Raw genomic sequence first — 72089 nt, 5'->3', positions numbered from 1 at the left:
TGTGACAACTATTATAGAACTATTAAATAATAATAAGGAAATAAGGAATACGGTACTTGTTCCTTCTTTCCATCCAAAATAAAAACATAAATTTCCCCGTTGGATATCAGATTTCTGCCTGCAGACTACAATAACAAAGAGGAATAGGTGTAATTAAAATAAAAATAACTATCAATAACATTTCTGGTGCTTTGTAGTCCAGCTGGAAACCACTCTGATTTGAAAACTGGACACTTGACAATAGCAAAATGCTCTAACTTGACAATTCACAGGCTCTATAGGTGAACCAGATATGCAGTTACAATACTCAATAAAAATAACAGTTGGACAGATATTGAGTCAATAAAATGATGGCAGCCAGGCATACAATACAATACTGTACAGATGTAGGTGTATTCCTCCAAACAGTTTGTACTCTGTTTCAACAATAAAAATATGTTGTTTCCAGTACCCACCACCAGCCAGATGAGAGAAGAGATTATCCAGATGTTTTCAATATAAAACACACCTTCCTAAAATCAATTGATATTTCATACTCTTTGTATTCTTCTTTCCTGCAGATGCAGGAAGTATTAATGGTGACATGATTGTATGTTACCATAGTTTAACAAAATGGTCAGGAAGATGAGCTATGTTAGCAACATTATTTGGACATTTAATAGCATTTATCCTTTTAACTTCATTATAGCAGAATGCCCCACGGCCCAAAGAGAGTTATTTGTAGCATGACTTCAGACAGAAAGAAGTAACTTTCCATACAGACACACTGTGGCCTCTTTACAGAGATATATTACTAAGACTCCAGGGTACAACAGTAAGGGGCTGCCACTTCTGTCTCCCCTCTGCCTTCACTTTTTTCCAGCAATCACTCCATGTGGTCAGTACTCTCCGGTTTCTCCCTAAGGTCAGAAATAAAAGTCCGTGACCCTGAGGCCTTCACAGCTGTTACCACTCTCCAAGTGTCAGCACCCGCCTGTCCTCTGTCCCTCCTTTCCTCTTCCAAAAAAACCTCAAATTGATTTAACCTTACATCTTTTCCATGTTCCCCTTCAGAAAGCTGTGTGAACTACTTCAATAAAACAAGCATGTGTTTGTATATGTACTTGCATATGAGTGTCCCTGAAAATGTGATGGTTTTTTTGTTTGTTTGTCTGTTTTTTGCCAGTGAGGATCCTCCTTCTTCTCCTAGGAAGGAACAAAAAGGCAGGAGAGACCTTGTCCTCTGTTGCTTACAGCAGGGGCATGGGATGCCATTGGATGCTGGTGATTCCATTCATGCCATCTGGCAGAGTGCCCTACATTACCCTCAGGTAACCAGCCCCACTCTCACCATTCCTCATTTGCTGTTCCACAACAAGTTACTGTTTAAGCATGTTTGAAGGCTTGATTACATAATGCTTTGATCTGCTTTTGTTTCTTTTCTTCTTTAATCATTTTATTTGCTATATTTTTTCCCTTCTAACTCTACACTTCATCATTTGAGTTTTCATCCTTTCAGCCCAGAATCCCTATTCTACTCTTTTCCTTTGCTCAACTACTCCATTGCCTCAGATGTAATTTTTCTTTTGTCTCCCCCTTCACTTCTTTTCCCTAAGATTTACAAGCCCATTTGTAGTCTTTGTTCAGTTATTCGGTGTTGAGCAAGACTGATGATGTTTCATTAATCACATCCCACTAGTCCTAGCAGTTACTCTTGCTATTGCATCCTCTCCTACCTCTTAATTCTTTTCCTCTTGAAACATGAATACTATTACTTGTACTTCACACTTTTTTACCTCTTGAATGAGACAAGGAAACGTGCTTCTCTGCTCCCAGAAAAGCCTCCCTTCTTTGTAGTAATATTCATTTTTACTAGACTCTCTTTAATTTTTATTTTTGTAGTGCAAAGCAGGAAAAGCAGAGCCTCAGTACTGTTACTCATGGGTACTTTTCTTGATTGTTCTTTCTTTCAAGGATCCATACTAAGATATCCACTGTACATGTAAAGAACTGACATGCCTATCTTACCCCCTTCTATCGTGGAATTATGGAATTATCAACTATTTCACAAATTATACTTTACTAAATTTGTAATTTTCATCGTTTCTCATAAGGCATCTTCATTGCTCCTGGTTTTTCCCATATTCTCACATGATTCTTCCATAGATTCTGCCAATCTCAAATCAACCTTAGAGTTTACAGCTTTGGTTAAGTTACCTTCATCTCCTTCCCATATCTCATCTTGTAAAATCTTGTTTTCTCCTTCTTGTAAAACATATATTTTTTCCCTCTTTTTGTAGTTGTTTGTTTTTTTTTTAAAAATATCTCACATCATTTTACAGTCTCATGTTAATACTCTTCTAGAAAAATGTAAAGAAAATAGCAAATGCCACATAGTCATTCTAATCCTGCAACACAACTGATTGGCTAGTGCACCAATCAAATTGCATTTTAAGAATGAAGCACTTCCTTATTCTTCAAATTCTGCTCAATTATTTGTAATAAAAATCAACCTTGACACTGCAAGGTAGTCATCTTATATGTTCATATTAAGTTTTCTTTTCAGCTATTGGAAGACACGCCTGCCAGCTGATCTTAATCCAATAATTTATCTTTTTTTATTATAATAGTGCCTCAGGATTATTACAAAAGTCACTGTGCCGAACTGATGAGTTAGTTAGGGAAGGAAGAGACAGCAGAAGTTCAGGACGTCGAACTCCTCTGTAAACTAGGTCTAATCTTTTTCACATTGCTCGACTGACTGCTGCACTAGCCATGTGGCTGAGTGACTGGAGAGCTCTTTCAAGTAGGCAAATACTGTTCTGTATTGTATGAGCTAGTCTGACAAAGACATAGAGTGTATCTACAAGGCTCTATCATTCTCTGTCTTAACTTTACCATGATCTCTACCTTCTTCCCAGCCCTTGCTAGAAGCTAAACATTTCAAAATCTTCCACATAGCCTGTTTGGCAGAGATTTCTCACGCATAGTTTTGGCTACATAAAAATATGCATTAATTACTAACAAGTATGTTATTACAACCATTACACAAGAAAACATTATAAAAATGGTAAAATAAAAATATTCAGATACTCAATTTAGTCTATTTCAAAAATAATAGAAATATTATTCAAAGCTAACCTACTACAAAACATTACTTCATATTAATATCAATCATTCTAAAATAAAAATATAATTATATAAGTGAAGAAGATCATTCTGTTGATCTACATGCAATAATAAAGAACAAAGATGATAAATATGGTGCCAAGATGACAGAATTCTACTTGTAAGTGCACAAAAAGTTAAAGTGCTGTTTTCTGCTCTCCTTCCATCTTCTGTTCTAACTGGGTGGTCCCATATCATGACCCTGACAGCCTACACTGCTCATTTGGGTAAGAGCAGGCATATCCAACCTACAATCTGCATGCAGACTGGCACAGGTCATCTGACTTCTGTCCTGTGAAACTTGTCCTCCACTGCTGCTGCAGCTCTGTCCCACTGCGTGGCCTGGCCCAGCCCCAGGAATACAACCATCACTCAGCAACAACAAAACACCAGTGAGCTATTAAAGCTGTTTGAGATGAATTCAGGGCATGGGGAGAGCATTGCTGACTCAAATTATAGCAAATAATTTTATGCCTTTTGATTTGCTGACTAAATACGGTCCTGTGAACAGCAAAAATGTACGCAGCCCTGCTTTCTGTTTTGATAAAGGAATTTGAGAACAGGTTTTAGGATTGAAAAAACAAAAAAAAACAAAAAAACACCATCTTTTTTAAAATATTTGGAACTCCATTTTCAGACAGCCTAAGTACATTACCTCAGAATTTGCAAATGGAGTGTATAAAGTTGCAGACATTCAACTCAAAAATCTGACCATGTCACTTTATTTTCATGAGCCGTATCCTACCAGAGAGAAAAACATCCCTCTCTTCACAGTAGCATTTTAATCATGTCATTGCTTTTTGTCAGTATGTATATTTGTGAACAACTATGTCCAAGGATGAAATACAGGAAGAATAATATTTTACAAAAAATCATTGAACACCTTGAGAACTCAGTGAGAATTGCAGTCACTACCATCAAACCAGATTGATGCATTAATTTAAAAATCAGGGTCAAATATCCCATTTGTTCACTCTTTTGTTTTAATAAAAATATTAAAGATTATAGTAAGTTTTGCTACTTATATACATGGAGTATATCATATATTCTATTAAAGATGCTTTGAAAGTAATGCTTTCTTTATGACGTTGGTGGTATAGCAGTAGAGGCTGAATCTTTCCACCAGTATCCCATTACATTTTGTTGCTGTGTGACAGATGGCAGCAAAAGGGAAGTCTGACGTAGTAGTGTCTGACATGGAAGTGTGTATGAAGAAGAGATGTAACACTGAATTCCTCCATGAGGAAAAAATGGCACCCATTAACATTGACAGACACTTGTGAATGTTTATGGAGACAAAACAACTGATATGAGCACAGTGAGCTGGTGGGTGGTGCATTTCAGCAGAGGTGACAGTGGGTCACCTCTACTGTTGCAGATATCTATAAGCACAGCATACAGGCTCTTGATTACTGCTGGTGAAAATGCACAGTTAATGGTGATGACAATGGGAAAAAACAGTGTGTTGTAGCTGAGATTTTTCTGTATCAAATGTTGTTATTGTGCTCTTTGTATCAATTATAGTTTCTATGAAAATTGACAGAAGGCATTACTTTTGGAGCAATCCTTGTGTATGTGGCCCAAGAAAATTCCTGTTCACTCAGTGCAGACCATGTAAGCCAAGAGGTTGGACACCCACAGATAAAAGCATTATAGCACATTATCCTTAGTTTTCCCTTCCATATTTGCTCACAGACAAGGCAAAATGTAGGAGCTCCCTGCACATCTCTGCACTTTCTTTCACAGCTGAATCAGACAAGTGAAAGCATTGCCCACACTGAGGAGCAGATCAGTGACAACAGCAAAGTGGGCTGGTGAAGGAATGGAAAGTTGAGGAGGATGGCTGCAGACCCTACTGCACCAAACCTCAGAGAAAAGAATGGCAAAGTGTATCAGAAACCACCACACTTCACTATAGTGCAGAATAACACCAAGGAAATGAGAAGATGAAATGTAAATTATGAGTGGGAAATAGCAGATGTTCTTCCTCCAGGGTATAAACACAGCTATAATTACAGAGAGTAATGACATCCTATCAAGCAGAAGAACATTAGCTATGCAGATGAGAGCACAACAAATAAATTGACAACAAGTATGATTATTCTCCTTTGTAGAAATTAAGTAAGGAAAAAAGGCATAGGGGCGTTCTCAGGCAAAATGAAATTGCAACTGTAGACCAAAAAAAAGGGCTAGGAACATAAAAGCAGAGAACAGTTTCATTTCAAGGAAGTATGACATTCAGTAACACACAATAGCAAAACTGTATATTGAGTACCTCACATGGAACAAAGCTTCATAAATACCTTACCAGATCCCAGTGAATGTAACAGTACACTCAAATCTTGTTTTATGTGATATGTCCCAGAATCAACAACCAGGTCACAGCTATGTCAGAGCAACACAATCTGTGTTTGATGGGAACATACCTGTATGAAAGTCTACTTAGATGCATTTTAAAGGGTTAATCTCTAAAACAACAGTAAAATGCAATGTTCATGTATTCAACCACCTACCACTTTCTCATCTAGCCAAGCACAAAAGCACTCGTGCAAAATTAACCTGACCAGTTAATTTTTCATTATTCCTTGAATATCTTTCCTCCCCCCCTCCCCCCCCCCCTCCCCCCCTCCCAAACACATTCAGAAGTCTCTCTTCTGTTAGGATTTGTTATGCTTAGAAAAGTTTGGAAATGGTTCATTTAATAAAACTCGGAGCAAAATCCTCAATTCCTTATCTCCATGTCAGCTCTGATGTGGACAAGTTAGAGGTGAGCTTGAACCTGCAGGTTCTCAAGGAAGTCCATGTTATTAACAGTTAGGAAGATGAACAGCATCTTTTTCAGAAGAAAATAGAATCTAACTTGAAGGAATCATCTTCAGAACTGCTCATAAGATTCATTCAGTAGCAACTATGAAGTCCCACCAAATGGAATGAATATCTGTGCCACAAACTATTAGCTGAAATAAGTAGTACATGTTTGGCCTGTCGAGCTCTCTTTCCTGCTGATAATGCTTGAAACCAAAAACTTTAAATTGAAAAATTTATATGAATTCATTGAATGTAGCACAAAAAATGCTTGAAAATGTCATTCTGACCAGAAAACTGATGATGTTTCTACACAAGGCATTAACTAGCTTAACAGATCTGCCCTTTCAGTGCATTTGGAGTCATATTTGCTAACTCCCGTAGGAAAAGCTTTTCTTGAATACCTTTTGCTCTTTGTTATATTGTAGGATCAGCACAACTGTGGAAGAGGGAACTCAGTTCATTTGTTTTTCATAGCATGAGACAGTACTGAGATAAAAGGGTGGACAAAGATAAATGGGGATGAGGACCCTGAGCATGACCGGTGCTGCCAGTTCAAGAAAGCAGTATTGGTCACTAGGGAATAAGCAATCGTAGTGGCTGTGGCTTGAGGAGCCCAAGGACACAGAACTCAGCTCATATCCCATCCAGTGAGTACCTGTGACAGCAGTGGCACATGCTGGGCTATATTTTGTTACTGGTCACCTTAACATGATTGGGATGCTTACTGTTCAGATGTAATACCTCCAGCAAGAATAGATATGAGAACACACTCTTAAGAATTTTCCATTGAATAGAAAGAGAAGGACCAAAGGGACAAGTAGACCCACTAGTAAAGTGATGGAGTCAATAACAGAAAAAGATTTACATACTTATAAGCAGATGTATGGATTCAAATACCAGAAGTAAGCAGGCACATTGGGCTGCTTTACTGTCACACTGCAAAATAGACTTTTTGATTCTATGATAAAAAACAAATACAGGTATTAAACAATGAGTTAGCTGAGTTGTATGGGAACACGGGCCAAATGTCCATAAGAACTGATACAGCCTACTTCTGTTCTTTGTTAACCTTCATGCGCAAAAACATCTCCAAACAGCCCAGAGAAAAAACAAACCTGGAATAGTTGTTTACATTTCATTTCTCTGTCTATCGGCCCTATTTTGATGCGGGATTGACAAGCACAACCCCCACTCCTCAAAATGAAAATCCATACAGACAAAAGAAAAAATCCTGATTCCACAAAGTATTAAATTGACAAAGATTATCAAAACAATATCCTAAAGGAGAGAAATTTTCATGGGCATTCTGTCAGCTGTCAATCACATACTTTCATTATCCTTGTCTGACTGCTGTGATTTGCCCTTTGTGAGGGTTATGAGAGGAATTCTGCTTTTTACTTCCATTTTTGGTTTGTTTATGAAAGAGAAATTTTGCTGTCAAAATCCATATGATGATCCCTATGCACCTGAAATGCAAGACAGCACACAATACAGTACAACAGAAAAACAAGCAAAGCATTCAAAAAACTGATATGGTTCTGAAATATGAGCACATTCACAAGATTCACATATGCCTCATCACTGAGTGATTAGTTAACACTCATTGAACATTCTCTTCTCCTTGGGTGCTAAGCCTGCTTGCTGTACCTTGTGGTTACTCATTATTATTCTTTCTTCAGAGGTCTCTACCAACTGATTTCTAAAATCACATTAAAAAATCTGTATTTCCCACCTCTCACATTAAGTATTCAGCAGAAGGCAGTCCATCTCATCCTGCAATCTGTTTTTGCAGTGGAAAGAAGGAAAAAGCCTTAAGAAGTACCCACATCCTCATGTGAGGAGATTTATTTTAGAGACATTCAAATGGTCATTAGAAAAAAAAATATTAAATATTTTAGAATTGTGGAGAAATATGTCACTGATTCAATTTGTTATGCTTTTCGTGTATGTGTGTGTGAATGGCAGTCTTGGGTAATACCAGCTTCATATTATCAAGACAGAAAGAGCTTTGAATTGGAACTATTTTCCTGAGCTATATTAAAAAAAAATATTGCTTCTCTGACTTTACAAACCTTAACATTACTGAATATTTTTTTCCACTCATGAAGGGAAAGCATGCAGCAAACCTAAGGAGCATACAGCAAATGCATGGAAGTGCACTGTAGAAATCTGGACATACTGTATTTTAGCCAAAAGCCTCTGCCAAATTTAATACTTTATTTAAAAATAACAACAACAAACCAATCACTTGCAAGTGCTTTAAAATGAAAACATATATGTAAATTGTAGATTGCATCTTGGCAAATTATGATTGTAAAAGCAGAATTGGAAAGTGAAGTTGCCTCTAGAGACTTTGCATCCTATGTTTGGTGGTTATTAAAACAAATTTAGTAGCTTAATCCTTCTCTCCTGTTGTCAGCATCACAAAGTTATTACACAGTCTCAAACTGCTGCAGTCTGTGGTTAAAAGGAGCATACCAGAGAAAGTACACAAGTGCTATTATAGGTCACAACTGACACGGTAGGTACCAGGGCAGATTTACACACACAAGAGATTCTATAACATCTGCTCACATTTTGTGTTGCTCAAGTCTGTGTTATTTGGTTTGTTCTTTAAAGAGTCCTGAAGTTGTTAAAAGGGCTAAAAATTGCCCTTAAAACACAGGACAGATTTGTGTTATTTCACAATGAATGGAAGCATCCCTATTTCCTACTTTATGATGACTGACCAAAAGGTCTTCTGATGACCATCATGATATTTCTGAGTTCTCTAATCTGCCAGTGTCCATAGACCTTCTGCTGTCCTTGGGCCTTCCCATCCTCATCATGCCTGCTGTGTTGGCTTGGGGAAGAGCCCTTACTTACTTGTTCCCCTCTGTCTTTTTCTTGTCCCTCTTCAAATTTCCCTCTGCATACTCTACCATACTAACCTGCTTTATTTCAGTGTCCTCATTCCTAGAACACTAAAATGTGATGGAAAGCACAGCAGCAACAATGGGGTAACAAAGTCCTAGGCTGCGGCAAGTGAAGATAAATCTAAATGAAGCAGCCATGGACACATTATCAAAGAAGGAAATAAACTGCTTACCCTTGGGAGGCCTCAAGGAAGCAGGGATCTCAGTGAAAAACCTCTACCTTCACTGCCAACCCTTAAATGAAATATGGGAATGACTGGATCCAGCTCCACCCCTCCCTCAGGTGCATTGCATGCACTGAGCTTCCCTGGGTTGGCCCTGCTTTCCCAGCAGGTGCTCAGTCACTGTTTCAAGCTGTGACTTAGCATTTCCGCTACACTTCCTTAAATCACAATACCTCTGGAGAAAATGTAGTTTTACTTCATTTTACATTTCCTAATCTTCCACTTCCATATTGCCTACAAATGCAATCACGTCCATGATTCATTACAACTTGTCGTTTTTTGTGCATGTCTGTTCAACAGTCCCGTTTGACCAACATGCTTGGAATCATTCAAAATTGACAACAGAAGTTATTAATAAGTCAGATAACAAACTTGATTGGGCAATCATAAAATAAATCTTTGGAACAGCATTTAAAAGCTTTTATGATGTTATATCTGAAAAATCAATAGCAGTCAGTCATGTCTTTGGTGATTAACACCTTACAGTGGCTACTTACCATTACATATAGTTTCAGTCAATAGAGGAGTCAATTGCAGGCTGCTTTCTATAAAGTATAGTTGTCAAATACATGTCAGTGTGAGCTAATGGACTGAAAAACATGAATAGATAAGTATGATATTTGCAAAATACTTCTCAGGTATAAAGGAGTACAGTGCTATTCAAAGGGTAAAGATCCACTGGAATTATTTTCATCTATAGTTGTAGTTGCAGTTATTTCCAAAACAGTGAGGAAAGTTAATAGTCTAGAGGTTTGTAACATCTTCTAAACCAGGGTCCAATGATCTGAGGAAGAAGAACGGAGATGAAGGGAAATGTGGTCATGTACAATCCGTCAACCAAACCTCAGGCAAAGATAAAGGGTTAAAATCTTGTACACATACAAACTGAAGAGGCTCTACCGTAAATGTGCTCTGAAGTGTGTATGATTGAAGTTTTGGTGCTATGGTTACAAGAGCACCTACATTTACACAGCTAGGTATTGAGGAAGGAATTGATCTTGGTTGTGTGAATAAATATAATTTTATTTTCTGTCATCAGTATCCATGTAATTTTTTTCATGCAGTAAGTAGATTAACTTTGGGATATTCCACTAATAACATTTTGTCCTTGAATGCAGTAATCCATTTCCAAGGTATGCAAAACTTATCTCTATGAAACTGCAGAGATAACTTAGATGTTGGTAGCACTGAGTTGAGTGTGGAATAGTCTTCTAGTCATCAAAGCCAGTGACAAAGCCTTGCGGTATGCATCCCAAAGTCCTGAAAGGAATTTATGACAGCCTCATATATCTTTTTAAATAAAAAGCAGTTCTGGAGGTTAGAAATAAGCTAACATAAACACAGCCTCACTATATCTTCTAATAACACAATGTGGTGAGAAACATGAAAGTTGCAAGAGCTTAAAGCATACTGGGATATCCTCTGCCAGATGTACATGTCCCTTACCTCATCTAGCCTCCTTTTTTTTTTTTTTTTGTTTGTTTGTTTGTTTGTTTACAAGCCATCCATATGGCAGCACCATTAAACATGCCATAAAAGACTACTCAAGTTGTTGTCTTGTTACACTAACGAAATAACATGTTTTCAAAACCTTGCCATTCCAACTGCCATCTGTTATGAGAACCAAGCCTATCAGAATGCCATTTCATGTAAAGTTTAAGTGCCTCACCAGTGAATATAATTAACCGTAATAGCATTTTATTAGCTTTAGTTACAACTGCAACTAAAATAACACTTTGCAAGCCATGCCAGTACACATAAAAGAGAAAGCAAGTATAATACATCAGCTAGGAAGGAGACAGCTATTCCCAGCAATTGCCCTTTTGTCTGGCCTAGCCAGCAGGAGTAGGAGATAATCCTCAAAAATCACTGCTACAGGGCATAAGCATTGCCATTAGGAGGAGAGCAAGGCAGGGGGTGACTGCTGAAGAATACTGAGGGAAGCCAGAAGTCGGGCTGAGCTACAGGAGGAATGTGCTGGAGAACCACACAGGGCAGAGGAAGTTATGGTTGCTGTATGCTAAAGTAAAGAAGGATCTCTTGGCCAATTTTGTCAATTTGGCTTCTTTTCACTGGAAGGAGTGCTGACATGGATCTCAGCTGGGATTAGGAGTATGGTGATATCTGGGAGGATGGCCATAACATGTAGCTGCAAATGGTATCCCCTCCATATAGTAGAGTTGTAGAGATCATTGCTATTAAAACTTCACAAGGTTTGACTGCTCTCTTCATAACTTTATCTTTGTCTTCATAAAGTAATTGGAGGATCCTGACACGTCTGTTCCCCGGCATCTAACCCCAACCCAGATCACAGCTGAAGGAAGATAAGCAGGAAAGAAAGAAAAAGTGTAATACTTAATGAAATAAAGAGGGCAGGGAAAATGTGCACAGTATACCAAATGGAGGGAAAGTGGAATACCTGCACAGAGGTAAACAGCTATACTGAAGGAGTGAAGCATTCAGTAAGAGAAAATCTCTCGAATTCTGTGTTCTGTTGCTGGCATCCATGGGTCTTTACTGAAGTTTCTGAAGACAGTTATGTATTTTGTGTATGTGGGAGACATTAGACTATACATGACTGGTTTCCTCTTGCCTAGGAAAGAGCTAAAATATTGTTGGATGGATCTTATTACTCTGTTCTGTACCTGGAAATACTCCAGAAATGAGTGCTTTGGCTGTATCTGCCCCCTTTCCCCTTTCTTGTGACAATTTTCTACTTCTATAGTGCCCATTGTAACACATTACAGTCAAGACAGGTCTGTTTCTGCTTAGCTAGTTACTACTAATGAAAAACAACAAAAATGACAATAAAACACTTGAAACAGATGAAATAGAAATAGATTTCATATGATAAAAGGAAGCTAGATTTGGCTGAAAATAACTCGTACCTCTTTCAAATTACAGTTCAAACAAAATAAATTTCCTAGTGAGTAATACAAAGAAATATAAACCCACTCAAGGGAAAACTTCGGTACTTCTTCTGTACTTCTATAACTGTTCTAAATAGGCAAGTTTATAATTTACATCATGAGCAGAGATGCTGTGCTCCTGAGTAATTTAAAACCTTTTTTGGGGGGAGTAGTGAAACTTGTAGTGGATGAACTTAGAGTTACCTTCAATCACATCAATTATCAGGACAGACAGTACAGTTTGAATATGTTCAAAACACACACACACACAGGAAAATAAACATTGATATTGAACTTTTTAAACTTAGTTTATGTACTGCAGCATTGCAATTGTAAAAAACCTTGCCATGTATTCCTTAAAGATCTGACAACTTAGTTAAGCAGCAACTGAGAGCCAAAAAGAACAGGTGTGGTACCACTAGTCACTTGAGTGGATGAGTCTCTGAGGGATTTACTTTGTTGTAATTTGATAACATAGTAGAACTGGGAACTGAAGCCAGCTGTCCTGATTTCCAATTTCATAGCAGAAAAGTTGGCTTTATTTTGCATGTTTATTCCCCCCTAATAAGCTTTCCTGTCATTAATGTTTATGGAGAAGAAATCAAATCTATGTAATGTTGCCTGATAGTTGAAAGTTTCTACAAAATAGCTGCTGCATTAGCCTTCAGAATAAAAGATAATTTTACTGGCTGTTGTGCTTTCTGTGGGTGTGACTACAAATCCCAGCGTGTACAGGGCACCACTGCTCACTGCATCGACACATGACATAAAGGGAGATCAGAGCTTCAGCCTGCTCAACCTTTTTAAACTTTTTCTGTTGCCTCTCTTCCTGTGGCTCAGTGTGGTACTTTACAATAAGTCACTCCATACTGAAACGCAACCCTGTATCTCCTGGCTGCTACCATTACTTCTTGGTGTTATGCAACAAATTTGATAAATTATTATTTTAAAGACTTCGTGTGTTCAACACCATTCAACTTCCTCACTCTGATAAATAAACCAAAACCTTCCCTGGCTCTCCTGACATCATCTAGAATGACATCTGGAAGTACATTTAAAAATTCTTTCTATCTTTATGCGTATTTTCTTCCATACTTAGCTAAATCAATGAAGTCCACATCTACTATAACACATACAAATTTCCAAATCTTCCTCTAATTCCTAGTCCGAAGACTTCCAGAAACCTTTCTGCCTGGAACACACGCTTTTGCTTCTATCTTGCAATGTGATTTCTTTAATGTGTATTCTTACACTGGTATTAAACACCTACATAATGCTGTATTTGAAATGTCACACTGTTGCTGATGTTATTTTGTAAATATTACTCACAGAAAGTCTGGGTCACATTTTATCTTTCATATAGAATAACTACAAATAACTATAAATAAAAGAGCAATAGAATGTTTTTGCATTATATGCAGAAGAATATTTTACAGTAATATTACTTTCAATATTGAGTTTATGCATAATATGCTATGTAATCTAATAATTTTTTTTTTGTTTAGCAGAGGATAATGTGAAACAGATAGAAATAATGTCTTCTGTCTATTGTCAAGTGTCTAAGTTGGATCTCTTCTCCTTATACCTTGGGGCTAATGCTTCTAAAACTCATCCAAAACACATCTTAAGTTTCATGTAATTAATGTTTTCTTTCTATAGCCTTCAATCTTTCCATCCCTCTCCATTCAATCCTTCAGTCTTTTTCTCCTCATCTTCAACTAATTTCCACCTATTCTTCCTCCTTGCAGCATTCTGTCTTGCCTGGACTCAATCCAAGAGAGCAATGATTCGAAAAATCTCTTCTGCAGTCCCTGTTTTCCAAGAATTTCCTTCTATAGAGTGACAAACACATTTGCTTAATAGGTCCCCTTGAACTGCACAAGAAATGTTATTCATATTATGTATTTTGGCAGAATCATGATGATTAGCTTCAAGCCTTCAAAAGAAGACTTTGAAGTGTAGGTTGAGGCTGCTGTGGGGATGAGTGGTGGTGAGGGTCTGCATGAATAAGACCAGGATGGGATTTCACTGCCTCTCTCCTACCATCTGTGTTAGGTTCCTGATGTGGCTGATTGCTAGAATACGACAAAACTGGCTACTGGGAGCATGGACTGGGAAGACTCCCACTGACCACCAGAATTGGTGCGCTGGAGCTGTGCATAGTTTAAAACACTTAAACTAAACCTTCCTTGCATTTCTTTCCTCTTTCGTTTGAAAACCCTGTTGAAGACATCTGTTACCTTATACTATGTAATGACTATATGCATTACAATTTAGACAATTACAAACCTACAAGCCCTATAAAATCCATTGAAAATCATATACAGAGCATCTGAGTATTTTTCATGCTTGCTACTATATATATACTTTTTTCCTATGAAACTGACATAATTATCCTAGCCACAGACAAGTTAAGTGGCTACAATTGCATTTATACCTGGGGACAAACTCAGTTCTCTTATTACATCCTAAGTGACAAGATTAAATGCTAAAAAATATTGGCCAGTCAAGGTTTTCTTAATAGTGGAAATACCACTGCAAATGTAGGTGGAAAAAAATGCTATTTATTTAAAAGTTAAATGGAAATTAATTGCCAACCCTTTAGAATTCCCCCAGCACATTAGAACAAAACAGTCCAAACCAGAAAATTTGCAATGCCTGGTACAAGTCGGAGTCAGGGTATAAATTCACATTTATTGTTTTCAAAGAAAACAAATGCCTGTTACTAAGTTCATGGTCAAAGATGTCTTTGCAAGTTCTGCAGTTGTTCTTTGCATAGTAATACCACAGCAAATCTGTTACCTGACCTGATATCATTAATGCCAGAGGGAAAGCTCCAACCACATCCAGAGGCAACAGGTTCAAAACTGCAATTCTCTTTATATTTGATTACATGCATCAGGGAAAATGACAATGTCTGAGTCTCAGCTGCCACTAGCATGTTCAGTATTTTTCACATAAGTATTAGTAGTGCTCCTGTAGTTCTCAAGATACACATATGAGATTATGTTAAAGGTAACTTTCTTGTACGGCTAATGAGCATATCAGATTGCACGTGTGTAATTTTGCAGCCAAATAAAATAGCATGTGATGGCAAATCAATAATAACTGTGATTTTCCAGGCATGATTGCAGAAGAAACACGAATGCTAAAGGATGACAAAATATGAATTTTGGGAAGAAAAAGTTTAAAAATAAGGAAAGCTATTTTTCTAGGGAAAGTATGTAGATCTTAAATAAAGATTTAAGCCCAGCCCTAAAAAAAAAAAATAATAATATATTAACAACATTTCCCCAAATATGTCCAAATCTGTGCTATGCAGTATGACATGCCATGTGATCAAGATATTCCAACTCTATCATCCATATATTTAGAGCAGTGGTGCTTACACTTGTTTGCTTGCTGTATGGAAAAATATGACTTCCAGCAAGCTTGTAGAACCAAATGACACTGGAGAAGTTGTGGGAATCATATATTTATTCTGTGAAAAGCTGTTGAACAGTTGCCACTTTTTATCCTAGAGGTGAATTAACTGCTAAAATGAAGAGAAGAATATAAAGAGGTTTAAGTCAAGGATGAAGTAATCCCAATTGCACTTCGGCTTCATCTGCAGAACACTCAGGGATCTTTCTGAATTAAAAAAATATCATAAATAGTTTACTAAAAATATATGTGGTGGCAAAACATGTGAAAGAGTATGCTCAGAATCTATGGCTGTTCTCCTTTTGCCTTTCACTGTAAGCACAGCCTGGTTCACTTCATTACTGAGAAATTTTCTTCAGTTATGAGGATATTTCCAAACAGAGATGTACTATTTTCCAAGGAAAGTAAGGGGTAGTGTAATCAATAACCAGGCTTATTTCTGAGAGAAAACTGGCTCATTTTTAGAATAAAAATATGTCTTGTGTTAGGAAAGTGTGATTTTCACAAAGCAAAAAGTCCGAACCCCCAAATCCTATTCGTGAAAAAGAAGAAATAGGGATTTTCACACTGGAGCAAGCCAAAGGCCTGAATATCTCAATGTCCTGTTTGTCACCACCACAGCAAGTAACTTCAGAGGAAAGCACAAGAGCTCCTTCAGGGAGATTATTTGATACAGACTATTGCCCCTAGGTAATTTATAAGTGTAATTATAGCTTCAAAAGATGGAAAATGAAATAAGTGCTTAAATTAAAAATTTTAGTATGAGTCTTAAATATCTTATGAGTCTGAAATATCTAATGTTTCTTCCAAGGCACTGAATGCAAGACATTGAATACATTTTTGTATACTTCTGATCATAAGGTTATAAGCTACCTTTGCTTAATTTGTTAGCAACGATGTGTGAACAGGAACGTATATTAAAATTTGTAAGGCACAGCTGCTAGAAACTTCTCAAATCATCTCAATATCTGCAACTCATTAAAGCATTTCTGTCATTTCTATTGATGACTCAAACATTCGGAGAGAACAAAAAGAGAGAGCGAGTGAGAAAAAAACAAGAAAGGGAGAAAAATGTTTCTAATCCAATGGGTAAGCAATTAAAGTAACACCCACATAGCAGGAGTGGCACTATGGGATCCAGGGGTGCACAGGGATGGTGCACAGCAGAGGGTGGGCAGATGCTATGTCAGTGATGCAGACTGAAGAACATCAGTGACTGTCAGTGAAGCATTAATCATGATGGTCTACCTGAGAGTGGCCTGATGTTAATGTGAAATGGCAGCTGAGAGCAGCTCTATACAACTTTCTCAGCCTCCCTAAGTAATTGGTAACCTCTGAACCCTGCTCACATGAGTAGCTGGGGAGAGCTGCTCCCAGTTAAGCAGAGAGGTCAAGCTGAAGCCTGATTGTCTGGACCTTCAAACATGTGACCTTCTTCCTCCAAATTTTCTTTCTCACACCTAAAGATCATGCCACTGGCCCCCAAACCTGCACTTTGATCAGTGCTCAGAGTGCTTTGTTTACCTTGTGTGCTAAGCCTGGCCAAATGTGCTTGAACTGTACAGTATCGGTTTTAACCTGGTCCTTTAACTCTGGGCAAAGAGAAACTCGTCTGTCTTAGAAAACTTCTACCTTATTTAGTGGTGATCCTGGGTTTTGCAAAACTGACAGTATTGCTAATCTAATCCTGATGTCTGCAATGAGTTTTAACACTCAGAACATCCAAATGGTGTTTAGCTGGAGCAATTTTCTGAACTTTTGGGTCCTGCATTTTTCTGGGGCATATTCTGCTTATAGATTGAATATGACAGTATGTCCTGATTAGCCCAGCATTGAGAAAAGGGAAACCAAAGCCTCATTGCAGGCTGGGAAGCACAAAATAATTACTTAACAGGTACTGCAGCATTTCTACTGACACAAAACATAGTGCATGAAAGATTTGTCAGGGCTTTTCAGCAAACAAAATCTTGGGCTATTTTCTTTGTTTTTTTTTTTTTTTAAATGTTCTTCTGGTTTCTGTTTTTATTTGTTTTCTTTATTGGTTCGTTTGTATTTTTGTTTTCATTTTTAAATAGAAAACCTGAAAAAATGAATGCCAACCTCTGCTTAGTTTCACTGGGCTTTAAATATTTTTATTTGGGCAAATTCATCCAAATACTCCAGTCAAAATACAAAATGTTCATTTCCTCTCTGTCTCCACTACCTAAGGTTTCTAGAAATACACTTCAATTCCAGATAAAGTCTTCGCTGCATGAGCAAAGAATTTGCAGAAACACAATTTTTGCCCAGCATCCTCAATTCTGGCTCATGCTAAACATCTAATTTCCTTTAATAATTAAGAAAATATTTTGGAGTTTGGAAACATTTTCCTTCCTACCTATTCATCTGCTCTAATACCAGTTTATTTCCCTGGATTTTGATTTTAGTTTTGGTAGAAATTAGTTTTAAAGCAGGCCATTAATAATGCAGCAGTGGTCCTGCTCACAGTAATATTAACAGTCTGGCACTCTGTGACATTGAATCTAACATAGCAAACATTGGCAAGTCCTAAAATTGCTGCAAGTTTTGCCAGTACAATAGGACATCAAAAAATTTGGTACTCACTTAACCTAGTCAAATTCTCTTACAGTTTAGAAAGCCAACTGCCTTGCAGTGACCGTCAATTTTATTGTACAAATCAATTTGTCTCCACTGACGGAAAATAATTGCAAAGCAAACAAATTATCCATGCTACATTGAACCCTATTCACTCCAGGGACGCTGAGCTTACAGCTTGAGAAGATTTCCCCCTGCCAGTCTCAAAAATAGAGCTTGCAATTTAAAAAAAAAAAATCTCACTGCTCTTACTTTTAATGCTTTGGGAGAACTTAGAATATAAATTTTGCATTGGTCTAGGCATTAAGATGCCATTAGGTGGAATTTTTCTGAGTGAATCCAAATCCATTTCTATGATATGTCTTCATATACTAAATTTTTAGAACAAAGAACACTGTTGTTGAAAGAGAGAGTTTTGGAAGCTGCTGAATGCTTGTGAAGTCACTCCAGATCTTATGTAAAAGCACAGTCCAGCAGCTTTGTATATAGGCCAATATCCACAGAGGGATTTAAACTCCTGAACTGACTGTAGGCTTGCAGTGAGTTTACTCAAATTTCACTCTGCCCTCTTGTCATCCGCCATTGGAAATATTTAAATTCTGTCAACATATGTAATGCCCCAGCAGTTCTGCTCCTGAAAATTCTCGAAAACACATCTGCTCAGGGTGTCAGTCTGGCTGCCCTGCTTGGAAGATGGAGAACCTGTCTGTAGAAAGTGTGGGTGCAGGTGTTGCTTCCCAGTAAACCTGATACTAGTAAGACCAATAACAAGAATTCCATTGCAGAGGTGAACAGAGCTGGACTGATTCCAGACCTGGTCTCCTTTATATGAATGCCCTGCCTTGAGCAATTCCCTATTTGCTTTTCCTCTCTCTGATATCACAACTCTAAAAATACTTTAATCAAAAGTAAGATGAACTGAACTCCTCCTAGGGAGGACAATCAGACAGTTTTTGTCCCTCCTCTATGCCCACATGGAACCTCCCAGAGGACAGATAGCCTCCAGGGTGGTAAATCCAGTCAGTTTCTGGTAGTTTCTGGGAGAACTGAGGTCAGCACCAAATACCAGTATGACTTTGAAAAATGTGACCTTATGGAAGCTCTGATTGTAAGGAGCTGGAGGCACTGGATAAAGTCATACAGCTGCTAGAAGAAACAACTTGTTCAGCACTCATTAAGGAGCTGAAAAAGCCCGTAATTAAAAGTTAGGTGCTGCCTCTGGAAGATGAAGTAATTTATCTACTGTAAGTAGAGATCGTGAATATCGGTTCACAGATATAAATGAAGATGTCTGGCTTCAGACCTTAAATTCAAAGAGTGATGAGCTCAGCGCTAAGCCTTGTAGAGCCCTTCAATACCCAGTGGAGAATATACATACAATATTTATATACACACAGTATACTTCCTTCTGCTTAGATTTGGTGCACTGAAGGAAAATCTTTTCTTCTTTTGAATTACTTTGTCACTTTCTAATTTCACTTACTTGAGGCTATTTATTTGTAATCACTGTTCAGGAATATGGCAGAAAGAAACCTGTATACCTTTAGCAGTTTATGAAATAAAAAAAAATAATTCAAAGAACAACAGAATCACATTACCTATTTTTAGATGAACATGAGGGCAATGTAAATGGCTACTGCTGGTGTTGCCATTCTATCCTGAAGATGCCCCATCTCTGGAGGTGTTCAAGGCCAAGTTTGACAGGGTTCTGGGCAACCTGATCAAGTGCTGGATCTAGTGTTTGGCAGCCCTGCCCATGGAAAGGGGGTTGGGACTGAATGATTTTTTAAGGTCCCTTCCAATGGAAACCATTCTGTGATTCAATCATTCTATGAGTCTATGATGACACGTAGTGTTTGATGAAATGTAACTCATGTGGCTTACTTATTTAAAGGTCCTGTGGTGACTCTCTAAGTGAGTAGTAATGCCTCCTACCAACTTCTCTCTACAATTTAGAGAAAAAAATTAGCAAAATTTATATAAATTTGTCAGAAGTAGATCGGAAGGGATGTCAAATTTTTTAAGATGTCAAATTTCCCAAGATGTCAATTTTTCTAAAATATAAAAACAGGCACCCATTATTAAAAAATAATTGGCAAAACTATTTCTGCTAAGGAAATAATTATGGTAAAATCTCTATTTCTTGTTTCGAATTGTAAAATCTCTCTGAAATGAAATCCATAGGAAAGCTCTAAAGGCACAAAATGGAGCATGGACTGGGATAGAGCTTCGTTCTTCTTAGGTGTCAAAGCCAGCAAACCCTTAGAAAAATAGCAGTAAGAATCCAGACTTCCTCAGTTCCAGTGTTCATCAACCACCTCATGTTACTCAACAGACTTGAAAGAAAAAGAGAGGCCAAGAAGTCAGTGGAGGAAGTTACAAAATACTTGGTAGAATACAGCCTGAATTCTTTAATGACATTTTTAGTAAATGTTCTTGCTGCCAAATGTGGTTTACTTCACCATTAGATCTGTCTGCTTTAATAATGTGCAATTCCACTTCAAAATTATTCCTGTAAAGCGCTTTCTTAATAGCAGACACCACCTTTTTGTGTTACTGCAGAAGTCAGTAGAAGATTTTTATGAATGTATGGAGTTCTTTATCTGAATGTTTGCAACTTGAAACATCTCTAAGATCTATAAGAATTACTAACAAAAATCAATCCCAAGAGGGAAGCTGATGCCAAATCACTGGAGACATATTTCTGTGATCCTGACCTGAGAAGAATATTGCCCAATCTACTCTATGATGGGCAAATATTTGAAACAGGGACAAATTTCTCATTGACCTCCTCTTCCCCCCATGGAGCTCACATTCTTCACCTCCACTTCATAATTTTTCACGGAGCCAGAAGAACGTCATGTATTTTCTCCATGTGTTTTGGCTCAATCTCTAGTTGTGTTTGCAGAGAGGTTAACTTTCCAGATAAAAGGAAAGAGTACAAGTTCTTTAGATGCCTGCAGGAATAGGAGGATTGAGAAAAAATGGAAAGACTTTTGAGAATAGGCTTTCCATGAAATTTTCATGAGATTCTTCAATTGCTCCCTAGATAAATTGAAATATTTTGCCTGTTTAGTCATGTGCCACTTTATAATTATTTCCTGCTGAATTTATATGAAGCTTTCTATCTCCTATCTGGGAGAAAGGGAATGTGTGAGGAAACAAATAGACAGAAGGATCGCTTTCACTTTGCTTTATTATCACAGTAAGCTGATACTAAACACTATGTAGGTTATATTACAGAATTATCATAGAATAAAATATAGCTCCCACTGAGCATGTCAAAAGCATTTCTATTTATACATCTGATATTTTTTCTCTCTCTTTCATATCTCATTTATCTGCTGAACACTAAAAACATTAATTATGTGGTTATCATAACATCATTATGTAAAAGAAGCCAAGATGAGCACTAAACTCAATCATGTATAAAGTAAACAAACCGCAAACAGGCAGATGGCGCATTTGGGACCTGACTTTGCCCTGCAAAGTCATTTACTGTTTTGAAACTGAAAGAGCAAATTCTGCATGGTCTTTGTCACTGGTTTAGCAAAAGCATTTTCAAACAACATTTTCACCCAAACTAGTAAAACTCTGCTTGCAATGGCCATGTTTCACAGGCGCCATTCATAAATTTATGGAGCATAGCTCTTAAATCCACACTGATTTAACATTCAGGTAACTCCTGTACCTTTAATGTCTTTCCTCCCAATTCCCACCTGCAACTTTGAGGGTTAAAGAAGCCCATTGCACTCATTTAATATTTCATTAATTGCATTTTAAGTCCACTGTAAAACCACGTACTGCTACCAATAAGACATAAGGAAACACTGTATTAAGATAATATTGATTAACTTAACCAGCATAAAATGAATAGAAGTTCATATTGAGGCAAAGCTGGTTCAAGACAATACATCCCTGGCTGTTAACAATTGTGACTCAGCTACCAGCAACTGCAGAAAGAACATAGGAAGAGACTCTCCAGTGCTCTCTAAAGTGTGCCATTAGTCTGTTGTTTGGAGTCACCAGACTGTCTTGAGTTGGTTTTTGCCCCCTAGGCAATCATCACAATTAATTGGGCATGCAATTTATCATAGACTAATTAAGTAGTTTCTACTGCATTTATCACTGCTTGTAAATGGAAGGGAGCTCGTTCTGGCTTTTTATTTTTAGCACTGGCAGAACAGTTTAAAGCATATAGATTCATCTCTTCTCAATAGATAGGAGGTTCTCAGCAGATGAGCACACTTGTACCCAGAAGGGAATGGCGGTTCACCCCAGGAGTATAGGATAGATACGTTTGCATTTGAAATACTATTAGGCTGGTTTCTACTGGAAAAGACCTTGATGCTCTTACAGGGTTTTTATGTGATTATATGTATTCCCACTTTTTTACCTTCTTTTTCCTTTTTTCTTCTTACTTTTTCTTGATCACTGGTCAATCGCAATCAAAATTTGAGAAAGATCTCAAAAGTAAGAAATCCTTCTAGGACTCCCACTAAGAAGGTGACTTTCCAGTGAGTTTAGCTCTTCTTAGGCCTGGAGGATGTTTATGGGAACATCAAGACACAAACCAAGAGGACATCAGGAACCCTGGGTTCCTGAGATGATGGAGTTATCAGTACTCTCTGCTGTTATAACTATGCGATGATACCAGAATAATTGCTTTGCTCATTTGTCTCTGGGAGTCAATCTGCAGTCACAAAAGAAGATAGTAATTTTTCCACAGTGTAACGAATTACATGAAGTCATTATGGATAGAAGAATTCAAATCCAAATGATAAAAGGAAAAAAATAAATGTTCAGCATTGTTTTTGTAATTGGAACCGGAAATCAATTCTCTTTCGAGCACAATGACACAGCCTAGCTACTTTAGTCAATTGTTAAGGCATCTTAGCAAATACTCCTGAGTCCTCATAATGATTACTAACATGTGCCCAAAGGGTTGTGTGGTCTCTTGTCTTACTTTATGCACAAAGGTTGACTGCAGTTCCTTCCAAAAAGAAAATAGACTGCAAAAAAAAAAAAAATTTCTCAACAAGCAGATATTTCTCATTTGGTTCTAACTGCTTATTGTATTTCCCATCCACTTAACCATAACATTTATTTTTATAAACTGAAGTGCCAGGGGCATGCTTGCAACACCCTTTTGTGTTTTTAACATGGATAAAATAGAAGGAAACTGGATGTATTTAATGGTGTGACTCTACTGCACATTACTATGTGTTGCAAGCAGTTGTGATTTACCCACTTTAAGCCAAGTGTATGTGGGCACTGAAGTTCTTTAACAATATCTGGACTGAGCCCTCCAAAGCTATTTTTTCTCCTCATTTTGCTCATTTTTTCATTTTCCCTTTGGCACCAGAATGGGTGGAGGATGGATATTAGCAGAAGTCAGAGGAAAGTAGTCCTTGACCAGTACCGCATGCAAAGATGTATTCCTTAAGTCACCTCTCCTTCTTAGAGAAATTTAGGCAGTAGCATTATATGTTTGAGCATGAATTTATCTTCTGGATTATATAGAAAGTTACATAGGTGCTCATGAAGATACCAACAACTTTAAGCCCTAAGATTCTCTAAAAAGCAGGCAATTTTAGGCCAGATGGCCTTTACCTACCTAATGGTCATTTTTATGTAAGGAAATGCTAAGCACAATATCTTACAAACTTTCAGGATTCTGTCTGAAAAAAAAAGAAAAAAGAAGCGCAACGAAGGCTACCCCTGCTAAATGAAAACTTGGTTGTACAGACAACCAGCCACGCAATGAAAAGATTGGATTTACAGCTCCTTCCCAGCTTCTGAATATTTCCACTAGTCAAGTCCTACCCAAAGTGCTTTTCCAATAAATCATTCAGGGGTTTCATTGGAAATCTGGAAAAATGCTTCTTGACTTGTGAAATGTTCTAGACTCAGACTGAGTACAAGTTTGCATGTTCATTAAATACAAGTAATAGTGCACTTTACAATTAAAAACAATACTGCACTTCATAGAATCATAGAGTCATAGAGTCATAGAGTCATAGAATCATAGAATGGCTTGAGTTGAAAAGGATCACAATGATCATCTAGTTTCAACCTCCCTGCTATGTGCAGGGTCACCAACCACCAGACCAGGCTGCCCAGAGCCACATCCAGCCTGGCCTTGAATGCCTCCAGGGATGGGGCATCCACAGCCTCCTTGGGCAACCTGTTCCAGTGTGTCACCACCCTCTGTGTGAAAAATTTCCTCCTAACTTAACAAAAACTAGGTTGAATTTTGCTCTCTTACCAGTGCACATATACTTTGTACTTGATTGTTTTGGTAGTTCTATATATAAAAATATATTTCTACATGATAAAGTGTTATGAAAACGACTTAAAATATTCCTCAATGAGTTTGACAATATCCATTAAAGTACGATATCTTCAAATGTCACCTGACTCCTAAGAGTCTGAAGACTACAGATTTCTTATTTTTGTCGGTAACATTCTCCAATAATCTATACATCTGCTTCTGCTCATGCCTGGAACTCAGCTAGTAGGACTGTTATAAAGATGTTTACATCTAAGTTAATCACTTCATAACGTATGTTGAGAAATGTGTGCAGTTTTAGGCCAATCATGCTGTTTCTGAGACATGAAGTTGATCTCTAGATTAGACAGACAACATCTTGAAAATGCCTAATTCCATGCATTAACTATATGAAGAACTTGCAGCTATTATTTTGGTTGTCCGCATTTACATCAAAGTCTGGTGAAATTAATTCCTCTAAGGGTACTCCAGCTCCTCACATGTCCAGTCTGATAAGTGTATTCAATGCACTTCATGAAGAGTGAACAATCTCTTGAAAACAGGGAGCCACAATACAGGATTATTCTGTCTTTTTGTCTTATTTTTCTGAAAATATAGAGAAAGCATAAGAAATATGCTAGAAACCTAGAATGGCTTAGTGATCAGAAAATAGTCAAGTTAGCAGGAAAATAAGGGCATGAAATACTTTTTATGGAGGGATGAGCTGAACATATAGCAGCTATATTATAAACACAGGGCTATTGAAGACAGGGCTCTGCCTTCTCTAGCTGAGATTTAAATGAGAACTGACATAGATGAGCAACCTGAGCGCTGAATGGACCAAGCCTTTCAAGGGAGGTAGTCAGAGGAAAATCCAATTTGTGAATCCCAGCAGAGACAGAAATAGGAGCCTTACCCCTGAGCATGCAAAGACTGACGCTTTTGAGCAATCCAACAAGCAGACATTTAAGTGAGCATTAACATCAGAAGCAAAGTAAACATGGACTTTTGGTACAAAGATTGGAGTAGCTGAGCAAAGGTTCTGAGATTTTAAAATCAGAACTTGTCTAATTCCTACACATGGAATGAAATGGCCTGATGGTCAGAAATACGTTTTCACATATCCTCTGTGCAAATACAACAAATGTATTCTTAGCAATTTTAACAACAGTGACTGATTTACTACAGGACTACTAGTCTGTGTTCTATTTTTTGAATGTTTCTCCTTTCTTCCTTCCCTTTTTAACATTAGTGATGAATAGATATTTTTGTCAAAGGAATCTTCCAATTTCCTAACTTCCTACTGGAAGACAGCAGTATTGCCTAGAGCATTAATTTAGCCACATGATAGTGTCATTTTATATTGTTATATCTCTGCATGGTTAGCTTTCTAGAAGCCCTAACCTCTAAGCCTTTCTGCTGTCTTAAACTACTCATGTTTCACCTTTGATTTCATAGCCAGTTTTCTTACTGAAGAACTGCACCTTGTAAACTGCTGAAGTTTTATATGGGTAAAAGCAACATAGCTAACTAAACTTCTTTGCAGTAGTTTTTTTGGCTAGAAATGCGCATATTCATATTCTGGTCACAGCTGTGCTCCATTCAGTTTAGAATCAATATAGCAACAAGGAAAAACACCTTATGTTTCATAATCCACCTGCTTTTGTAGCCTTTGTTATTTGGCTTGAAACAAGGTATATTAATCATGTCTTCAAAAATCACAGCCAACTTAAATGAAAGCAATATTATTTACTATTTATATTATGTTATATGTTATTTATATTATTTACTACTGTTTTCAGACATCACCTTCTCCCTGAATAATATTCTAGTATAAAATAGCAAGTTGCCTACATTTCTTTCTTTGCACATGTACATATTTGTTTCTCAGAGGTTTATTCCTTTTGTAGAGTATAAGTTTATACTCGGTGATTTGTTTTTTTTTAGTAGATTTATGGATGATTTTAAAATTATGTTTGTGACCAGCATTACAACTAACTGAGGCATCCAGGGTATGACTTAATGATGTTCATTTGAATACTGGGTTATGTAGTTCAAGCATATATTTGGCTGAAATATTATTAGAGACATAAAATTCTAGTTAATGTCAGTGTACGAGCTACGCAGTCTTATTTTTCCTTCAGTTAGCAGTGCATTGCTTTCTGGAATATACTGCTGCATACTTGTCTGTGATTTCTATCTGTGAAATTTTATTTTCTGATGACAAATGTTATCTTTATTCTTGTTAAAGAGGAATACAAGGAATAAGGCAGTGAATTCTGAAGTCATTTTTTATTAATCTAACTTGCATGGACTTCACCAGCCTGCTTGTCATTAATCATACATTATTGGTATCATCTATGTTGGCTGTTACATATGTAGCTCTAATAGAAATTCCCGTTTTAAAATTGCTGGCTGCTATTGGATCTAAACTAATTCTGTTTCGTGCTTGAGGAGGGCAGGCTGTGGTAAGCACTGTATGTACCTGAGTGAAAAAGATGGATAGGGCTCTTGTAGTTAGCTTACTGATTACCAGCTGAAGCAAAATTGAACAGAAAACATACTAAAGAATCACTGCTTGTTTCCATGTGGTCAACCCTTTATACAGAGAGATAAACTGGAAAGTTAGAGCCTTTTACAGCAGGCCCACCACAGAGAAAGCCAAAAAGTCCTAAGATTAAATCCTCACTCTGTCACTTCATGAACACCCTCTTAGATTTGTCACTAACCAGTTTTCCAAAAGAATTGCCAGCAGCCCAGCACAAGTCATCTCAGACTTGCTGAAGCAGATTTACTACCAAATTTCATCCTCATCACTGTAACATCTTATTTTCTAAGGCCCTTCTGCATAGGAAAATTCAAACTCCATGTTAAATATCTGCTTGTACTATATAAGGCACATTATTCCTGAAAAATTCATTGGGCCATAATGTCATTTGGACACTAAAATGAAGGAAAAGCAAGAGACAGAATTTCCGCTGGAGTGTTTAAAGTCTATGATGAATGTTCTTGGGAATGGAGTTACAGGCACTGCTTCAGTGCATTTGGAAGTATTTGGTTGCAAGTAATCATTAAAATTGAAATTAATTAGTATTATTATTAGGGAAAAACAGAATCACTGAAGAGAAGCAGAAGTAGGAATTTTGTCTGAACTACCCTGATCCAAAGTGAACAGTGGAAAGGACAGCTGTGAGTGTGGCACAGCCACTGCCCTGAACAGGCAATGCAGTGTGGAACCTCTGCACCGTGCAGCTGCTGCTTGTGCTCAGCGACAAGCAAAAGTAATTTGGGAAATTGACATGGTACAGTGTGAAACAATCACAGCATTTGTCTTACTGCAGTGCTGGACAAATGGAGCAGCAAAACTAAAATAGCTATGGCGTATCAACAGCTATGACAGAGCCTTTAAAGTTAAGCAGAGATTTAGCTTTCACTTACTGAACATCTGTGCCAAAAATTAGAATTATAGAATTATAGAATCTTTTTTTTTTTTTAAAGAACATTAAAATAATCTATCCCAATCCCAACACATTCCCACCATGTGTGCTAAACACATCACTCAGCATCACGTCTTTATGTGTCTTGAACAAATCCAGGAACTGTGACTCCATCACCTCCCTGGGCAGGCGCTCCCATTATGTTCCTGTGTTTCTTGTAAATTTACCCCTTCTCTTGTTTAAGGTTTAATTTCCAATTATTGTAACACTGCTGGCATTTTACACATGTAACTGCAGCACAGATGTTAGTACCCAGGCATATATTGCAGAGCATGTATTACACCAACGTGACTGAAGCTCCTCGGTGTTTTTTTAATGAGAAATTAACAGATTTTGCATTGTGTCAGGAAAACCCTTTCCCTGACAAAATAATAATAATAAAGCAAATACTGTATATTGATAGTTTTAGCAGATTATACATAATAACAATTATTAATGAGTTGGAAAAGAAAAACAAACTTGTTTTTTATGAAGTTCCCCAGGGGGAAGGAGAGTAATTAAAAAGATATTCTTCAGAATGTAAGTGGCTGCAAGATGCAAAATTATATTTGAACTCTTAATTGACATTTTAGAATTGTGTTTCTGTGTGAATTGTGAAAAATGGAATATCCTGACTTCATTGAAACAGAACTGCCACTATCATTGAAGTAGTGGTATTTTCAAGCAGAAAATGTCTTAAAATGTTTCATTAGATTCAGTAAACATAAACATCAGTACTAATTGCATGAAAATAAAGAGTATGTATCTTGTGAGAAAGAAAACTGAAAGAAATGAGTATACATTACGTTACTGAGTGCACCAACAGTACTTAAATTCCATTTTGAAAGAAGGAAACTAAAGAAGCCAGCAATAATATCACTATTCTTTTAGATTAGTGAAGTTTTCCCTGTTGTTAGAAAGCGATACAACTCCTTAAAGGAGTATTTAACTAAAAAAGACTCTTCTCACATCATTTAAAATAATCCTAACAAAGTTTAGCTACCAATGCTTGTTAGTGACTTTTTTCCCCCCTTTTGCTTCCTTTCGAAGTCAAGACCTATACATTGACACAATGGATCTGTTTCAAAGACATATATGTAAATTTCTAAAATATTTTTTTAAAGTTACACCTCTTTCCATAATTCAGTTCCGAAAGACACTTCAGCAACAAACACCTGTCAAAAATTTAAATATTCAGATAATTCTATATTTATAATTTTATTTATTTACTTCTTTGGGGATATGACTATACTTTTCTACCTTTAAGAACTATTCATACATCAGAATGATATGGGAAAATGATGTTATGATTCCAAACTTTGTAACAATTATGGGTCAGTCTCAGTACTCCAATGATATACTTACTGATAGTGTTCTCTCTTCCACTACACTGCCATGATGACACGAGCGCAATTGCTTCTCTACTGTTGCGTCACTGGTGATTCCTAAGAGCCCAGCTGTAGGAATCCCCCTTCATTCATCATGTATTCATTCAAATAGGCCTAGATCCAGAAAATGGACATGGCCACAAAAAAGTGCTACAGAGAAACCCTCCTGGTGTTCCCCCCCACACACAGGGCTGGATGGCTGTTAAAGACATCGCTGGCTTGTTTGAAGTGCAGTGAAATGCTAGAATGATGGACACAAAGAAATGGCACTGAGTTGGCAAGCCCAGCTTGACAGCTGGTTCACAGGACTTCCAAGAAGCCTGCAATATTGCTCTGGAGTGCTTTCATTTTGCTATTAAAATGAGATGTTGAAAGAGGAAGAATGGGATAGGCAGTACAAAAAACATATACAGGAATCTTCAGTGGATGGTGATTTTGACATAAGTTGTGTTTCTAGGAAATCAGCTTAAAACACTCTCCTCTTTTCTGTTGTGAAGAAGATGAAGACGCTCCTTATTACATGTGGGTGGCCCAAGAATGAAACATCACTTTGTTAAAACAGATGAAAATGTCAACTACTGCAAGTTTTCTCCTTTAGCTTCTCTCTTATGAATGGAACAGAGACCCGAGGCTTCTTCGGTGTAACCATATACGCAACTTGTGATTTAGCTCCTGGTATTTTCTGTAGGTGTTCTTGATTTTTTCTGCAATAAGAATGAAAAGTAATTTGTACATATGACATAAAGAGATCTTTGCTCTTTATGTCTGTAATTGTATTGCTTAGATTTACGTATTTTGACTTGGTGGGAAGATTCATTGCTGGCAGCCTGATGAGTTCTGGATAGTTGGCAGGTTAGAGCATTTATTAATGTTATTGCTTTCTGCAGAAACAGTTTGGCTGTTTCCCTCCCCTCAAACGTGGAGACTAGAAAATTAATTATTAAGGAGGATGTTACAAAAAACATATGTCAATACTGTTCAATATGTGGTTGGAAGGTAATTGAAAAAGTTATGTAGTCTCTGACTTAAAAGGAGAGGGAGTCTCATGAACACACACTGTAATTCTTGAAAGCAGTCCAACTGCTAAACATGTAGTCCTCTGGAAAAAGGCCAAGCTGAGTCTGCAAGGCCGGTTTTGACCAATGATCTCTTTCTTCCTTACTTTTTTTTTCTTTTTGTATCTTCAAAGCATTGATAAAGACACCCCAAATCTAATCTAAACTTAAACGAATGTTTGAGATCACCAAGAGAATGCTGGAAGTCTTTTCCATCTCCAAGGAGCTGAGAACTGAAGATTTTGTTTCTTGGAAAAATGAAGCAGTTTCAGAAGACTGAGGCATACCTTTTCCCAGAACTCTCATAATTGCTTCAATGCAGTTTTACAGATCCCATCTCTACAGGTTGCTGTGTGTGAATCAGAAGTCTGATCTCAAATTTTTATCTGCTGAACACCTCCTTTTACGGATGAGACAGAGAGATGTAAGGAAGTTACTCTTGTTATATTGTACCAATTTCACCTTAGAGCTATGGTAGTCCAGAAGAGCTGCTTTTTACACTCTCTCAAACTTAGCACTTCTTAACAATTTTCCCAGAAAATTGTCTTTCCACAGTCTTGATTGCCATCTGCTATTTCAAATGGGACTCATGGCAAGGAATGGATTTTCTGCACAGCCATTCTGTTTTATATTTCAGTTGGCTTGGCTGTACTGTGCTTACTTGAAAAAATTCCAAATAGTCTTATGAGAATATGGGATATACTAATAGAAAGCATCTTTCTAAGTGAGCAAGACATTACGTACATAAAGAGAACAGCTAATAGCTAGCAATTTGGCATATTTTTCTGATTTTGTTAGTCTTACCATTTTTTTCACAGTATAGTGTCTTTGTAAAAAATGACCATAGTAAACAGTGGTAATACCTATTGCAGGAAATACAGTCTGGAGGTATATCTCTTGCTTATTTCTCTGTGAAACATTTAGGATTCAGAGTTTCTTCAGTTCAGTAAGCCTGGGAAAGGATCGCTAATTTGTGTATGCAGTACATTTGGCCTCATATAACTAGTTTTGTTAATGCTATGAGTTGGTTTTCCTTCATTTTTACATAGACTCCAGACCTGCAAACATTTAAACACTGGACTAACAGATTCTGAACTTCTATCAGGTTACAGCAGGGAATAAGGCACTCAGCATGTACAGTGTCTGGCTGCAGACTTAAAGTCATTCATCTCCTGGGTCTTCTTAGGCAATTATAGTTTAAGATACATGCACATGGAGTACAGGACTCATGTAATATGGGATTTTTTTAATCTAAGTTGAGGAAAAGGTTTTTAGAAATCATAGGGCAATCCAGACAACTAATACAGCAGTTCGTGCAGGAAGTACATCAGTTCCAAACACCTTGATCACACAATGTGGCATTCAAATGAGAAATTACTGTAAGTGCATGAAGCTCATTATCCACTGCAAGCCAAAAGGAAGTATGAGTCTAAATGTTTCATCAAAATCATGGATATTCAGAAAGCATTTCTGAGGGAGGACAGCATCTTGCAAGACCACTATTTACGTATTTAACTGTTTTGGAAAGAACTTAATGATTTATTAGATTATTCCATTAATAATCCAGTGGACTAAAGACTGTGTGATATTAACATCCTTTAGCATAATGTGTCATATTCTTCAAATTACTTCATGCACTTTTCTACATAATAGGTTGTGTGTACTTCCATGAGTGAGCATATATGTCTGTGTTTTGCTTTACTTATTAAACTAGAAAACTTCAAATTATATTAACATTTATACATCATAATGATTGGATTTTCACACTTCTTGGAACAGAATCTACTTTCCAAGCATTTTTCTTGATTCTGTAGATCTATTGATGCAAAGGAGTTCAAAGAAATAAGACTGAGTAACGATTTTTTATTACATTTGTCTTCAAAGGGTAATTTCCGAAACAGTACTTGGGAAAACATTATTTAATGATTCCTCATTAATACTGACCTGTCTGTGAGGAGCCCATCCTATGGAATGTGCTACTTACTCAGGTACAGATTTACTTCCATATTCCTAATGATTTTTTTTGCAGTCCAAAATCAATGCTAATGTCACATGATGGACTTAAAAAATGACTGTGAGCTATATTAGAAGAGCTAATGAATGGAACTTAATATAGTAAAATAATGTAAAAAGAGAAGAGATTTCTGAAAATTGTTTTTAGTACGTGGTCATTAATATGTTAAGGCATGTACAAAAATGCATTAAAGGATCAGGAATATATTCCTGCAGGTACTTAGAACCTAATAAATAATGAATGTGATGATTAACTACATGGGCAGAAGTACAGCACATTACTAAGAAAAAGACTACATAAAACTTGTCTCTTGAATGGGTGAGCACCGTTGCTTTTAATATATAAAAACAATTGAACAGACTCACTTGTGTGCAAAGAGAAAACAAAAGAAGCAGGTGGCTTGAATTAACATTGTACTTTCAAATGACACAGATTTAAATATTGCTAAGAGCAATCAGGGTGCATGGAGCTGGGCGGAAGGGCAGCAGAACAAGGTGTGCAGAGCACGACGGCACCATTCAATGCTGTTTAAGCAGCCAGAGAGGTTTATGCAGGCCTAGAGAGCTGAAGTAGGACCACCACCAGGGCTTCTCCCTGACCTGCTGTGACCCTCCCCGAGCCTGTGCATGTTGAGCATGAGGGTCAAACAGTTCCAGTGGGTCATACTGGTCATTCATGCCTTCCATGGGCTGGCGGAGAAGTTTGTTAGGCCAAACCTCAACGGGTCTAAGGACAAAGTCGACTCGTCCAGCCCGTTTCATCTTGATGGGAAGGGTGACCCTTTTCATCACCCTGGTATAGCCCATGGCTTGGGCAGTGATTACATACGTCCCTGGAGGCAGGAGTCGCCAGTAGTCTCCATCAGCAGCTTTGGAAAGGCAAAGACACAAGAAGACAGAGTTTAGTTGGTGTTCCATCCTTTACAGATACATACTCATACTCGTGTATACTCGTGAATACATACATACACATATACACAAACATTTAGGGAGCAGGTTTTTAAAGGATTTTAGAAACAAGTTGACACAAATTTTGGAAAAAAGTTCAGACTGAAACATTTGAAGGACAAAAATATACTCTGCCTTTGAAAGTCTGGCATTTGGGAACTTAGGGAGTAAAATTCACATACAAAATTTCAGTAACTGGGAAGCTTTCCTTGCTGCTTGCCTATGGGCACAAGGAATAACTCCAAAGAAATAACATGAGTTAAAAACTACATGAAACTTAAGAAAGTGAAAGCAGAATCCAAGCTGCAATATACACATAAATATAGCATGTCAAAAGAGGTAAGAAATCCCTCTTTTTATTATATTACATTCTACTACTTTACAGATGTTATAGTGCATAAGACCATGCAGTCAGAGCTGCAGATGGTATAAATTGCCATTAGTATAAAATGAGTGTAAATTTCCTCCAGCTGAAGGTTAGGCCCCGCAGGCAAAAAGCAGGGAGTTTTAAAATGCAATATTTATTCTCCATTTTGTATTCCCTTTATTTTAAATGTTATGTTTCTTAACTCAGTTAATGCTGTATTAATGTTATTTTCCCATGGAATTTTCAGTCCTTTTTTTTGACACTGAAATTTAAAGATGTTTTAATCCTGTAACATTTTTAACCCCACCTAACACAAGTACAAATGCTCCATTTTACTTCAGTATAAACATATTTTTTATTCAACCCTTAATTCTTTAAATGTCCATTGCCAATGTAAAGCCATCACCTGGGAAGAGACCCTAATTCATGCCAGAATCTCCCATCAATTTAAAGAATATGCATAATCTCCACTATTGCATCCTTTCTGATGTTAAAGTGTGTGTTTTTTTTTTTAACTTGTGATTTTTTTATTTTTTTTTTCTTTTTTCCCAAAAGCTGGAAAGCATCCACTACATAATAAGTTATCATAGCTTTCCAAATTGATTCAACTATCGTCATAAAAAATGTTACCATTCATGTCTTCTGTTCTGCACTCCTATGGCCTATCCTGTCCCATTGAAATCAATAAAAAAATGAAAGTATTTATTCCAGTGCTCAGAACTTTAGGACTGTGAAAATTAGCAGTTGCACACACCTCGATATGTAGTTATCAGCTGGTGACGTTGAACATAATTCAAAATTCTATGTTCTTCTGCATTTGATATAAACATTGTTCACAGATTGCTTATATTTATACTGGTTTTCACATGGAAAAAGTTTGCTTGCCTTGCAAACACAGTAATTATTCCAGCTGCTAAAGACACTGCAGATCCTACTATACATTCTATATCTCATGCTGAGAATGTCTCATCTATTTTCCATGAATACAAGATGGACAGAGTAGTCTTGGCCTCCCAGCAGGGATATTGCTATATTCCTCCAGACATGAACTGTGTACTTCTAGGTGGATTTCTGAATTTCTCTAATATTCATTCTTTTTGATGGCTGGCTGACAGCTTCGTGTGGAAGTTTTAACTGCAAGGACTGTGTCATCCCAGAGATATGACAGACTCAACAGTCAGTTTGATGTTTGCTCTCTCTTACTTTTCTCAAAACAAACTCACAGCTGAGCCTTGACTTCTCAATAAGGTGACATTTCCATCAGATGTGACAAGAGTTCACAGGTTCACTTCTCAGCGCTTTCACTCTGCCCCAGGAAAAAATCTGAAATAAAAATATTACCTGTGGTGATATCATGCTGGATGCCTCTGACTGAAATTCTAGCATTTTTAATTGGGTTGCCAAATTTATCAGACACAATTCCTTTTATTCCCCGATGAACCTGGAAAAGCAAAGCAAGGATAGATAAGAGTCATTGATCATAGCACTACATCTGAATATTCTACCTGTGTTGAGAGGAAACAACTTTTGAGAGGTTTGATCCATTACAGAGGATCTTGGGTGCTAATAACTCTTTCTACACTGAGATCTCAAAAGCAGCAATATCTTCTTGGAGAGAGCTGATGAAAAGGGAGAACTGAACAAGCACTTTCCCAGGCTAGGCATGTTGCTGTGCATTGCAATGAGGATCCCTCCACTGCGCAGATAAGTAGCATCTCATGATACAACTTCAGCACTTAGAAACTGTTGCTGATTGCCTATCCTAGACCCAGGACTAGAAAGAAATGAAAAGTTAAAGCTGTAAAAAGCAATCTGATGCTCTACACACAGTGTAAAGGGATCATTGCTGCAATGAGCGGAATCAAATCAGCATAGAGCAGTGGCCCTTTACTCAAAGTGCAGCATTAAAAGATGTGAGAAGTAAATCAAAATCATGCATAATTCTTAGCTTTAAGACAATAACACACATAAACAATACACTGCCATGCTGGCAGCAGAATCAGTTAATGAAGTTTTACAAAGAAACCAGGTGTTTTTTGTTAGTTGAAATAGGTAGTTTTCATTTTCTTCCACTTCTTCCTAAGGGATCTCAAAGTGCTTAAAGAACCAAAACTGCACAACTGTCTTGTGGTAGACATAATTTTACTATTTTAGAGTAAAAACATACAAATAAAATAATAACATGAATTCTAAGTTAAGGAGAAATCAGAAGAAGAATAAATATTTGTAATGTTATATTTATCTCTGTATTAATATTATTAAATATGTAATCCTTTGTGCAATCCTGATATCCTATGCAATTCTTAATGCAATATTTTAAAATCATTTTCAACACGGGTTTATGAATATTAATCAATATATAACACTGAATACAGTTACAGAATTTTAATATTTTTATGTCATATGAGCGAATAAGAGTATTTCAGGAAAATTTTAAGCCACTTTGGACTCATCATCTCCGTGCTGCCTACACATCACTACATGTCAGACTGTCATGATAGCAGTGTGTACAATATCCTTCTTCTCTTCTCTACAAGCACAGCTGCTTGAGTTGATGAGAAATGTGTTTGGTGACAAAATAAAGAGCAATGTGAATTCTGTCAAACGAAGAGGTGCAAAAAAAGCTCACTTTATGTAAGGATCTTTCTTTTGGAGCTTTCAAAAATGGAAATTTTTCTGCTGGAAACTCTATATGAGCTTTGTAATTGAAAAGTGATTCTACTTCTGTTTTTCCTGTGAATTGTTATGATTAACTTGTGCTGTTCTTCTTTACTTATTTTTCTTCCTGACTTTAAAGAGCAAAGCATCAAAGCAGTGAAAAAAATAAAGTGGAAAATAGATATGTTTAAAAACAAGCAGTTGAACATCTGACTTTATGGTAACTTTTTCATACTAAGCTTTTAAAATAATTAGCATTGTCAAATGACAGCAGGCTTTTATTTAAGGTGATATTCTACTGTCATTTTAATGTAGCCTTTCCATACTGAGTGGAGCAATGCACTGATGGATTTAGGAATGACTCAGTCTAAGGACTTAAAAACTGTCCCTTAAAAAAGATTATGATGAAGAACTGCAATTTACTTTTCAGCATTGAACTTGAGGATTTATCATATGGATAGTGGGTAAATCTGGTCAGAAGAGTAATCTCTGAGCCAAATTGAATTTACACTGTAGACATACTCAAAGTAGTATGACCTCATCCAACTTCAGTAATAATTTTGCAATTACAACATGAGAGGATAAAAATGACAAATATGAAATTTGTTTAATGATGTTGATTTGGTTTGCTTTATTAAATACACTGTTTTTGGGTTTGCCTCAGGTCTGTGCCATGTAGTTTTCAGAGTGTTTTTTGGTGCAACTTCCAATGGGGAGAAGAGATGAGTGTTTATGAAAATGAGTACTACTTCAGTGTGTTAAGCCAAGGAGATTTGTACAACACCAACCAGCCTGGTATGTATCAGAATAAGAAAAGTTAGAATTGGTTATGGCAGACTTAATCCTTATCGGGAGTAATTCAGTCATCCTTATCTGCAAAGTTGTTTTGCTTACTGTCCTGCATTTACTCAAAAAGCTTTTCCGGCACAGACTTCTACAGTATCTCACACTATAAAAATCTTTACATCTTGAAGGCTTCAACTGCAATATATATGGATTTAACCCAGCTCCATTTGGATTCACTAAAACTCATTTTCATCAGACAGCTGTAAAATGAAATGAGTTTGGTGGTCTGTACTGTAGACTTTATTGAATGATGATACTTACCACAAGTAGCAAGAGGTTGCTTAGAAAGGCAATAAAGACACTCCTAACTATTTTAAATTACTGTGTACTCTATCAAAATAAGGCATGACAGAAATCTAATCTACTAATGGCTGAGAGAAAGAGGAGCAACTTCTGTTTCTGTGCTCACTTACTTATTGTCAATGAGGTATTTGTTTTTGCTGAGCTCAAGCTTATTATTAAAAATGACTTTCTAATGGCTTGCTTTAATGCTCACAGACATACAGTTGTCCCTTCAGAAAATGAGGCCTCAAACATTTTAAACTGTTTTATCTAGAAATTGAGCTTAGAAGTGTGGAAACAATGTTTCTAGCAAGTTACTAAGAACCTCCCCATTTCAACTGAGTCTGTATCTCCTGTTGCTGTGCAGCGGAGTTTGGCCGTGAGCACAGAATATTACAGTGAAAAAGCTCCAAGAAGCTTTCTGGAAAACAGATCTTGGTTTATTCTTCAGGAGAAAGGCTGATTTGTATTTTTCTACATGTATTTTTTTTTTCTTGGCATTAAAGTTAGAAAGTTGATTTATAACATTGAAAGTATTTAGATACAATTCCCTTTTTCATTGTTTTAAATTTCTCTATTTTCATCATTCCTGAAAGACAAGGCAAATATTATCTGAATGCTCTGTCAGACAAGTGGAGGCCCTGGGCTGCAGGTGGAATGTGATGACTGATTTAGTGCTGTCTCAATGATAACTAACCAGGAAAACAGTAATGGGAGAAATATTGACAAAGAAAATAAGAAGAAAACCATAAGCATTAAGGTCTGAAAATGTAGAGTCATACCATCTCCATGTAGTTCAGAAGGGCATCTCTGTTTTCATGCCAGATTGTAAACAGTTCTTCTTCCAATGGAAATTTTTCACATCCTACCTCCACAGTAACTTCAAAGCAATTTGTATGAAGATAATTAAAATCTGCCATACCTGCAGGTTCAGAAGGAAAAAGAAGAGATAAAGAAGAACCCATTTAACTCCAAACTGGAACTTTGCTGTTGCAGTTGGATGAATGCAATGGCCAATACTTATAAATTATCCAACAAATTCAGAATGCTAGAACTTGTTTCAGCTGCAAATTAACTAATGACTGTAACACTGCTTTCCAGTGAAAAAACATCATTTCAAGTATTGCACACCTGGCCAAGAAGCAGCAATAGAAAGATATGAAACGGAAACGGCTGGAAACTGCAGCACAGGAAGTTCCGCACAAATGTGCGCAGGAACTTCTTTACAGTGAGGTGACGGAGCACTGGAACAGGCTGCCCAGGGAGGTGGTGGAGTCTCCTTCTCTGGAGATGTTCAAGACCTGCCTGGATGCCTACCTGTGTGACCTGCTGTAGGGAACCTGCTTTGGCAGGGGGGTTGGACTCCATGATCTCTGGAGGTCCCTTCCAACCCCTACGATTCTGTGATTCTGTGAAGAATTGGCTAATCACATTAATTGGATAACCAGCCATATTAGATATAATTGCCAAAGCTCATCAGGATATACATGACCATTTGCTATTAGAATATTTGGAAATGTTTCTGCACAAATGGCACTGGATATAATTTTCAGAAGAATGGAAGTCTAAGATATTTAAACTTGATTCTCACTCATGCCTCACATCTTTCTGAATGCCCAGTTTCAACACAATAGTTTTAAGAACTGTCCAAGTTCAATTTTAAGACATAATTGAAGTGCCTCTGAAAATGTTATGAATACTAGTAACTCATCCATTAGATACTGAAAAAAAAATGAACAATACTATTGAGGAAATAAAATTACCAACTTAAGCACAAATTAATGGGAAGTTTGTTTCTGCTGTTGTTTTTCATTTAAAAAAAAAAAGTTTTTTTAAACAAATTGAAAAAGCAATACATTCAGAAAGAATACAAATACAAAAAATGAAATAAAACCTATGGTACTACGGTATGACAGCACAGCATTAAGCATTTATTTCTACTTTTCAGATTTTAAAAATAGAAGGATCTTATATACAATAACAAACATGACTTGTATAGCTTGTTAATTTTTCTGGGTTTTATCAGGCTTAATTATGTCCCTTGGCAGCTGGAAATAAGTGCTACCAACATACATATCACTATTTTAATCCCTTACAGATAAGTTTTTGCAAGGATCAGACTAAAATAAACTGAAATGAATAAAATTATTTCTGTCAAACCCTTGTATCTCATAAAGGTCGCATAGAGGTTTTACCTCACTTGAAATGATGGTAAAGTGGTTTTACCTCCAGTGAAGCTGTACCACTCAGCACCATTTATAATACCTCCACGTTTTACAAAATTTCCACCACAGCGATGTTCCGATCGGTCTGAGATGACTGGATGTGCATCAGCATAGGCTTTTGCCAGCATTTTAAACATCTGAAAAAAATGGTGTGAAATAAACAGTAAACATGTTAGCCTTCAGTCATGGCTATTGCTGCTAGAAACTCTTGTTGTTGTTGAGCCCAGACAGTGAGCAACTCTGAGTCCTTGAGGCTGATGGAGAGGAAGAACCTCTGTGCAAGGATGTTCTGTCAGAAAGCTTTCACTTGCTTTCTTCTCTAATGTGCTTCTCTGCAATCCAATTTATTTAGCCAATACTAAATACCAGTTGATTTTATAACACTTGGCTTTAACCTGTCTTCAGCAGACATAGAAGTTTGTTTGGTCGGTCTAAATCCCAGGTTTAATAGCTGAAATCATGTCTCTCCATTATGTTCTAACTGTTGCTATTTTTACTCCTTCAGAAACACCTACACCAGCCTCAGCCCAACCAGATCTTTGCATCAGCTGCTGGTGATTAAAATAGACAGTGTCAATTTGGTTTGCACTTATCCTTCTCACAGGACAACCTGCCAGTTTGATCTCAATGACAGTTGCTTCTCCATGGGGCAGAAAGCATTCCTAAAAATGGAAAGATAGGATGTAGAGATGGAGTATGTCACCACCGATCTCTTAAGTGTGTTAATAGTGATGAAGAACAGCTGAGTCACCATCCAGAAATGAAAAGTGATGAGTACATGAAGTGAAGACAGAAGAAGAAGTGATCTGGGGGAGCCATTTCTTTGAGTCAGTTTTCTGTCACTTTTTCTTCAATGTTTATTCCAAATTTTAACACGTATACTCCCATCATTTATTTGATTCAAATCTCATCTATAAAAATTACAATTCCAGATTTCAGCCCTGAAATGACAGCAATTGTAAGAAGCCACCAGATCAGATCAGCATTACAGGTTGCACTGCACAGTTCTTAAGACAACATGCAAGGAATTGGGTGTCTAAAATCTTAGGTCACTTCCAACCCAAACCATTCTAGGATTCTGTGATTCCATGTAAAAAAAAATTTGCCAAAATCTTTCTGATGGCCAGAATAGCTGTGACTGGCCACAGACCTCAAAATAATTCCATGTTTATACAGAAGAGTGCATTATATAAAAGAGCATAAAGTGAGATAATGAAGAGGAATTTTGGAAGCATGATGTTCAGTTGCTAGAACAGGGTACATGCTGTTACATGCCAATACTGATCCCACTGATTGACACAGGTTGGGTTTTTTGAGTGGGAGAAAGGGAGAGTTTCCATTCTGCAAAGGGAGTGAACTTGACTCCATTTTAGTGCATATGTTACTGGTCACAGGGATCAGTGCCACTTCTGTATCACAAAGCAACAACAGTCTGCTGGAAACAGCAGGCAAAAAAAAAAAAAGGAAGGTTCTGGATTAGGTTAGCCCAAATAGATGCAAGAAAGTGACATAAGGGCATGGGTCAGTTTTGAGACTCAGCAGCTAGAAGCCTAGCCAGTAATGCAGGTTAAAGAGGCTTGAAATCTGCCACTGCCAGGAGGATCTCCATACTGCCACACATATACTATGAGAGACATACAGAAATGGCAACATCCAGGAGCTTTTGGAGATCTAGTTTGAATGTGCTTTGCAGAATTTGACTTTTGAAATTCTGAACATTATCTGTACAGCAGCATTTCACCCAGGGCTGCAGCCAAGGGTGCAAATTTGCCTCTCTTCCCCTTGCATGGTGCATTTGGTAAATCACTGCTCAGAACAAGGGATACAGCTAACATATAGCAGCTAAAACATGCTGCAATACTTCAGGTTGCCAGTTGCCCAGAAGCAGCAGCAGCAGATGACATTAGTTAAATGCAGGTCACTTCACTAGTACACATTTTATAACTTCCTGAGCAAAAGCCAAGTGATGCTGGTAGCATTATTAAGGTTCCTGAGCTGACTATTGAAAAGTTGGTTTAAATGGAGGACATCCCTAACCCACCCCTATATGTTCTAAACTTCCAACCTTGTAATTAGTTTCCCAAGCTTTGCTGATACTGACTATGAAGCCACCTCAGCATGAGGTTCTGTGTCTTACAAACCAGGAATCTATGTCTCTCAAACCAAGGATACAATTAGGGCTTACTCCATCCCAAAGGATGGATCCTTTCGTGTTATGTTACATTATGAATCATTTCATTCAAAACATCCATGCTGTCTCTGAATGGAGATGATGGAGGGACAGTTGTCCTTCATTCCCACGTCTGAACTGCTGGATGAGGAGTGAGTGGCCACAATCTTGCAACATCTCTGTGCTAACTGGGACTCCTTTAGCTAAATCATTGTTATGCACACACAGCCAGTACACTTCATGCTGCTCAGAAGAAATGAATTGATATGGAAAGTGTTAAGTAGTGATAAATATTTAATAGTTGCTGATGAGAACTGTCACTTTAGAAGAGATTCATCCCAGAGATGTGCTCAAAGATAAGGGATACCTCTAGTCAAACACCAACTTCTGATGATTTTCAATTGCTGTAAGCTGGGTAAGGAACCACATTTACTTAAGAGGCCAGGGACACTTTTAGCATACACTAGAAGGATAAAGAGCTGACTCTTCTCCTAGTGGGCTTGTCAGCAATGAATACTAGATTGAGGAAATCAAAGGGAAATAGGAAAGACAGCAAAAAATTTTACAGAAGATTTACAGTGATTCCCAGCTGAGGAACCTGAGAGGGGAAAATCATTCCTATTCTTCTGGAATAAATGTTACGAGGCTGCCACCATATGGTAGGCAGCCTTTTTGTTACGACAGATTTCAACGAGAAATAACACTTCTGATGAGGATTGCTTCTATTATTCTAGGAAAACAGTGGTAAAAATAGCAGGGCTTTCACCCATTATATAGTGATATCCTTAATTTTCTTAACCTGGGTCTCCTGAAAGCTTGTTTGGCCTCACAAAACATGAGTAAATTTGTACACATCAATCTGATAGCTATCTTTTAGAGAACATTCAGTATTCAGTAATTGTATGAATTACTATGAATTACTTAATGCATAAACTTTTTTTTTTTTTTTTTTTTTTTTTGGGGGGGGGGAATACCTCCTATTTATTTCCATGGGAACTACAACAGATACAAAGAGCTAAATAGCACTACTTGATAGAGAAAATTCAAATTCTGAATATGGAAACCATATCAATATACCTACTGTACAAAAATAATCTTACCTTCTCATCAGGTGTAGGGGAGAACTCTTTTTCTTCCATAGGATGCCTTGAATAGTCATAAGGATAAGTCACAACCAGTTCACCCCCATGGAGGCTGGCAGAGAGAACAAACGGGATGGACCTCATCCACTTCATGACTGCTTTAGTCTCAGGTGCCACCTGAAAACCAGGAGGAAAAATAGCCATGACTGATTTTTCAGCTCTGGAGAGATTTGGTTTTTAGCAGGATAAAGTCCAGTGAAGAAGAGTGTGTCAAGAAGGAGAACGATGAGGCTCTTCAGCTCTTCCATTCCAATGATTAATGGGGGAAAAGTGTCAGTTTGCTCCAGGGAACAGATCATAGAAACATAGGATTTCTGAGCTGGAAAGAACCCTTAATGATCATCTAGCCCTACTCCCCTGAAATGAACAGAGGCACCTACAGCTAGATAATTGCACAGAGCCCTGTCCCGCCTGACCTTGAATATCTTCAAGGCAGAGCATCCATAACCTCTATGGGCAACCTGTTCCAGTGCCTCGCTGCCCTTACTATAAAAAATTGATTAGATTACACGTACTGTTTTTATATCCCTATAAATCAGAAGCAAACACTGTGGAAAAACTAATGAAAAAAACCCAAACCACCACCACCAACAACAAAAACCCAAACAACAACCAAAAACAAAAAAACAGGAACTTTGACAAAGAATACTTTTTCACTGCAGTGACATTTTCAGCAATTCAAAGTGATGATGGCATTATTTTTCGCGGTGCTTTACTATTATTTGCAAACTAGATGTCTTTTCTAATTACATTTCTGAAACAGCAGGACTGACTTTGGATGGAATACAAGGACCAATTTGTAACGCTCAGCATTTGTTGCAAATAACATCTCATATATTAACCTTAGCTCTGCAAATAAAAGGAAAAGAAAAGATATAATACACAGCAACAACTGCAGTTCACTTGCAGGGAACTATTGCAAATAGGTCACAAAATTCGTCTTTCTGGCAGTGTATGTGAGGTGATAGCTGCCGGGGAGTGGGGATCGGACATCGCAGACGCGGGGTTCCGTCCTGCTCCGTTCTGCGGAGCGGTTTCACGGACCCAGCTTCGGCATTGGCGAATTCTTCGGGCTAACAGTGTCACCTGGTGGCTGGTCCTTGCAAGCCCAGACACCAGTCGGTGCTCTTGGAGGTGAGGCTGTTTTGTTTGCAACTTGCGAGGATATCAGGGAAAAAGAACGTCGTCGATCCATACTCTGCTTTGCACAAGTGCAGATATGCAAGTTTAAGTATATTAAAAAAAAAAAAAAAAAAAAAAAAAGTGCAAGGTTTGTTATGCTAGATTTACTTCAGTGTTTCTGCAGGGCTGCCAACACTGCATGTCACCTTTTGCATTGATTCCATCCACTCTGGGGAAATCTTGCAATCAGGGTCCTGGAGGGGCTAATATCCAGTGCTTGTGAGGCTAAGTGCCTCCAATGGTTGTGCTATATAGCTCAAAACACAGTAGGTACAGAACTTAAATAAATAACACCCTAAAGACAGAAACATTTACTGCAACAGTAATTCCTGTTTTCTTCACATCAGTCCCTGCGCAGATGTAACTTTTGGATGAGGCACATCTAAATGGATATTCTGGTATATCGACCAGGCACACTAGGAAATCACACTTTTCTACCTCTACTCTCTTCATACATCCACTCACAGCCTTACATTTATCTGCATACGATTTGGATGCATTAGCTGCGCTGTTTGAAAAGTCTGTACCTTGTATTTGGGAAGCAGTAGGAACATGAGGGCCATGACACTGCTGCAAGGTAAATCACTGATGGGCAGATGGTTGGATTTGATTATCTTAGTGGTCTTTTCCAATCTTTATGATTCTATAATTCTATAATTTTATGATTAAGAAATGTGTGAGTTGCAGCTAACATACGGACACAAGCTAGGTTGCACCACCTGTCCACTACCAGCAGCACTCTGCACACTGGAAACCTAAATCAGGCTTTTTGTTTAATTGTGAAGATTAGTTCCCAGAAAGGGCATGGCCTGAAAAAACGTTCTGAAAGTCAGATAGAGAGCACTCCAGAAGGAAAGGGTACTCCCTGCCCCACGTGCAGCTGCCCAGCCAGCAAGGACATGCCCGATGCCAGAAGCAGCCATACTTTCAAACAGTGCTCTTAGGTCTTGATAAGATTTTAGCTGCTTCTGTCATTCCGTGGGCAAGGGTAAAATTAGAATTTTGACTCAGAGAGCTCTGATATTCTGCTCTCTTCTGCTTAGCTGACTTATTCACTAGATACCTGCATAAGCTGCAAGGCACTGCTGAGTCACATAGCCAGTGTCTTGTTGGACCAAACGTTGCGGAAAAAAACAGTAATTTCACTGTCATTGTTTTTATCCTAATAGCATTTCAGCAACTTTGTGATCCATGATTAAGGCTTTGAAATGTGTCCACCCTTTTTATCTTGGTTCAGATCCTTTGAATGATATCAGACTCTGTCTCACTCTGGCCTTTGACTGTTCATAGACTTTTACTATAATGTGGATTCTGTGTTTGTTTTTCATTTTTTTCACCAAGACTCTTGTTTCTCAGTCAGAGGAAATCAATCTTAAGGTATCCATCTCACAAGAACAATTCGGGATATAATTAGAAAACAGCTAAATTATTTGGGCATAACTACAGTGAATGGGCATTACCTTTTAAAACAGGAATCTCATTTTTATCAATTATACTGCAATTAGTTACTGTCTCCATAGCTTTCAAAGGCTTTTTTTCCCCCTCTTTTAGAAACAACAAGGTTCATTTTTCAAAATGCTGTGCCAGCCTTCACTGGCACAGACCTCCAAATTCTGTTAGAGTCAAGCCAATTTAACTGGATTCACTTCAAATGAAGCCCAAAGTCTCTCAGACCAAGCATTCAGACCCCTTAGTTCAATAATTTAAAATGCCAGGGAACAAAAACCACTGTACAGTAAGGTCTGGAGGGAAGTCAGAGCTCTCCTGAGATTATGAGATTGGCTGGGACCACTTACAATGTCCTGCAATACCCACATAATTACTTTAATAAGGCAGGTAATAAACACTATTAAGTAAATGAAAGCTGAGACACTGGTGTTGAAATGCATGATCTAACGCTTTTGCATAGACAAAGCTGACTTCTGTAGGAGCCATGGGTTTGTTTGCCTGACAGAATTGAAACTCCCTATGGGAAAGGTGCTTTGGCTGCCCTTTAACTGCCACCGGTGGAGGAGAGGAACCCAAGCTGGTGAGACTGCTTACACTTATGTTTCTGAACCATGCATAACTACAGTTATTAAGGAGATTTTGTGGTGCCATTCAGACCACAGACAAATTAGTTCTCTCCTTTGTTCTGCAAAGCACAAGGTTTTGGAGATGCTTTTGGTATTGTTTAGGTCAGAAAACATTTTGGGATCAAGGAAGCACCTAGAGGTCCCCTGAGTCCTTTGGTAGTATGAAGAATGAATCACTGAATCATCACCTTGTTTCTAATTCATTTTCCTAAGCAAGGACTAGCCTTTAGGAGAAGGGCCATGTTTATACCCCAGGGCTTGTTCCCACTAAGGTAGTCATTAGACAGAGGGTGGTTTGGTGCCAAGGTTTCCCAGTTCCTTGTTTGTAGCGCAGACACATGGGAGTGACCAGGGGCAGAACTGGCCACAGCAGTAGAGGAATCTGTGGGAGAAATGTTAGCCTGTCTCCAACTAGCCCTCTATAAACTGCTCTGATGATACACAACATGTAAGAAAGCTGAACAGGTGGTTGTAAAAATAACTGCAGGAGGCTGCCTACACTAACTATCCCAAAGAGTAGCAGAGTGATCAGGACAGACGTAGAACTCAGAGGTGGAATCAAGGAGGTCAGAGAACAAAGATCCGGACAGTTATGAGGACTCTAGGCTGCATATGGGATAAGCTGACGGTGGACTATCACAAAGAGGGATGAAGGTCATCTTTTACTTTCCTTAGGTGTGCTACAGCCTTCAGCCCTGCACCTCTGGATGCAGTGAGACAGAGTGGCTCGTAACTGGAGGCAGATCTCCATTCCTTCCCCAGAGTCTGCTTCCCACTCACTACATCCAGTCTGAAAGGACAAAACCAGCCTTCTTGGATACCTCAAAGGAAAAGTAAAAGCATTTTCAATTAATTTTTCAAATGTGTCAGATGATTCTGTATCCTGCCTGCTCAGGGGACTTGTATAGACCATGAAAGAGCTCCTAAGGCAGGGAACAAATCCTTGCAAGCATCTCCCTCCAGGGAAGCACACATATAGATATGGATCAAAAAGAAGTGCATTTGCATGGAGTAGCCAACTTAGACAAGATTGAGAACAAGGCAATGTTTGCTCTCAAACCAGGAACCCAGCAAGAAGTTCTCACCAAGAGTCAGCTTCGGCAAGTGGGCTTAAAGTAGCATAGCTACTTCCAATAAGCTAGACATATATATTTATAATGACTGTTGTGATATAACATTGTTATTACTCAGCATGTTCTGGGTAATTAGTACTTTGTGCTGTAAATGCAGGCAGGTTCCCAAGTAAATGATTAATCTTGGATTGCCATTTGGGAATAGGATAACAGATATATAGAAGTGAGCTGTGCTCAGAGATTTATTGCAAAACACAGGCATTCCTAGTCAAAATTCTAGCTTTAAAGGGAGGAAAAGAAATTCCTTAAAAGAGAACACGGATGGCTCTGAGCCTAATACCTATATGACAAAGTAAATCCTTCACGAGACAAGGTAAACCATGAAAAAACTACAAAGCACAAGTGGAATGACCTGAAACAATTCCCTCTCTAGACATCTATCCTAAAATACATTTTGTCAGCTGTTTTCATTTAACCTCTGGTTCTGCTTCACATGCTCTCAACTCTTCTTTCTCATCTGAGGCTCTGTAAATTACTTGCATTTACTGTTCAGTGTTATCGGTCATTGTTCAGGAAAAAGTTGGAAATTATTATGCCTATGACCTCTTATTCTTTCAGAAATCTAGTGACATGTGCTGGGATCTGTACAATAACATGCATAAAGTAGAATAAACTTCTTGATATGACTTACGTTGAAAATCAGTGATCTGATAGAAAGTGCACCATTAAGTTCCTCATAGCTTTGCATCATCACATCTATATTAGGCTGAGGAAGTGAGGTGCTTTCATCCACGTGTCAATACTGTGAAATGGGTTACCAAAACACTGGGGGAGCATTAGAGATTTCTTTGGGATATAGTACAGCCCTTTTATGAGAACATCTATAGAAAAGTAGAAATTCACAGAGTGCTGTCTCAGATCTTTTGCTAACACTGAAAAAGGCTGCTGAAACAATCCTGTTCCCCATGGGAACTCTGGGTATCACTTAGTGAAGATAAGTGCAAGTTCTTGCAGTGGAGTTTCCCGTTCTGCTCTCTGAGTCTAGAGGTGGCAGCAACTCTCCATTCCAACACCACTGCTGCCCGACTGGATTTTCCCATTGCTCCAGCTGCTTGTAGTCATTTATAACCACTGTTTTTGAGGAAAGCATATGCCACATGACTTCACACTAAGCCTTTTTGTGGTTTCCAAGTCAGAAACCACAGCTGCATCAAACCTGTGCAGAGCTTAATGCAATGAGATCCGAGTCTGACAATCACAGAATTGTTGGTTTTGGCAGGGACCTCTGGAGACCACCTAAAACTGGACAGAATACTCCAGATGGGGCCTCTCCAGGGCACAGTAGAGGAGGAGGATCACATTCCCCTACCTGCTGGCCACGTTTTTTTTAATGCAACCCACAATATAAAAATGCATAAAAAAGCTTTTCAACATAGAATCATAGAATCATAGGATGGCCTGGGTTGAAAAGGACCAAAATGATCATCCAGTTTCAACCCCCCGCTACGTGCAGGGTCACCAACCACCAGACCAGGCTGCACAGAGCCACATCCAGCCTGGCCTTGAATGCCTCTGGGGATGGGGCATCCACAACCTCCTTGGGCAACCTGTTCCAGTGTGTCACCACCCTCTGTGTGAAAAACTTCCTCCTGATATCTAACATAAACCTCTCCTGTCTCAGTTTAAAACCATTCCCCCTTGTGTTTCTTTGACCTTACTGCTCAAGTCAACCACAATTCAGTTTGATAATCTCTTTCTAATGAAATTAGAGTGCTTGAACAACATTAAGGGAGGCAATGATAAATGAAAAACAGAACAAAAACATGGTACCTCAGTTTAAAAAACTAACAGTGAATTGATACCTGTTATGATTCTTAGTTTATAATAGCATCATACAAATTATCAACAAATTTTCCCAGTGACACCTGCCTCTTTGGCCAGACCTACACCAGGATTTTTCATGGCAATTCTGAACATGTTTAGTCCGATATATAAAATCTTATTACTAGAGAATAACCTAAGGCCAAGCAATCTCAGGTTCTTAATTTCTGAGCTGCTCTGTAGTATATGAAATGTATAAAATCTGTAATTCATACCTTACCCCACCAGTAGGATTGTGGAATGGGGATATGGTCCAGGCGGGCCCCACGAATCCCAGCTCTTCTATAAGCTTCTGAAGTCAGATCAGGGAAATTTCTGTTCAGGTCCAAGTTCTGAGCTGTCTGCCGGCCAATCACCCATCCATTGTAACCAGCACCCTAAGATGTAACACGGAAGCCCAGTTCAGTATAACTTAGTGGGAAAAGGAGGTGTTTAAAATTTCATTTTATAATTAGCAATGTTATGTTTTAAAATACATCAGAGATAAGCTAAAAATGTATATGCAGTCAGAAAAAGCCATAGTTATTAATCATTCCTTATCCCCGAGATTGCCCTTACTAGCATATGAAAGCTATTTCACTCACCAGTGATGTGACTCATGAGAGGAGCACAGCAGTTTCTTACTCAGCACAGAACAACATGCAGAGTGGGTTAGAAGAGAAGAAAAGAAAAACAAAATTACAGCTCTTGCTCAAAGAAAAGTTCAGGCAGTATGCAATACCCCCAGTATCATTTTAATGGGTAAAGCTCACCACTTGAGCAACTCAAAAAAAGGAAATTCCTGTTTTCATGTTTCATGCCAATTATGCTATTGATAGAAGTGAGGTAAAAAGAAGAATGCTAGGTAACATCTGTCAGAAGTGTTGCTTTCATACATCTCCTTCAGACATCAGCTGATCTCTGAAAGCTGGCATCTTTATGAAAGCTTGAAAGTACAGACCATATTACCATTTTATTACATCTGTTAGTCTACAAGAGGAATAACGTCTATTCCACAGTATTAAATTATGTTTCCTTACTTACAAATTAGTTTAAAAGTCATTAAAGTGAGTCAGTGGGCATCCTGTTCTAGAACTGATAACAGAGACTGTGAAATGTGTGAAAAAGTAGCACAGTCATTCCCACATCAATGCATGCAGGGAGGAAAAATGGCAAACATGGCTCTGGTTCCTTTGAAGGTCTGTTCACATTGTCTTCAGAAAGCAACCTACCCCCATAGCAGCCTGGAAGCCCAGCTGCTGGTTATTAGCACTCTGTTCCATACTTGCTGCTTCACTTAAAGTTTGTATTTTCCTAGGGGGAATTTTAGAAGCAGGAAGCACTGAACATTTATTTATAAAAAGTCTCTTACTTCTTCCGCAGCCAGTTCATACCCATCTGGGTTGAGTGAAGGCAGGAGATGAATTCTGGTGTTATTGATCAAAGTTTGGATGCGAGGGTTCCCGAGAAGATACTCTGAACACAGATACTGAGCAAGGTATATCAGCAGTTCTTTTCCCACAACTTCATTTCCATGCATATTGCCAATGTACTTAAATTCTGGCTTGACTGTGGAACATGAAGCAATGAGATGCTTTAATTTGATTATACCTGGATGGCTTCCAAAAGAAGAGTAACACAGACAGCTTATAGACGAAAGTTTTATTTACAGTAATTTAATGCATACATTGCTGTAAACAGTACACCAACTCCAGATGAATTTCTCTCCCCTACAAGTCAGTTCAGCAATGATTTAAATCACTTTCCGGATGGGTGAAACAAAATCCATACTTTCGGGATCATGTACAATAAGGGGCAATCATTGCTCTAAGCTTTTTTTTTTTTTTTTTTTGACTCATTAGTTGTGATGCTGCAAATGTCAAGCTGTAGAAAAGGGACAAAACACACCCCTGGCACTCTCACTTAGCTTGGGCTGCTACGATGCTTTGTATTGTCACACATCTTAGAAATGACCTGCAGATGTGTAATATATTACCCATGTATTTGGAACATAAATTAGGTAATGCATAAAAAATGCCTTTTAGGCTAAACAGACTTGGAATAGAACTATTAGTAACACTAAACCTCACAGTTCTCTGCAGCTATTCTCTCAGTTTCCATCCTTCATTAGAGATTAATGGAAAGTAGAAAATAGATGCACCCTTTCCTGTCTAGCCCTTTATTTTCATCTTTGATCCCATCCATTGCCTAGCACTGGACCTGGAAGGAGGGCTGGCACAGAGCTATTGTGCCAGCTTACTAAGGCTACCAAAATCACATCCTGAGAATCATGGAGCAATAGATTTAGAAGGAAATGCTAGGTGATGTGTTAAACTACCATCTTTTATCATACTATATCACACTTTTTATTTTAAAGCCTGATTCATAGGCTTTGTTTTATCCTGGCAAACAGAGTATTGCCTAAAAAAAGACACCTATCTATCCTTTTTACACAAGAGAAGAAGGACAATTGGCCAACAGATAGGAGTTTAGAACTTTGCTGTATTAATGATTTCTTCTGGGATTTTGCTGAAGTTCAAAGGCATCTCAGAATATCCTCACACCATGCAAGGAAGTGTGGCTGAGAGCAAACAAAATGAACACTAGGCTCAGCTGCCCTCTCTGCCTCCCCAGGGGCATAGCATACAGAAAACACAGAAGCTTTACCTCAGGTAATAAACACATAAATGTATTTGGATGTAGCTCTGTGCTGAGCCTACACGGATGCTGGAGAACTCTCCAAAAACTTTGCAAACTGGGCATGAATAAATAATAGTCATACCACTGTGCTCGTATACATGGCCATATATCTAGGAACAAGGAATTTAGGAAAATGCAACTGGGCAATAATTACTGCAGCAAATCATCTGCCATCACAGTAATCCGAGAATACAATGTTTTTCAATAAACACTCCTTACATTTTAAGTAGTATCCTTTTAAAGAGGATGAATAGTATGTTGGATTTCCCTTAAGCAACCCATCAACTCTGATAAAACTCACGTAGTTCATGGTGACCAGGCTTGGTTGAAAACTCAATCACAAAAAGGTCTTTTCCTTCAAAACTGCGACCTATGCTGTAAGTTGTTGCAATATGGGAGCATCTAGAAGCAGTCTTCTTCAACGTGCTCACCATTTGGGAATATGAGTGATGTTTGAACTGAATAAAAGTAGCTGGCAAGTCTGAAGGCAAATCTTCTTCAACAACTACTTCTCCTGCAAAGAAAAATTGTAAGACAGTGTTTAAAAGTTGTCATTCTCAGAGGATTACATAAATACCTGTGCTTTTCCACAAAATATATTTTTCAATAATATAATTATAGAAAATGAATCTGCAGTCAAAACCTTAATTCTATGTACTACGTCCTACACTGTTTATTTTGGCATATATTTCTTGAAAAAAAAAGAAGAAGTAATGCGTATGTACACCGACACGTACACTGTGCAAAATCCAGTTGCAATTTAGTCTTTGGCATGCTTAACGCTCTTCAGTCATAAACATACAGATTTTTCCCTTTGAATCTGATGGATCAAATTTATTTTCGATGAAATTCAGCTATTCTGAACTATCTAGGTCTTCTTCATCCAAACAAAGATCTGCTACTATTACTAATGAGATAGCTTCACTGAGCTTGTCATGTCACCACGAATTTGTGTACCTCAAACCTTCAGTTTTTAAAAAATAAAATATTTTTAGGAAATGTTTCAAATACATAGACAGCTACCCAAAATGCTGAAACAGAGGACAAGATTTATCTAAATACATATCAGTAGTCCAAGTACATAGTACTGAGCTGCTTATCTTGATCTTTGTATACAAGGGAGAGGAATGGGTACTTCTTGAGCACAGTTTAATTAAGTGATTAAAACAGGTAGAACAAAATGAATCACACCTTGCAAATGTTTATAAGTATGACAAGCTCAGAAGCGTTGTGCTGTAGGCATGTCAAGCTGACTGAGATGAGAACTTTCCAATCAAGTTGAGTAAGATGTGTCAACAGAGCCTCTTTCCTTACCTCTCAGCTTTGCCAGTGGGTCAAAACATCCTTCTTCTTCCCCAGCAAAAAAACGATCACAGTCTAAGAAGTAGGGCCAGGCCATGTCTATTGCATCAAAAGCAGAGAGGCAATTTTTTTTCAGGTTTTCACAGACATGCCTGCAAGGCTTTATAACTTTGTCCTTTTCACACTGTGGGGCCAGCACTGAGCACCCCAGGAGCCTCAGATCTGGATTGCATTCTCCTTGCAGCAAGTTGTGCAGCACGCTTATGAGAATATACTCAGAGCTGTACTCAATCACTTCTCGAGACTTCTGATCCAGGAAATTAGGATACATTGTTTGAGTATAGGTAACATCTGTACAAGAACTTAAGGAGATGTCCACGCATTTTGCTATGAAAAAGAAAGGGGAACATATGAAAAATGGCTTCTATCATCTGTTCTCTGAAGAGTTCAAGGACAATATAACAACACATTTAATGAACATTTTTCTGTTCTTATTCACAGGTAGGCCTGAGGTAGTTTGCAATACTCTCATATAAATTAGTATCTAAAACAGGAAAAAAAATGATGAGAAGTATACTTAGTCCAGAGATTGACAGTGAACGGTCTGATGCAAGTAGATGTCATTCAGGATTCAAATGGCCTTTTGATTGAGAGATGCTCCAAAAGTAACCCCTCTAGTTTATTATGTTGGTCCACAGCACAACATCAGAAGCAGATGCTGGTAGTATGACAGTAGGGGTTGAACTTTCCCACCAGTTTTCCATTAAATTTTGTTGCTGTGTGACAGATGGCAGCAGAGTGACAGAGGAGCAGTCTGACAAAATGGTGCCTGATATGGCAGTGTGTATGAAGAAGAGGTGTGCCACTGAATTCCTCCATGCAGAAAAAATGACATCCACTGACATTCACCAGCACAGGAGTGCCTGGCCAATATAGGAATTCATTTAACAAATCATATTTGGAAAATACATTGGAACCAAATATAAAATTATCAAAATCTGGTTTCCAAAGGAAAGACTATCTCATGCTCTAATATGGTAAAAACACAGAATCCTGAAAAAGGTGTGCTTATGATATGCTCTCTTCCCTGTCCTTGCCTCACAGTATGGATTCACTAATAACGTGAGATTACATTGATATTTTTTTTATTCGAGGGGAAGGTATTGGAAAAAATATCTTCTTTTTTTGCCTGGTCACCAAAATTTGACAGAGTTTAATCTCTCTGAAACTTCAGCCTCTCTGTGAAGTTTGATTGCAATTGCAATTCAGAAGTTATTCTGTGACTTGGCTTACAGACATGCAATTTAATACACTTTAAGAAATCAGGATAAGAGATGTTAGAAAGTAAAAATGCTGCTAACACCTTCAGTCAACTCAGAGGTAAAAAGGAAGTAATAAAGAGATGTCTCATCATAAAATTTCTGGATATTATAGTAGTGGACCCAGGTATTAGCATTTTTATCTTGCTAATGTCTCTAAATTGTAAAAAATGTCAGAATGGCAAAATTCTCCTCTGTATGAGACCATCTCTCCAGAAACTAGACCTACTACAGCATCCATTGTAGAAAACTTTTCAGGAAATAATGAAGAAATACTTAAGATGCTGAGATTTTCCAAGGAGAGCAAGTAAAGCCGCATCCTACCTTTCTGTGCAGTTTGGCATTGACCTGCAAATAAAGAAGACAAAAATAGCATTAGGACAGCAGCACCTATCTCACCTCACAGTAGGAATTGTCCAACCTGGAAGTCCCAATGGGTCTGCTGCATCTCCATGTACACACACAAATACAAAGATACGTATGATTCCCCAGTAGCTAGGCTTGGTCTACCCAGTAGCTGACCCCTGAATCTGCTGGTACATCAGTGGCTCAGCCACTGACGCACACACTAGTCTAACTGGTAGCGGGTCCATATCTAGGGTCTCACTGGTACAAAGACCCAAGCTCCCTGATCTCCTCAGTAGTTGGCTTAGACCTTCTGGGCTCTCAGTAGCCAAATCTGAGACCTTTTGGTTTCTCCAGTGTCCATTCCAGTTCTCAAATGCTCAGTTCCCAGACCTCTTGTCCTTTTGTCCCACTAATGTAGCTTGATGTTTACTGTTAACAATACACACAAACACACACAATCCATTTCGGTTGCTGCTCCCCAGACACAGGAGTCCCTCTGCCATGTGTTTCCTACAACAGCTGCTGGAATGTGGAGCCCCATCCACCCACATCAATAAAGAAAAGAGAGAATATCAAACAAGAAAATAATTGGAAATAGAGTTTAATAAGAAGACGGAACAGATTCAAATGAGCAGGCGTAGGACATAAGCCACCAAGAATATTGCCTAGCCAGTCTCTGGCCCAATTAAAAGAGGGAGGATTTGACAATACATACAAGTGTAGTTGTGTAAGAAACGGGGCCTAAGTTTAAAAAAGACATTGAGCTGTGCAGTCTTGACAACCTGACAACATTTCTGGACATGCTTAAAACTCTAAGTTATGTGCCTAGGAAACTTTGGAAATTTGGGAACCTGGTTTAGTCTAACATACCACAGGAGTCTTCATGTAAATACTAACAGGCTTTATAGACCTTCATCTAACAAATCTCCTGGTCCTACATAATCCTGTACATATAAATTTCTCATGGAGAAAATAAGCTTTTGCTGGTTGTAAGAGGATATACTTCTTCCCATCTGACTTGATCCTATCTCTAGATACTGCATTTTATAATCCATTTAATAGCATCTTGAAACTAATTATTTGCCTTCCAGCTACTCTCACTGGAAAGCTTTCCCAAAAGCTCACTCCTCTAATAGCTAGAAATTGCCTTTTAATTTTCTGCCTAAAAGTAGTCATGGCCAGCTTATATCCATGTATTTTTGTGCCAACATTGTCCTTCCGCTTAAATAGCTCTCTGCATTCCCTGGTGCATGCCTTCTCTCTGTGTTTATGGAGAGCAGTCAGATCCTCTTAGCTTTCTATTTACTAGGTCAAATAAACAAGCTCTTTTAATTCTGAGTAACTCTATTTGATGACCCAGGGGAGTCTTCTTTTGTTCCTGTAGCCAACGATTCTATACTGTCCTTCTCTGTTTCTGGCAACTAAAGAAAAATACTGCTACTAAAGTTGTTTTCATCAGTGCCTCATAGAAGCTAAGCCATTATGTTTGAGCTTTTCTAACACTGAAGGGTCTAGTAATATCTTGGGGAACCTATGTTGTTATTTGTTCTGTCACTTTGAATATAGACACCTAGCTTTTTGCTCAGTGAATTGAGCTTTGTTTTCTATTTTCTTTCTAAGGGAATTTCAAACTTCTCCCAGCAAATTTGTTTAAATGTAATCATGTACATATGTTCTGCTAATCAGTTGATCAGTCCTTAGCCAAAATAAAATCATTATAACAAGAACAAAATTAAGCCTGGAATTTTATGTTGGAAGCAGACTTTTAATTGGATATGAGTCTAGTTCTATATTATGAACTGTCATCGATCCACATTTCCTCATAAAATAAATGAGGGCTCAGACCAAGCAGAAACAGCCCATCTCCAACAGCAACAAATTCTAGTATCCAGCGAGCTGGAAAAAATTTTACCCATAAAAACACTTTTCCTGGCTTGGTTCATTATGCTAGTGCAATACACAATACCTGGTTCATCAATACTGCTTTCTGTCATAGGATTTTAATGTTTCCCCTGCTTTGGCATGATCCCTTACTAAGGTGAGAGCACACGTGAAAAAGCCTCAGCTCAGCCAGGTCCCACATTTTGTCTTACACGTGGGGATAATCAGAGAAGAGTTTTTTGTACAGTGCTAGGTGGGAAGGAGAAAGGAATGAACACTCAGAATCAGAGTCATTAAGGTTGGAAAACACCTCTAAGATTATCAAGTCCAACCATCAACCCATCATCACTGAGCCCACCAACTCATGTCCCTCAGTGAGATTAATACCTTTCACTACACTGAAGGGTGGTTAAGAAATGACTGCACTGTAGCTGATCTTATTATAAACTGGAGATTGTGTGCACTAGGTATAGTTCTTCATGGGGAGTAGGAATAGTCTTTCTCCAACTCTTTACATTTCCTCAAAAGTAACGTCCTTTCCCTCTTGGAAGGCTCTGTGACCTGCTACAAATGTCATTTTTGTTTGTCTCTCTGATATATGATGATCAAATAATGATACTGAGTCATACACAGTTTTCCATACCAGTATTATTGTGCAGGAGTGCTATACCCATCAGTCAGTTTCATACGTGGCACAAACATATTTTCAATGGTATCCCAATATTGCGCTTATTCAGCTGGAGCAGAAAGGCATTCTGGCAACAAGATGGACTAAGTAGAGGAAACCAAAGGGAAATGGCAGCCAGGCATGGTCTGGGCATGGTGCTGCTGCTGCTTACCCCTGCTTTGGCTCTATGAACAGCCTTACTGCTTTTAGCAGATGCTGCTTTCTGCCCAGCTGGCCAGAGAGAAAGGTGCTGCAAAGGAGTGGATATCTGATGGAACAGATGTGTAAAACTCTGCTAAGTCGTATCCTGCAGCTGGGTTCATGAGAGGTCTGAATCCTTTTGTGAGCAGGAATAGACATTAATACAGGAAAGACAAAGATATCTCTGGTTTCATGTTGTCTACTACTTAGCTTCTACACTTGGTTGTTTTTATCATATTTATATAGAGGGGAAATCTATAAAGTAATAAGGCTATTATCCATTATTAAGAACATTGATTGAGGAAGATAGATTTAGTTTTCAGATGAAGAAACCAAATCCATGTAAACGTGTACCTTACTTGTGGCAACTGAAGCTGTAAATATCAGAATGTGATAAGCAGGGGCAATTCTTCAGTAAAAGATGAAGCTTCTTACAACTTATGCTTAAACTCTGTTTCCCACTATTTTTGGCCTGCAATGTTCCTCATGAGCTTGGAACTATCAAGTCTCACTCACTGACAAGCAGCAAAACTGACTCTTTCCTCCTAGATCCTAACCCTAGAGTTAAGCTTAAACTTAGATCTAGAAGATGAGGATGTTCAGGGGAGACCTTATCACAGAATCACAGAATAACGGAATTGCAGGTGTTGGAAGGAACCTCCAGAGATCATGGAGTCCAACCCCCCTGCCAAAGCAGGTTCCCTACAGCAGGTCGCACAGGTCGGCATCCAGGCAGGTCTTGAACATCTCCAGAGGAGACTCCACCACCTCCCTGGGCAGCCTGTTCCAGTGCTCCGTCACCTCACTGTAAAGAAGTTCTTGCGCATGTTTGTGCGGAACTTCCTATGCTGCAGTTTCCAGCCGTTTCCCCTTGTCCTGTCTCCACTCACCACTGAAAAGAGTCCAGCCTCACCATTCTGCCCCCCACACCTTAGATACTTACAGACCTGGATCAGGTCCCCTCTCAGTCTCCTTTTCTCAAGGCTGAACAGACCCAGTTCACTCAGCCTTTCCTCATAGTAGAGATGCTCCAGGCCCTTCACCATCTTTGTGGCCCTCCGCTGGACTCTTTCCAAGAGATCCCTGTCCTTTTTGTACTGGGGAGCCCAGAACTGGATGCAGTACTCCAGATACCAGGGCAGAGTAGAGGGGGAGGATCACCTCCCTCGACCTGCTGGACACGCTCTTTTTAATGCACCCCAGGATGCCATTGGCCTTCTTGGCCACAAGGGCACACTGCTGGCTCATGGCCAACCTGTCGTCCACCAGGACACCCAGGTCCCTTTCCGCAGAGCTCCCCTCCAGCAGGTCATCCCCCAACCTGTACTGGTGCATGGAATTATTCCTCCCCAGATGCAAGACTCTACGCTTGCTTTTGTTAAACCTCATCCAGTTTTTTTCTGCCCAGCTCTCCAGCCTGTCCAGGTCTCGCTTTACACTCTTTACAGCTCCCTGAAAGGTATCTGTATCAAGGTGAAGGTCAGGCTTTATCTCTTTTCTCAGGTAACTAGTAATAGGATGAGAAGTAATAACTTTAAGTTGCACCAGGGGATATTCAGACTGGATGTTAGAAAAACGTCTTCTCATAAGTGTGGTGAGGTATTGTAACAGGCTGCCCAGGGAGCTGATGGAGTCACCGTCCCTGGAGGTGTTTAGGAAACATGAAGATGTGGCACTGAGGGACATGGTTAGTGGGCATGGTGGGGGTGGGTTGATGACTGCACTAGATGATCTTAGTAGTCTTTTCCAACCTTAACAATCCTATGATTCTAAGTACCATGCATGTGCACTGTAACACACTGTTTTCTCCCTGTCTCCCTCTGCCAGAAACATCTACACAGCTTCTGTCATCTCAGAGGCCAGCTCTGCCCAGCCTGTGGCACTTCTGTCCACCACAGCCCCGTACAAGCTGCTGTGTGAACTATTCATCAGCCAAGGCTCCGTCATGTAAACCCAGACAAGTGAGCAGCCTGATCTTCCAGGTTATCAGGAGTTACTATGCATACAAACAAGAGAGAAAAGGTCTGCTATAAAGCAAGTTCTAAATGTGTATGAATGCTGGTGTGGTGTTTGGACATTTCCTACTTTTCCTAATGCCAATTCTTGCATTTGTTTGGGAGGGTGTGGCTCTGCGAGAGCCAAAGATAATTCTCCAGTGCCTGTACTTATACAAAGAAGTGTGGATGCACGTAGCTGGGTCTGAGCCTCCTGCCTGTCTCTCAGAGCCCAACCCTAGAACTGCACACTCCCTCCTGCACCCATGAACTCTGGGTCCCCACGCACAGAAATGATCGGCAAAGAAATCTCTGTCACAGCTTGCTTCAGCAATGTTTTCTCTTTTTCTTGTGAGTAACAGTGGACAATAATGTACAGACAGCTTCTCAGGCCTCCGGATTAATTTGGCAGACTTCAGTTGCTGATTCTTGTGTACTTGAGAAAGCCTAATGTTTTTCCATTCTTTGAGCAGAACCTTTCCTGGGCTCAGAGGAAGATGGTTCTTCCTCCTCACAGTCCCATTTGTGGACAGGTTGCTACAAAGAGACCTTTTTCTTCCTGATTCAGAACAGTCTTTTCAATTTTTTATGACCATTTTTCTACTTTAGCTTTTCCACCAGAGGTACAAAAACCCTCTCAGTAGCACAGTTGCTATTTAAGATTATGGATAAAGTCACTTACTGAAGAGCAGAAAAGCCATTTCAAGCTTTCTGAGCCCTCTCTATAACATACACTTCTGGTTTTAATTTGCAAAAGCAAGCTTGAAAATCTACAATACAGCACATACATATTTTACTGCCAAGATTACATTTTTTCCCCTTGATGATTCAGCACTGAAAGCAGCACGCTGCTGTGATTAACCCATAACACAGACAATAGATCTCAATAGCTACCTCCAATGCTGTGGCTTGGCTGGTTGCCTTTTCAAAAGCAAGGCCAATAGGAGACTTAGGCACTAGAGGAATAAGCCCAAAGGTGATCATAAATTCAAAACATCTAAATCATTCAGTGAGGCTTACACAATTGCATTGTAATGACTGACAGACTGAACAAGATCAGATGATTTATTCTGTAAAGAGCAGCACACCCCCTACCACTTTTCTGGGTTTCTTACTATTTTGAATAGGATGACATATGTATTCCTTTTAGCCTGTTTAAAGTCAAACCCTCCTTTTCCAAATAGAACATTTCAGTTTCAGATCATGTTAGAATTGCTTTCTCTGTGCTTCTACGTGGCTGACTGAGTCAGTCTTTTTAATGATCATCTACCTTTTAACACTAAAGATGCAAAACTTAATATCAGTGGTAATATGCAAACACTGCTGGGCTGTATCACTTTGCAATACCACCTGCAAACAGCAAAGCACTGACAACCTCCAGAGCTCAGTCCTGGATACAGCACTGGTTAAAACCAGGGAACACAGTAAGGTATAAATGGGTGGAGGATAATTTGGAGAACTAAATTAATGGCAGTGAAATGAGGCGGCTGAATAGCTTGGCGAGGGTATAAATGGTCAAGCAGAAAATAGAGAAGGAATGTAACTGTGTATCTAAGGCACACTCACAGGGGCAAAAGCGGAGAAGATCCCAAGCCACGGGATTTCCAGGAAAACTGAAGGAGTTAGAAGAAAAAAAAAAAAGCAGCCCACGTGGTTAATTGCTTTTTCTGGATACATCAGAGTCTTTGTGTGGCGAGGACTATGTTCCTAACATTTATCTTCCACTCCAGCAATTACTGTAATTTTCCCAGAGAGAGATGTATTTGCTCCTTTCAGTATCTAAAGGGGGGCTATAAGAAAGAACAGGACAGACTCCTTACCATGATTTGTTTTGACAAGACAAAGAGAAACGGTTTCAAACAAAAAGGAGGGGGATTTAGATTGGATATAAGGACAAAACGTTTTTTTACAATAAGGCTGGTGAGGCATTGGAACAGATTGTCCTGACACGTGGTAAGATATCCCCATCCTTGGAGACACTGAAGGTCAGGTTGGACAGGGCTCTGAGCAAGTTGACCAAACTGTAGATGTTTCTGTTCACCACAGGGAAGTCGGACCAGATGACCTTCAAAAGTCCCTTCCAACTCAAATGATTCTATGATGATGATTCTATGATATACCTGAGGCAGCTCTTAGGATTACCAGCAGCATTAGGATCTAAGACAGAGAGGGGTGAAATGCATTGACTAAGGAGAAAACCAGGCCTGTAACACTTGCACTGCATCATGTGAACTCCCTGAATCATAGTCAAATATAATCGATAATGTGTCACAAATGCCTAGGTAGACAGTTCAGGAGACTGAAATTGATTAGTTCCCTTTAAATAAGCAGGCAGGCAGATAAGATCTCTCTTTCTATACTCCACTTTCTTTGCCCATTCTGTATGTGCTCTCTTTGTAGTCGATCTATGCACCTGCATTTCTACAAAATGGCATATCTAAGCTAATGTCTGGATGCTGTCTGACAAAGAGTATACGTGGAAATATCAGCCCTTTTCCTTACTTGCCTCCTCAAATTGTCTAATTTGCATTCCAACACATAAAGTGCACTACCTCTACCTGCAAATGGCAGTTAACTAAAATTCAAAGCCAACTCCTCTGGCTCAGAGAGAGTCTCAGGGAGAAATGGGCAGACGTGCTTCCTAGGATCTCAGTGAATGTGGGTGATACAAGCCTATTTTCAACCCCCACATGAAGAAGCCTGAAAACATTTGAAAGAGATTAATGACTAATCTGCATTCACTTTGAGGGTAAGATCACAGCAGGAAGAGGCAAGGCAATGATTGTTATTAACCCACCTTCTCTCTAATCACCTGCTTCTCAGAGTCCACTTAAGCAACCATTTTATTGAGCTATTGGGGTGCGTCCCTACAGCAATGATGTTGCAACTAGCTCCTCCAGGCCTGCTTCTCCTGTATGCACAGGGCTAGGACATGTGACATGATGCTGAAGGTGAGATGGGAACTCCCATGGGAGATGGGTGCTCTTACAGTCTGCAGGCCACCACCCAAAATCTGTGAAGATGCACACAGAGACTTGACACTCAGCAACAACTCAAAATCAACCTCAAGAGTTGTCCAGATTAAACTCAAAGCTTTTATTTTAGGAGCCTTAAACAAATTGAGGAAAATTACTGCTGGCTGGCTGTCCATCCCCACTGACTGTCTCTGTGCTTCTGGCAATATAATTTCCTATGCCATCCCAGCTGCATCTCTGGCTGGGAAGTGCTGCTCCAGAGAGCCCTTCCAGCTGAAAATCCCAAGCAGAAAAATAACCCCAGAAGAAAACCTGCTAAATGCCTTCTTTTGGCCTCAGCTGTGATGCTTTCCTTGTTGCAAGGCAAAATCTACAGCTGTGAAAAAGAAAACACAAGAAAACAAAAATAGCAACAGCAGATGCTGGACTTGCATTTGCTGTTTCAAGATCTGACCATACATAGGGACCATTTCTCTGTGTATGGCTAGTGAAAGTTAGAGAAAACTGTTCAGATCTAGACAATGCTGGTGTTAAAACAACTAAGGTGAGAAGATTGAAGAGGTCAGGAAATTTACTACCTTCTAAGGGATCAAATTATCATCAGAGTGACTGGAGAAAGGTGAAACCGCCTACTAGGCTGGTAATGCAGATCCATGACATCTCCATAGCTTTACTTTGTGCATGTATATTCTCTAAAGCTCAATTCTCAGTTCCCACTTTCTAATGATGCAGTACTCTCTCAGTGCTTTGATCTACCAGAGTCAGAGGCTTACCTTTCAGTAAGTTCAGCTCTGTTGAATACCGCAGGACAGAGCCTCACATCTGATAAAAGTCAAGATAAAAACCTCAATTTATCCTTCCAAAGCATTTGCCAAAATATCATTCCATCCTCTTTAAGCACAGTCTATACAGCCCCCTAGAATAGCCTCGTCTCTTCGTTAGGTTAGATGCATGAAATGTTATAACTAACATCACAGCTGGCTCCTCTGCAAGCAGTTGAGCTTCAGCCAAATGTGGTACTTTCTAATGCTACAAAAGATGGATAGTTAATTCAACATTCTTGACCAAAATCATAATAGTGTTGGGATTTTTAAATCCATGGTTTAGCCTCATTTTGTCTCCTAAATTGGTTGTCCTCTTATAACCCTGTAATACTGAAATAGCACCAATTAAATCAATGGAACTACAATAGGATAGACAAATGTATTGAAATTCCATGGGCAGAACAACCTTAAATTACTAAATTCCATTGACATATGACAGCTACATCCAACTAGAATGTTTGTCCAAATGAGATTTAGCAGTCACAGAAATAATGAGGAGGAGCCCTGCAAATAGACCAGGATGCAGCCTGTCAGCATCAAGCACCATGTTCAAAAGAAGGCAGGTGACTTCCTCTCACATCTGCACACTCAGCCTCTCCTGATTCAGAGGAGCTCACAGAACTTATGTAATATTTGCTTCAGATTTGAGAATGAGATGTCTCACATGACCTAGGTCATCTAGAGGGAATCTTGGCTGCTGTTAGCCAGCTGCAACTCCATTCAATCCCAAATTAACTGTGTGCTGGGAAAGGCTGTGTCAAGAAATTCTAAAGATCAATCATCACTGCTTCTAACAGCCTAGATACATCTTATGGCAATGGAAATTTTTGTGTGGGTTTTGACTTGTATTTAGACATTAACACTTCAAAAATACATAAACAAGTATCGTGAAGAAAACTTTGCATTCAGATTAAAATCATACATAAGTTATTTCAGCAGTAAAAGAATATACCCACCAAGTATACTTTCAATGTATACTCACTTAGCCTTTATAAGCGGCAGTTTCTGACTCACTTCCCATGTTAAATGTTGCCAAAACCAGTGTTGCAGAAATAATAATTGTGTAAAAATACTCAAGCCACTGAAGGGAATCCAAACAGCTCACATGACTTGGTGATGAAAACCAAGTTTACGAGAGCTGGAATTTCTTGTCTTGTGAGAATGCATGATGTAGTTCTGCATTCCTTTGTTTTGACAAGACTTGGATACATCCACTTTGGGCACAGCAGTGAGACTCCAAGATCTTGGGATCTCCCCCATGGGTTCCATGGCCACATTTCTCATTTGGTTCTGCCCACTGTGGGACAAGAAATGCAGGAGGAACTGTACAGTCCCATGAAGAGCAGCTGGAGAAGCTTTGCCTCTATGTGTATGCACAGGCACGGAAACAAACAGTGGAAATGTGCACAACAGCTGAACTAAAACACTCAACTCATGAAGCTTCAGGGCCAGCCTGAAGCTTGTGGAAGGCAGTAGCTTCTCCCTTGGTCATGTACCAATAAAGTAAGGTAAACTATGAAAATGCTGGAGAGGGGAGAGAGAAAAGCACAGTACTTCATGCAAAGCTTTTTTTTTTCCAGTCTGAGTGTCTACAAAATGATCACTCTTACTTAAGGCCATAGATAGGATCTACCTCCCACTCCCAATGGTTAGGACCAGGGGCCCTCCTGAGGAGGCTGGGAGCAGATGAGAAACAACCATGTACAACAGCTTCAGTCCTCACAAGCAACATCCAGTGGGCTAACTTCATCTATAAGCAACCCTGGCAGTGTTTAAGAAGTGTCTGGATGGGGAGCTATGATATATAGTTTAGTCGCTGTGGTAGCAATGGTGATGGGAGGATGATGATCCTGTAGGTCCTTTCCAACCTTGTGATTCTATGATACCTTTCAGCTAGGGAGTTGAAACCCAGGTGCCCAGACACCCCCTTTCTCCTCCATAGCTCCCAGCCCCATCTCCTGCCCAGAAGGCTACACCTGGAGCCCATATAGAAGCCCCACAGGCAGCAGCCCACAACACCCAGCCCTAGCATGGGGCCTGCTCCCAGCTGTCCCTGTTCCTGTGAGGGAAGCCAGCTGCTTTCAGTGCTTTGAGGCATGTGATTCCAGCCTGCTGTTTTGTTTTGTTTTTTTTTTGCTCACAGTGCTGCATTTCACTCATTACCACCAGAATACACCAGTATTCAATGTGTGGTGCTCAGATAAAACAGAAACCTATGCCATTAGCTCCCTCTGCTAAAGGCTGGTCACCTTTCAGGACAACTTGCCAAGCTGTACTTTGCTTATCCAAGCTACAAGCTCAATGGCCAGCGAAACACATCAAAGTCTGGAAGAGATGCCTCTCAACAGGGCACTGTAGCATCCTATTGCTCAGAGAGGCAGTGGCTTCCTGGCTCCTTGTGGTGATGGCACACAGCAGAGAATGGGTCTGCTCTCTCTCCCATCATGGTTCTCAGCTGCTACTCAGGAAGCTCCCCAAACGTTGCCTGATACTGATGCTCGTGCCATACGTTGGTGACAGTCCTGGTGTAGGGTGACAGTAATCATCTCCTTATTTTACTAAACACAAGGACACACAGCATTTCATCAGGATCTTTTTACTTTTAGCTTTGTTTTGATTTCTTATTGGAAAAAAAAGAATGAGTTGCAGAAGAATATTACTGAGAATCCTCCAAATCCAGCCCCAGCCTTGCTGAGAACCAGGCAGCAGTATTGGTTCCCCTGGCTTCCTCCCCTGCACTGGAAGCTCAGGGCACTTTGGCTCTGGCCACTGAATTCTGTCAAAATCTACACTTCGTGTGAGGGATCCTAAAGGAAGAGAAAATCCCAGTACAACAGCTGAAGGCATAACCTGCTGGATATTGAACATGAACATGTTCAGCACTGCAGTTCCGTTTTCATGTTGCCTGACACGATGTTACTTCCTTGGAAAAGGAAGAAGTTTGGCAGGTCTCTGGATACCCAGGTTGCCTCTTAATTCCTGGTCCAAGAATGGTTACTGGTAAGTGTACCCCATTCTCACACTGCACAACATACTTTAATGCCCACAGCCTGCCATCAGCCATCCTCTAGGGCCATTTTCCAGTCCTTCCATGTGCAAGGTGTATTTCCACCACCTGCCCTCCCCTAAAGACAGCACAACTGCAAACAGATCCTGCCACAATTACCCCTCAATTATCCCTGCTTTTATGGTTTCCAGGATTAATAACACCCCACAGCACATCTCTGATTGGCTGGAGAAGAATCAGAGCTCTCTGAGAAAGGGTATGCTGCAAACCACACAGCCTCTTCCTGTAATTGGCTGCAAATAGTCTACAACATTTCTCTTTGTGCAGCTTTATCCAAAAATAAAATCCCTTCAGGCTGTGGTAGACCTCACTTTGATGTTTGTGGGAACAGCACTCTAAAATTATATACACTGCATGGCACACGGGTTGTGTTGTATAGCAGTGCAATGTCACTTACAGATTATGACTTATATTTAAAATCCAAAATATAGCTGTATTTCCTTGGGTAACAATAAGGTCATTTTCAGGTTTTTTATCCTTTCCTGCATTCCTGTAAAATAACTTTGAATCATTTTGAATTTGAGCTCTGAAAGCAGTTTTTCTCTCCTTTATTGTTTTTCTAGAAGGCCTTGTCACTACACTGGAATTGCTCTGCATTCACCTCCCCAGCGTCCCCACATAAAAGAAATCTAAATTAAATCCATTTGGTAAAGAAAAGCCACCACATATTTTTAAAAGATACTCAGTATTTTATTAATTAGTCAACCAGTTACTGAACCAAGAGCTTTCAACCCATTCAGCAGCGTGTTTCTATTTCACCTTTATTCTAATGGGCAAATCTATCCTTCCAGCCAATCAATTCTCACAAATTCCATATTGCTTATAGCAAGCTACGACACATCCTCCAGCTCTCACATCCTAATAATTCTTCTCATACTTTGGACTTAGAAAAGAAAAAAGGTGACCTAAAGCTGAACGTAAGGAGATTTTATTAAGCACAAAAACACACAAGGTCGAAAGTTCACCTCCATGCAATCTGACTGCCAGATTCCTAGAAGGCAAGGCCAGAGATGGGGAGAGCCCATGGCATTCCCCAGATGCCAAAGGGGATCCTACAGACTGGGAACTCAAAATTGACAGAAAAACACATCTGCACACGGCCCTAAAAGACAGTGGTGGGAAACATTACATTGCCTGACTTCACAAGCTTGTTTTTTTAATTTGTATCCACGCTTTCTCAGCACAGCTCCAGTTTCATCACAGAGATATCTGCAGATTCCCAAAAAGCCAATCTCCCCATCTCTAGGGGAGGGTGACATCGACCTCCCATGCCCTGAAATCAGAGTCCTTTTCTCATCTCTAGGAGAAGGAAAAAGGCTAAAAGGGGCTTTTAGGGTGGTTAGCCTTACCTAGGGTCTCCTGGCCGGTTTCACAGCGGGGTGCTGGCTCTGTGGCCCTAAACAGCCCGGTGAGGAGGAGCAGCAGGCTCGGAACCATGCTGAAGCCCTTGTGCATGCAGCGCAGTGATGTGGCACTCGCTGCCTGATGGAGCGGCTCCTCCGCTTGGAGCCTCAGCACGGCTCTGGCTCTCCAAGGCACGGAGGAAATCGGTGCACTGCGAGGGCATGCCCACGTCTCGCTGCATATGCAGTCCAGGCATCAGATTTCAGCTAGCATTCGAGCTTGGAAAGCAAAAGGCTTTGAAGCAGAGAGGGAGGAGGGATGAGCTCTCCCTCCCCTCTGCCTCCCCACGGTCTCCCTGGTGCAGCCCGGTTTGTTATTTCGGTAGCAGTGGGGGGTGAAAGGGGTCCCTGCATCTTGGGGATGTGGTCCCTCACTTCATTCTTCGTGCTGCAATTTTCCCAAGGGAAAGGGGAGCGGCAGTAAAGCCTGTCTCACTGAGTTGAGGGCGACTGCCTGGAGAAAACAGGGAAAAGACACACACACACACACACACACACACACACACACACAGAGAGAGAAAAGCAATCAAAAGCAACTTTCTTCCCAAAGAATGTTGTTTCATAAGCAGCTTAAACTGCAAGTTTAACACACAATATGACAGCATAGGGAATCGAAGGTGCATACCCTCCAGCACACAAACATGAGACCCCACAAAGCAGCCTTTGGGATTCTCCTCCAGGCTCCACCTGGTCTTGCCAGTTGCTTAAGATGAGAGCCAGTTTACGTAAACAGATTTAGATTTCAATCTCTTCTTAAAAGAATGTGTGGTTCTGTAATAGCTGTGGTTCTGTAATAACTTCACAAAAGCTAAGGAATATACATATAAAAAAATAGATTATTTAAATGGGCAGTTTTTCTGTATTGAATTTACCTTAAATTTTATTATTATTATTAAATAGAAATATGGATTGCATACATATAAAGCAAGTATGGTGGAACAGTTTGCTTTAGGTAAGATGAATTTTTTTTTTAGACCTATGCATGGAAAAAAATATGCATGTATTTCCCCTCCCCTCTCTCCTGCCCCCCCAGATATAACACAGGATAATCTTTCCACATTCCCCTAAGGACTAATACCTGCTTACACATAAGAGCAGAGAACTTCACCTTACAGTCAGAGCACACTGATTTCTGCTGAGCACTATTAGAGGGATCGGCAGGGAGTTATGGTGCTGTATGATAATGTAATCAATTGAATCTCCCTGAAGGGAAAGATGCAAAACAGGCTGACAGGCCAGGAGAAAGCTCTATGCCTCTTGAAAATTAGATGTCTGATCATGTTTGGAAGGGTTATGCTGCTGGAAGGATTAAGAAGCTCAGTTTTTCTTGCCTCCAGTATTTCTGACTGGATCCAGAGACTACAGAGGCTGTCCTGGGAGCAAACAACACCAAAGCCCATCATGGTTCAAAGAACAAAGAAATTATTTTCTTCTTCTAAGGAGAAGAATATAACTTGGCTGCCTTTTTCATCGACCATACAGCAGCTTGTCTGGTCTCTTACCAGCACAACACTGAAGGATGTCCAAGGGTAGGATGTACTCCACCTCTGCCCAACTCCCCACCAATCTGTAGTCAAGCTGCTCTGAGGACCAATCTGATGCATACATACTTGGTGTTCCCAGATACAGCCAAGAGTGCACAAATCCTTCCTATCCAGGCTGTGCATTTTAGCCTAAATTCCTTATAGTGAAAAAAAAGGTGCTGTGATTATACCTACAAACCAATGTGACCAACTATTCTGGGAAACGTTGACCCCTTTCTTGAAATTTTCTGCACTCCTCATAAGTATGCAATGGCATTATCCCTATACATCCATTTGTTCTTTGATATGAGCTCCACAGCAGAACTAATCCTTCAATAGCTGTAACCCAGTAGGCTTTCCCATTTTTCTGTCTCTTTTTCTGGTGCCTTTTGTTTCTGCCTACAATTTCTTCTCCAATCTTTTATCCTTCAGCTAGATTCTATATCCTCGTGATTACCCCCTTCTCCCCACCACCCTTCAGCTCACCAGCCCATATACATACCACATGCTTAGGATTATTATTATTATTTTTTTTTTTAAATAATACAAGCAAATTTAAGTCCACTTTTTCAGGGTCTCCCACAGCATTTTGCAAATCAGTGACACTTGCCTTCAGTAGCCCTCCCATGATACTCAACATCCATATTGTGCTCCATTGTCCCATCACACTTGGAATTTTGAGTCATTTCAGAACAGCTATTCATTATATACCTGAATTAAATGACTGATATTTTTTTTTCACACAGGGGCTGGTGACACACTGGACCAGGTTGCCCAAGGAGGCTGTGGATGCCCCATCCCTGGAGGCATTCAAGGCTGGGCTGGATGTGGCTCTGTGCAGCCTGGTCTGCTGGTTGGCAACCCTGCAAATAGCAGGGGGTTGAAACTGGTAGATCATTGTGGTCCTTTTCAACCCAGGCCATTCTATGATTCATTCTATGATTCTGTGAATTAGAATGGAAGAAATGCTGTGTTTAACATTTTTCATTCTCAAAGTTATTGTATCCATCTAGTATTTTTTTGTATGTTTGTGCATGGATCTCAGCTCACTCATGTAGTTCAACCATATTTTGGCCCTTCATTCATCAAATACAAATGGAGACAGTATTTCCTCTGCCTTGCATAAGGCGGTACAACCTAGTTATTAACCTGGATGCACTCTGAAACAAGGAAGACATTGTATCGTCATAGCAATGTTCAGCTTAATAAACCTTGCTGAGGGTCATGGCTCCTTGACCTCTGTGCAGAGCTTCCAAGACCAAAGCTACCACTCTATAAACAACTGAAACAGGGCACCCCTCACTCCCATGGGTCACCTCAGATTTCTTGCTGACATTATTTAGAACTACTTAGTGGTCTTGGAGTATCAGCACTGATGACAGGAGTAGATGTGAACCTATTTTTTTTTTTCTTTCTGCAGCTGTATCCAAGCCAAAATATAATCATGCACAAATGACTATCTCTTTTTGTTTATTTATTTATTTTTGCTTCCTTACAAGAAGTAATAGAATTGAGCAGAAGGGACAGATACGCTTGAAATTCCTGTCAGAACTTACCCGTACCTGCAGGTCATGAGAAAGGGAAAATGGGTCCAGTTCTAATAGTTAAATTCGTTTGTGAGATTCTTACATTTCCATTGCATAAAGACATCTCTTCTTTTTCTCCTTTCCTCTTCAGTCAGGGCTAAAAAGGGAATCTGCTCTCGAAACAAACAGGGAGAGAACTAGCAGCTTTCTGCAAAGGCATAGCAACTTAAAAAAAAACAAGCAAAAAAAAACTCCACAAACCTTGCATTTTCTATCTGTAGTTGCAAGATCTTACACCCCTGTGACGTGACTGTGGTTTAGGCTATAGTAGAGATGTCAGAAAGGCCCACTAGAGCTTTTTGATGCTAAGTTAAAAGAAGGAAAACCGTTTGTTCTCTAAACATAATTCACACACATGCAAGTTAGTTTGCACCTAAGTGAAGTGTCTATTTTACATTGGGGATACAAAGAATATTCTGATCTTTGCAATCATTAAACAGAGTATATACAGTGGAATGTTTTTTCTATGTCCTTTGGGACTATCTATGAGAGATGCTCCAAAAGTAATGCTTCCTATTTTATTATGTCAGCACATGATAACAAAGTAGATGGTGGTATGGCAGTAGAAGCTGAATCTTCCCACCAGTATTCTATTATATTTTGTTGATGTGGGACAGATGCCAGCAGACAAAATGGCACCTCACATGGAAGTGTGTATGGAGGAAAGGTATGGAACTGAATTCCTCCATGCAGGAAAAAATGGCAGTTAGACACTCATCGGCACTTGCTGAATGTAGAACAGTAGATAAGATCACAGCGAGGCAGTGAGTGGTGCAACGCAGCAGTGGCAACAGGGGTGTGAAAGACAAGACATGTTCTGTATGTCATATAGATGCCTTTTTAAAAAGAAAAAAAAATTAAGCAAGCAGAACATTCAGGCTCTTGTTAATCACTGGTGAAAATGCACAGATAATGGTGGTGACAATGTTGGAAGAGAGTGTTTTGTAGCTGAGAATTTTCTCGATCAAGTAGTGTTATTGTGTTCTTTTTATCTCTTGCAGTTCCCATAGGAAAAAGTAGTAGGCAACTCTTTTAGAGTGACCTGCATATATTACAGCTGGGGAGCTCTTAATGTTCTAACAGAACTTTTTAGGCAGTACCTTTTATCTCAACTTTTAGTTTGTTCCCTTTATGACCCATAAGATTAAACCATCTTTAGAAACTGCCACAAATATCCAGAGTCAGAAGTTCTATGGAAATGCTAGAAGAGAGCAAAGAAAAAGACCATATATGAATTGTCTTGTTCT

At 39.1% G+C, this 72089-nt stretch overlaps 1 protein-coding gene across 1 annotated transcript; it reads right to left on the bottom strand.

Moving 5' to 3' along the window:
- Positions 1 to 32649: 32649 nt before the first annotated feature.
- Positions 32650 to 67767, bottom strand: CPZ (carboxypeptidase Z). The gene is made up of 11 exons (XM_042871855.1): positions 67680 to 67767; positions 54698 to 54721; positions 53067 to 53441; positions 52054 to 52266; positions 50425 to 50621; positions 49289 to 49450; positions 42821 to 42979; positions 39552 to 39687; positions 38108 to 38247; positions 34881 to 34980; positions 32650 to 33093 (listed from the first exon to the last, which is right to left on the bottom strand). Exons 1-11 carry the CDS (start codon positions 67765 to 67767, stop codon positions 32744 to 32746), a joined length of 1944 nt encoding a protein of 647 aa, XP_042727789.1. The 3' UTR covers positions 32650 to 32743.
- Between the last annotated feature and the right edge of the window lie 4322 nt (positions 67768 to 72089).

This window comes from Lagopus leucura, unplaced genomic scaffold (genome assembly GCF_019238085.1).
Source record: "Lagopus leucura isolate 7727_CA_CO unplaced genomic scaffold, USGS_WTPT01 Super-Scaffold_100004, whole genome shotgun sequence".
NCBI classification, from domain to species: domain Eukaryota; kingdom Metazoa; phylum Chordata; class Aves; order Galliformes; family Phasianidae; genus Lagopus; species Lagopus leucura.
This window is presented reverse-complemented; position numbering and strand designations above follow the sequence as displayed.

Bases quoted from the DNA above. Each gene is read 5' to 3' on its own strand.
- CPZ (XM_042871855.1), bottom strand. From the start codon at position 67,767: ATGGTTCCGAGCCTGCTGCTCCTCCTCACCGGGCTGTTTAGGGCCACA. The intron at 49,451-50,424 runs GTAAGAGACTTT...GTTACATCTTAG, and splicing joins ATGAACTGGCTGCGGAAGAA to GGTGCTGGTTACAATGGATG. The intron at 38,248-39,551 runs GTAAAACCACTT...CTGAACCTGCAG, and splicing joins GTGGTACAGCTTCACTGGAG to GTATGGCAGATTTTAATTAT.